We start from the raw sequence: 72,089 nt of genomic DNA on the forward strand, positions 1-72,089 counted from the left end.
TAAGCTCACACATGCACACACAGTCACCGACAAACACACAGGCACGTACACACGTGTACACACACACACAAGCACATCATTCACACAGACACCAACAGAGCAGCACAAATTCATTCTCACACACCCCTCAGTATAGCACTTGGATGAAAACTCACACACGTGCATACGTGCACACACATACACACATATGTTCAAATGCACTTGCACACATACACGCATACAAAACACAAACATGCACACACATGCAAACACGAGACCACACACACATGCATATAGATAAACACACAGAGACGAGTAGACACACATACACATACTCACACAAACAATCATTTGTGCAGACGAACAAAGAAGCAGAGATTCACTCTCACACAGTGCACAGAATAGCATACACACGGACACTCAGACACATACACACACAAAGATTTTCATTCATACAGGCACACACAGTGGCATATGTTCACTTCAACACAATCACACAGAATACCACGAGAGCTGACAAAGGGAGGTGCACATCACAACTAGCAAGCTGCTTCTGCCTCCATTCAGGATTTCGGTGCCCACCAAGACGTTACAGCAGAGTTAGGGAGTTTAGGAAGATGTAACTCTTTCGAGTACAAATCCATTTCCATCTGTTTCAGATGAAGTTACATTGTTTCATAGTTTGCCATTGAGAAATTTGAACGTTTGATCTTGGGGTTACAAACCCAGTACCATAACCACTTGGCTAAGATATAGTTGCACAGCCTGGGCAAGCTGGTTAATCATTTCTACCTTGCCAGTTTAAATTAGCTCCCCTGAATAAGTCTTTCTGATATCTACTTGTAAGGATGAGCAGTGTTTGTGTCACTCAGAATTGAGAAGTTAATTCGTGCTCAAGGTAAAGGCTGGTGTATCAGAGCAGGGCTTCTTCCCTGTGCTTTGAGCAGCCTTCAGGCCAAAGTGATGGTCCAACTTCACTCACTGTGGACACATCGTTGATGCTTTCTCCTTGACGGTGTTTGTGATTGCTGCCAGAGTGTCACGGGCAGGCATCACAGAGATCCTTCATTCTCTCTCTGTGCTCTCAGGGACTTTATGCTGGTGCTGGCCCCCATCTTATCAGCATCTGTGGCCGGTGACGCTGTGCTCCTGACGGGGTCAGGTGCTGAAGGCTGACAAAGAAGCAGTTGCATAAAGGTTCGATGACTGCATTTCTATGATATGACCCTGATCCAAGAGCGCAAGTGAGCTGCCCTCAGCGAGGCAAGAGACAGTCATTCAGAGGGGAGATGTGAGGATCTATGGAGTGTCCTCAATGCATGTGATCATCATCCTCCAAGAATCGAGCGACTAGTGTGGCCTCCACTGTACATCCAAGAGAGGGGCATTCCGACAGTGGGTATATGTGCTGCCATCAGCCAGAAAGGAATCAAACATTCACAGATGCAATGTGTGGTTCTATGGTGTTGCCTCACTGCATGTTGTCACCATCCTCCAAAAACCAAGCAGCTATTAGAGCGCCTCTAGTGCGCCAGCATCCTCTGGCCAGTGTGATTGTCTCATTGTCGTCTTGATCACCTTCCAACACCTCTTCAGCCACATTCCCTTCTATGTCCTTCTCATCAGAGGAGACGCCCAGATTTTCCATCTCCTCCTCAGTCTGCTATTCTGCCCGTAGCAGCACCATGTTATAAAGGGCAAAGCACAGGACAGTGGTGCATCACACCCTCTGTGGACTATATTGCAGATCTGCAGCAGACAGGTCCAGTCCCCGGAACCACATTTTCAACATCCTCATGTTTGCTCCAATAAGGTGCGATCTGCAGCAAAAGCTTCAATATAATTTCCCTCTGCTGCAGTCTGAGTTCACACGCACAGGTACAATCAGCCACGTCCTCTGTGGGTAGCCCTTCTGCCTGGGGAGCCATCACTGCAGCCTTTGTGGGTCCTGGAAGTCCTCAAGTATTTGAGGTTCCCTTTGGAGTCCTCTGAGACAGCAGCACCCCGTTGCATGGAGCATGGCCCTTACATCCAACTGACAGAGGTAAACACACAGATGGCTTCCTGTTCTCTGAAGGGACTAAGTTCCCTCCAAACACAAAGTGTTTAGGAAGGATATTGGAGTTCATCAGCTCCAAAGCGGATCTGGTCCAAATCTCAAATGTGCCTCAATGACCTTCTGCATTCTGCAAAGTTGAGGGGGATTTACGTTATGGGCATGGACCTGGCATCGCTGCATACAGCATGTCAGGCCTCGGGTGGGCACAGGGTATATGATGCTCAGCAGCGCTGCAGGACTCTGCAATCATGATCAAGGTGAAGGAAACAATTCCAATGGAAAAGCATGGTAATGCGGAGAAAGAACTGTAGCTCTCTTTGAGGAATCTCCAGTCACGGTGACTCGATGAGACACCACATTACCCTTCCCCTTCTGTTTTTAATGTGGTAGAGGGAACACAATGCCATATAACTATAGATTTATGGGTGTGGGACACCCAAACCACCGTGTTATTGGAGCTGTGGAGGAGACAGAATACCATCTACAGAATGTTGTACTTTAGAGTGAATCCCTCCTCCAAGGTTCAAAAGCCTCTGATGCTGATGCAGTTGACGTGGGCTGTCTGGGGCTCAGGGTTTAGGGATCGATGGGATTTCGAATTTGCAGTTCATTTCAGAATGCTAATGTGTACCTCCAAGCTACAAGAGTGTTTAGCCAGGCAGACAGTGTAAAGCAGCAACTGAGCACCGTGATAGCTTTGGAAGAAGGTGACTAAGAAAGTGAATTCTCTTCACATCGTCATTTCCTGACTGCCTTGTGATTCTCCGACAGATCTCGGAGCTGCTGCCATACTGTCCGGAGACCAGTCAAGACTCGGACACGAAGAGGAGGTAGACGTGTCTGAGGAAGCAGCAGTGGCATTATCGCACTCAGTATGAACCAGGCCAGAGACTCGCAATCCACTGGGTACAGGTGTGGAGTCAGGGTGGGTAGCACTGCGTGATGAGCACGGTACCAGTTTACAGCAGGAGATATCGACGGCAGAGCTTTCTTTGCTCACTAATCTTCCTCACCATTCGAAGCATCCCACAGGGAAGAATATCAGCCATTGTTACACAGTCCAACCAACATATGGCTCCACGGTTATCACTTTTCACTGACAGACTGTGCGCGGCACCCAGTAAAACGTGTTCATGTGTGACATGTCCTTCAGATAGAAAATCGATGTCATACCGTATCTATGGTGATTAGAAGTTCCTCCTCACCCTTCCATGTCTTGGGTGACTCTCTTGCAATGCAGTAATCATCTGCAGCGACACTGGATGAACTGATCTCTGTACAGGATAGCATCCTGTTTTCCCCATCTGAGCCCAAATGTCCTGAAATCAGGTTTAATTTTAACTGCCCTAACTTTTCCCCCTACACTTTGTGTTGCCAAGGATGGGCCTGACCACGTTGCTGCTACTGAGAGTTGCACCGTGTAATATCCCGTATCCCCCGCAGAAATACTTCTTAAGAGAAACAGATTTGACCACAGGCCCATCCGGAAATGGTCTGCACGTAACTTCCTTGCGGCCTTGTGGGGAACTCTGATTGTGGACCTTGTTGGATGATGCACTCAGCTGACTACCAAAGCCGGTTGATAAAATTCCTCATCCCAGGCAGCAAGACATGGTATGTCTGTTGGTCACAAAGGCCCTGCCCTTCATTCAATTGCTGCTTCTACAGAAATACAGAAACTACGTTCCCTGCCTTGGCCTTGATGGGGAAGACCTTGTGGTCCACCGCCTTCTGGATTTTCCCATTACAACGAAGTTCTGGAGAGAGTTGCCGTGTTTTTTTTTAATCGAGGTCACACACAGAAATAAATATCAACAACTGCTGCAGACCCACCTACTCAGTGAGCGATGCTCTTTTCTCGACTGAGGTCTCCTGGTTTTCCAATGCACAGCGTTGTCCATGACTGAGTGCTTCAGACTGGCACTTTCCAAGGTCCAGGTCTGCGCAGTATATAATGGTAAACACTTGAAAAGTTTTAATATGCTAGCTCTGTGGTTGACTTTAGCTCTTGACTGCTAACCGAGGTGCAATGTTTAAGTTATTTGTTCCTCTGGCACGTGTATAATAACCATTTGCCAAGTTAGAAACAGTTTGACATTGTGATTGTCACTGAGCAGCTGTACATTCAGAGAGTGGGTGTCATCTATTTTTATGTTTCACCCACATTCTGTGTGGGATCCTTATCGAAACGTGCGGGCAGTCAACCACATCCTGTTCCTGTGAAAAACTAGCAATGGAGGCGAATCCTGGCAGGCTGTATTCCTGAGATGCTGTTTCAGTGCTGTCAGAGATGAACTGGCCCCCGTTGGAGAAAAGTGAATTGCTCACAGTGTAGATACCCCTGTGTACACCTCACTGTCTGCACCACACAAATCAGTCATGGGACTTGGAACTAACAGGTTGTGAACATATTAAGAGCAACAGAACACTTCAGTGTCACTGACAGTGCGTGTCTCTGGAGTGACATTTCCTGTAGGTATTTGTCGAGAAGCACATACATTTCAGGCACAATCTCCGTGAAGAATCGCAACCTACTCCTGCATTGTCTCTCACTCATGTCTAGGAAATTGACCTTTTTTCTCTTGCACACTGTTCAGTGGGAACTACCTGAATCTGCGATGCCTCATTCTTGCAGTCACTCGGCGTTGAACTTCCCCCGACCTACGGACCTCGCCACCTGCTACACAACGTTCTTCATGCCGCTGCTGCTCCTGAGACTCTCTGGCTGGGAGCTGATCTGATGCCAAACGATGAGCAAAGAGACCATTGTAAAGCATGCTCTCATCGGGACTTGGAAAAATTTATTAATTTTGCTTCCAATCTCCACCCCCCCCCCCCCATCATTTTCACGTGGTCCATCTCTGTCATTTCCCTTCCCTTCCTTGACCTCTCTGTCTCAATCTCTGGTGATAGACTGTCCACCAATATCCATTACAAACCCACCGACTCCCACAACTATCTCGACTACAGCTCCTCACACCCCGCTTCCTGTAAGGACTCCATCCCATTCTCTCAGTTCCTTCGCCTCCGTCGCATCTGTTCCGATGATGCTACCTTCAAAAACAGTTCCTCTGACATGTCCTCCTTCTTCCTTAACCGAGGTTTTCCACCCACGGTCGTTGACAGGGCCCTCAACCGTGTCCGGCCCATCTCCCGCGCATCCGCCCTCACGCCTTCTCCTCCCTCCCAGAAACATGATAGGGTCCCCCTTGTCCTCACGTATCACCCCACCAGCCTCCGCATTCAAAGGATCATCCTCCACCATTTCCGCCAACTCCAGCATGATGCCACCACCAAACACATCTTCTCTTCACGCCCCCATAGGCATTCCGTAGGGATTGGTCCCTCCAGGACACCCTGGTCCACTCCTCCATCACCCCCTACTCCTCAACCCCCTCCTGTGGCACCACCCCATGCCCACGTAAAAGATACAATACCTGCCCCTTCACTTCCTATCTCCTCACCGTCCAAGGACCCAAACACTCCTTTCAAGTGAAGCAGCATTTCACTTGCATTTCCCCCAACTTAGTCTACTGCATTCGTTGCTCCCAATGTGGTCTCCTCTACATTGGAGAGACCAAACGTAAACTGGGCGACCGCTTTGCAGAACACCTGCGGTCTGTCCGCAAGAATGACCCAAACCTCCCTGTCGCTTGCCATTTTAACACTCCACCCTGCTCTCTTGCCCACATGTCTGTCCTTGGCTTGCTGCATTGTTCCAGTGAAGCCCAGCGCAAACTGGAGGAACAACACCTCATCTTCCGACTAGGCACTTTACAGCCATCCGGACTGAATATTGAATTTAACAACTTTAGGTCTTGAGCTCCCTCCTCCATCCCCTCCCCCTTTCTGTTTCCCCCTTCCTTTTGTTTTGTTTTCCAATAAATTATATAGATTTTCCTTTTCCCACCTATTTCCATTATGAAAAGAGAAAAAAAAATGTATTTATTTATTTATTTTTACATCTTTTATGCTCTCCCCACCCCCACTAGAGCTATACCTTGAGTGCCCTACCATCCATTCTTAATTAGCACATTCGTTTAGATAATATCACCAACTTTAACACCTATGTGTCCTATTGTATTATTGTTGTTGACATCTTTTGATGATCTGCTTCTATCACTGCTTGTTTGTCCCTACAACCACATCCCCACTCCACCTCTCTCTCTCTCTCTCTCTCTGCCCCCCACACACACACCTTAAACCAGCTTATATTTCAACTCTTTCTTGGACTCGAACTCAAGTTCTGTCGAAGGGTCATGAGGACTCGAAACGTCAACTCTTTTCTTCTCCGCCGATGCTGCCAGACCTGCTGAGCTTTTCCAGGTAATTCTGTTTTTGTTTTTGTATTGTAAAGCATTAGCTGACTGTCGCAGGATTTAATGCAGAAGTGACACCTGTTAATGGCAGCTATGTGGCTGGAGCGGCCTCAACTGACTCTGTGGTGTCCTTACATCCCCCCACAGCAGAGAATTAGAGCTCTTTCTGCAAGCTCTGAAAGTCCCGTGGCTCAACTATCAATTGAACATCCACATTCGCAGCGGAAACAAAAATAAAAGATAAATAAAAGTTTAAGCTGTGGTGATTCCGGGTCAAGTCCCTGTCTTGAGCAGCGCACGAAATCCCAGCCTTGGGAACACAGATAAAATCTTGGTATGTGAAAGGACAAGCTCAGAAAGCAGTTAAGAACTTAAATACCGCAGCGGTCTTGGCCTTAAAAACAGACATACATGAAAAAAAAATGCAGGTAGAATTCTTAAATATATAAACAGCAATAGTTAGACCCTGGTTTGAAGCTTTTGTCCAATTCAGATCATCAGACGTTGGGAAGAATGGAATACGTGGTGAAGATTCAGACGTGATTTTTTTGAATGATTCCCAAAATCTGGAGAGATTGGGAATGCTGAGACTCTCTCTGTAGAGAAGATAAATGTAAGGGGAGATTAAATCTTGATTTCAAATTCATGAATGTTTTTTATAAAAGTGATTAAGGTGAAACTTGTTCAAGTAGCTGAAATTGCAGCAACAGGAAATCACAGATTTATGATGATTCATAAAAGTTTATGGAATATATATGCAGAGAAAGTTTTACAAGGGTGTAGAGTACATGTTTCCGTGGGTGAAGTGGGCTGCAGTCCAAAAAGGAACACCCACCGAAGGGGATGGGAACACGTGGGAAGGGGGTCAATGTAAGACTTGTGACCCCGAGTATCTGGCAGCAATGCCAGGAGTTCAATGTGCCCACACAGCTCAATTGTACGCACCCCCATCACTCAACAAAAAGACAATCACTAATAATCAGGACTAATGCCTAATATTCACAATCAGCACCTCACTCTCACACACGTTCCACTGGTAACAGCCTCACATACACCAATCACTGTCTCAAAGTAACTGCAGCTATTCAGCTACGGTAGGTACATCACCCAAAGCAGTACAACACCATCTGCCCCCTCTCGTTGGCAGGACAACGTGACGACTTAAACACAGGGAGAGGCAGGGGAGCAGAGGGGAGCAGGGAAATCTTCATCCCCTGTGCTTGAGGGCGGAGGTGGTTATTTGTATCATTGGAGCGCCTTGACAGAGCCTGTAGCATTAGATAACACTGCAAGTATTCGGGAAGATGCACTGTGCCTGCCTCATGTCATTTCTGAACGCCCAGCTTACCTGTGGGACAATGGACATCTTCCTTTTCATCCCACCCACAACCACTCACCCCAATCCCCCACTTCTGATTTCAAACAGGGCAATGACAGCCAAAAAAGAACAGGTCCTCGCTTAGATAAATGGAGGAGGTGGGGGGGTGGGGGTGAGAGTTGGGGTGAGAAAGAGAGAGGGTGGGTGAGGGGTAATGGAGTAAGGAAGGATGGAAAAGACAGGGGAGAGTGAAACATGACAACACCGAAGATGAAAGCCTGTCGCTAGATCGGACACTCACAGCCACCAGCTCAAATATTTGCACTGTATGTAAAATAGAGACGGACAGAGTTGGAAAATGAATGTGGTGCATCACCGAGCAACAAATGGCTGCAGACAGGCCAGGTGGAAATTATAACTCCTGTGCACGCTCAACGGAAGGTGTGATCACAAACGGGTTCAGTTACGGGGGACTCAGATAGGAACTTTGTTGGGCCATGTGTAAGTGGAAACTAATTACATGACACCACTAGCGGACCCAGCTGTGATACTGTATCTGGTGGATATTGAATCACTTTCCACTGCAGTACAGGCCGAACCTTTCCAAAATCTGATCACCGCAGTGGGAGCTCAGTCTGCTGTCTAGAGATCCATGCTTGATGCCATGCAGGCTCAGGCTGCTGTCATCATGGTTATGCATCTCAGTGCTCAAAGGGACATGCAGATTCGCTCAGCAGTGCTGCAATCTGTACTTCAGCTGATAACTATGATCACTGAGTTTCCAGCCCATGGGAATTACAGTGTGTCCATGGAGCACTAACCTGCTTTCTTCTCTCCGTTTGAGAGCATTTGTTCTACTTTCAATGCCACTCAGCCAGTGTCCTTGCTGTCAGCCAGATCAGCCAGGCTGCTGCTACCCATGTTGAAGTTGCACATCCCCAATATGAGCCCTCAAGCACCACAGCTGCTTAAGGCTGTCCAGCGAGTCTATATGCAGTCGCCCCTACTGAAAATCAGCAGCATTCCCACAGCCATGCTTCTAGCACTGGAAAAGCACTGTGTAGGAGCTGTGGGTAAATCGATGGGAATTACAGTACAGTCACAAATCCAACTCCGAAGTATGAATGGTTGAGTTCTGTTTGTATAATTGGAAGCGTTGCTGGATAAAGATGTCAATACGCACGTTTGTGTTACTAATTCATATTACAGAATGGTAACCAATGGGAAGCTGTGTTGGGGTGTCTCAGAAGGTTTTAACAATGGAGAATGGTGGGATAGGGAACTTGTCCAATGGGAATCAGTGTCTTATTAAGCACTCTCCGACAGCCTGTCTGGGTCCAGGGTGCGCATAATCTATCATCCCTGCCTCCTGCTCCTCTTGAGGTGACCTCTGGATTCCTGGTGGCATTGCCTGTGCTCTCATGTTGGTGATGATACTGATATCATCCCAGCTGATTTTGCAACATGGCAAGTGGGATCCCAGGGAGGATATCTAGATACATAGATAAATGAGATAAATTGATAGATATGTAGATAGCTAGTTTGATAGATAGAAAGGTTTGTAAGGATTACACAAATTACAAAGGCTGTATTATACTCTTCACATTAAGTACACAGTCCACATAAACCAAGGGGAGACCTGTATTCAGATACACCACACTGAATGCAAGGGAAATATACAACTCAAAGGCATCTGTTCTCAACTGCTCCTAGTTGCTTGGCCCACCCTGTGCCAACCGCTCTCACTGAATTCCATTTTTTGCACAAGGATTTCTATCATCCGCTCTCCAACAGCCCTCTGTAGAATCGTCTACCACACTAACACTTTCTCTCAGACACCCTCCTCAAGGATTCACCTCCAGGGTTTTGTGCTCTCCTTCCAATGTTCCTTTTCCTTGCTTCATCACATCCATTCAAGTTGTCTTCTATGCGCTCTCCCTCACCGATTGAGCTATCAATAAGAGCTCTCGTTCACATTCACATAGACAAGTGTTACAGGCATTCAGTTGTTTATTTGGAACTTCTGTCTTGTAACAAGCCTTTATATCACATTAAATCTGTTTCCTGCAGATTTTTAAAAACATTTAGATTTGAAGCATGGAGCCTTGCACTCTGCTCCTTATTGAAAAAATCACTTTGCACACATTTTCCAGGTATCTTATTCTTCCTTTGACCAGAAGGTATTCTTCAGACTTTGTCGTATTCTGCCTCACCATTTATGCTTTGGAGCCTATTGGTTATTTCGGGAAAATTATACCCTTTGCAGTTCCCTCTCCCTTGACTGCAGTCTCCATTGGCAGCTGTCTTCAAGTTCAACTCAACCTGCTGGGTGTCTTTTCCGGTGGGTGGGATGGGAGGTGAGGGGCGGTCGTGGACATGGGCTACCTCTCTGAAACCCGGTTGCCAGGCAACAGCACCGTTCTTTACTGCTATTGTTTGCTTTAACTTCTCAGAATCGTGAAACTCATTAGTTATGCAGACATTTATAAAGTGAAACTAAAACTCAACTTGACATTTTCTTAGCAGAGATAAAGAAATACAAATCAAACCTAAAGTTTAAAGCTGAAACTCATTCCTAACTCCAAGTGTGTAGAGCATGATGCAGGTGGACTTGCAGCTGAATTCTAGGGGAGGAATTGTCCTGCCAGTGGTAGTGAATGTGACAGTCACCACAACTCTTTTGCACAGGCACTTGCCAGTTGGCCAGTGCAGATTTAAGCGAGAACAATCGGTCTGCAGTGCATCACTGCATAAAGCAATTGAGGGCTTCCTTATCTGTCTCTACTTGTTAACTGCATGAAGGCTGTAGCAGAACTCCATGAACTTAAACAGCTGCTCCAGTGTGTAGTGGACTGTTTATTGCGAGAGTTTCAGGAATCAGAAGCATTGCTTCGTCACACCCATGGTCTGCTCCAAGATGTTTCTGTTGGCTCCATTGCTCTCTGTATCCTCGTGTTATTTTCACGTGGTCGTTTGGCGGTTATGGAGTTTGTGTGTGTTTAAAGGCATGTGTTGGGGGAGAAACCTCGATCTCCAAGAGACCAACACCTGGTTCTGAAAGAGGTTCGAAGATTGTGAGAATGGATGCCATGTTCAGAATGTTAGTATCACAGCTGCTGCCGGAATGGTGAACATTCACCAAAGTGATGTACTGTGCATCGTCACATAGCAACTGTACATTATGGCAGCTCCACCACGAACTTCGGAAGGGCAACTAGACAGTGCTGCCCACATCCATGAAAGAATTATATTTGGAAAAAAAAAACGAATTGAGGGTTATTTCAATTAGAGGAATGTTGACATGTGAGCTCAGTGGAGCCATGTGCACCATCAGGCATCCCTCTGTCCTGGGAGAAAAATGAGACCTTTAATCATGCTTCTGCGTACAAAGGGACTAAATGATGTGTGCATCTCACCCAGCATAGATGGTCTCCATTACTTAGTGGATACATCGACGGTCAACATGCTTGTAGTTGATGGATATGTAATCCGCTCCTGTCTGCAAAGTTCCAAATCCATAGAATTTCAATGGAAATCTGAACTTAAAAGGCACTAACATCACCATCCTCACCCTTGTGTGAGGCTGCAAGTTGTACAGACGGAGGTGACACAGCTCTGTGGCCACCCCTTCTTGAATCAGAGACGCCTCATGTTCTTATCCTTAGGTGTAGTTTGGTAAAGTCTTCATAGAAAATACGGATAGGTAGGTCAATGCTCCCTCGTACTCCCTCTTTACAGAGCCTCACCTCTCTGCATTATCTGCGCCAAATGTTGATCATGTTTAAGTCACCAATGCTCTGTAAATATAGATTGCATACCTTATACAGAGCTGGGTCACCAAATCATCTGTCCACCGTGAATGTATGCAGCAGCTCACAACAGGCGGGGTGTTCATGAGTGATATTTTAGAAGCGTGCAAGATTTGGAATAGAGAACATAGGGGGTCAGCAGACAGCTCAGGGTCAAACGGATCGCACATGGTGTGAACAGCCTCGTTCTACCACAGATATTGGCCAGGGGGCAAGGTGCTTTCAGCAGATCGGGAGCAGCATTTCTGAGAAAAAGTGCAGACAAGAGATTCCATCTTCTCAAAGTTCGAACGACAAGAACAGCAATGAAGTTAAATATGTTTTATAATATAAATAACTGGACAGAGAGACTTACCAGGGACACCAACAATAGCCAGGATGGGATAATAAACTAACTGAATAACCTGAAGTGTGAAATAGATGCGCAAAGCTAAAGACATCCAGTGTTGTGTAGAAAGGGTGTACAACAACATGGATAAACTATTCATTCCAGTAACATTCCAATCTATTGCTCTCAGATTCTGAGCCATTGTTGTAATGTTCCAGTCAAATATTCTCAGATTCCGATGCATTGTAGTAACATTCCACTATATTGTGCTCAGGTTCTGATCCATTGTTTCAATATTCCACTCTATTGTTCTCAGGCTCTGATCACTTCTCTCCCTACCTCTGGAGCTGCTGATCCCTGTCGGTTTCAGATGGGATGCTCCCACTGACTCTATGTGTTAACATGTTGAAAGGGGTCCCTTATTAATAGAAGAGTCAAAGCATCCAGTGGCACAATTATGATCCATGATGAGTGACATTGATTTCCATCACTGAACAAACATGTTATGTTAACTCTTTTCAATCCAATATTTTTATATCACCATAAAGTAGAAAATTTATCCGGTCTGTGTGGGATATATGAGGGTCACTGAAGGGATGAATGGGGGAAATAGCGAACGCTCGGGCCCCTCTTTGGATTTGGGAGTGGTGCCAGTGGACCGGAGGTTTCTAAATGCCTCAGCCTCCTCTTAATGACAGGAGGCAGTGATACGCTCTGGAACTAAAGAAAAAAAAACAGGGTGGTGTTGATGATGGTAACAGTTCTGAAGCACATAATCGTGGACAGAAATACATGTTCTTTTGTAAGAAAATCAGGCGTAAAAATGAATGGAAGCACTGTAATGTCAATTGGAAATCATATCTGATAAGCTTAATGTCAGCCTTTGTCTTAGCAACGACAGTTTAAATGAGGGAAGTGTGTTTGATATTATGTCATTGTAGAAAGTGTGATCAAGTGTCTTGTAATGCAGTTGTGATAGAAACTGAGCCCTATGGATTAAATAGGCAGAGACAGTATCGATGTTATATCGGTGAAGAGACTGAATGCTGAGAAAATTTATAGCTGATGGTTATTCAGATTGGAGGGAAATTTAAAGTGATGTTACCCAGGGATCGATATTAGGTGAACTGCTCTTTAAGATACAGGTAAAAGGCAAAGGATTCTACACAAATTACATCATTTCTAGAAATTGAGAGAACAGTTTTAGACTTATGGTTTGCCCTTTTATGACAGATCTGTTGAACTTGTTATCTTCTCTCAGTGCTGTGTAATTTTTGAAGTTCCTGCCTCAGAAGGTAGTGCCGGCTGGGTCACTGAATATTTTTCCGGCAGTGCTACGTGGATTCATGTTATCAATTAAATGAAAGGCAACCGGTGATAAAGGCAAATATAGAAATTGAAACACAAAAAGATCCTTCCTGATCTTGTTCAATATCAGAGCAGCATCGAGGGGCTGAATGGCCCTTTTTTTGATGTAATCTATTCGTATTTGAAGATGGCAGGGATCTGGAAATGTACACGGTGATGAGGGCAATAACAAGGCTCAGGAAAATATACTCCGCTCGGTGAAATGGAGAAAACAGAGAAATTGAAATTTAAATAGGAGACATGTGCAGGTTAGATTTGGGAGGAGGAATCAGTAGAGGGCAAATCCACCCAATGCGTGAATTTTAAACAGAGTGCAGGAACAGAGCGGAACATCTACACACTTGTTAATAACTGGAAGGACAATTTGATAGGTGTGCTTAAAATAAACAGAAGGTGTGTGACTTTATATTTAAGGCAGAGAGTACAAAAACACAAAGTTATGTTAAAGTTTCAAAATCACTGGTCAGTGCTCGGCTGTGAAATAGTGCCTAACCCGGGCCACTACATCTCAGAAAGAATGTGAGAGTCTACTGCGATCTTTCAAGGTAAAGGTGAATTGAATATAAGTCTCCAATTAATGCTGAGTTTAGAGAGGGAAAGGATAAACTGTTTGCAGTGGAACAAGAAACAGGAACAAGATTTACAGTAAATGGTGAAAGAGACCAAGGAGGCATAAAGAGAATATTTACTTTAAAGCAGTATTGTTATAATCTGAATAGACTATCTGTAGGAATTTTGGAAGCCACCTCTTCGGTCTGATGGAAAATATCTGGGGCTCTCGCCAGTGTCCTGATAAATATTTTTCCACCAAACAACATCACAAAAAAAAACGATTAACTTCTTTTGAGTGCTCAGCTGAGTGACAAAGATCATGTGTGTGTTTCGCCAGGATTGTCAGAATCCACAATGCGTCTCCAGAGATATGTCTTCAATAACTGGTAGGGGAGGTTCAGGATGATTCATGTGAGAACCTTCCGCACAGTGGATGGAAGGGATTTGTATCTATGGTTCACACTGATTTATTTATCATCCTTTTTAATCAGTGCAGAAATGTTGACATTTCAGAATTCTGGTAAAGGGCCCACTCCTTTACAGATATTTGTGAAAAAAAAGAGAGATCCTGAGCAAGACCACTAATGCGGTTGTTATCACATCCCTTCCACATGCCCGTGAGTTTTGGGTCACCTACCAAATAAACATCCGAGTGCTGGATAATTTCGGGCAGAAATCTTTCCACATGACACTGAAAGTCAAGCGGGAAGACATGTGAACAAACCCCAGCATCCTCACTGAGAACATATCATCTAGTATCACAACCCTAACCATGTAAAATCAGCTCCACTGGCCTCGACACTGCATCCACTTGTCAAACTATCACATTCTGAAGCAGCTCCTCTTTTCACAAATTGAGGATGATACCTGATCTCAATTTGTTATCAGAGAAAAAAAATGTTTTAAGGTTACTCTGATGGCCATGTTGAAAAGAGGGTAAAATGATGTCCCTGCATGAGAGGAAGTTCCGTCCTCCAACAAACTGCAACACAGTCAGAAACTGGCCACATAATCTCTGCGTGGAGAATTGACAAAAGCTGACAGAGAGAGACCAGAACCCTGAATCAACAAATCCCCTTCTTCAGGGAAATTCCTGTCCTCTCTGCATTAAGATTTGTGTCTCCAGGATTGGTCTGCAGAGGCACCTGTGGACAGATAAATCCTGAACCTTGGAAGAGGTCATCCTCCTTTCGAGGAACTGATGATGATTTTGATGATGTTGATGTGATTACAATATTTGATTTTGTGAATGTATTTAAATTTCAATCATTGTAATGACTTCAGTTTGAAGAATTCCAGCGCTGACCCACCTCCGTCCGACCACCCCCTGCTTAATTAGAGGGAAAGTGAAAAGATGTAGCAACTCCAAACTGAGTAACCAAGAATGGTGGTGAGCCATCAGCACCGCAATTGTATAAAATCTACAATCTGTGAACTCTTCCCCCAATCTCAAGTACAATTACATCGGCGAATCTAGCATGCTTCCAACTGAAGTTCAGAAGGTCATACTCGGAGCAGCACCAGTCATCCTTAAGAATTAGATTTCATAGTGGGGAAGCTACATGCCAGGAGTATGTGCATGAGAAACTGAATGAGCAGCAAGCAGTAGACAAAGCTAAGGAATCCCACCATCAACAGATCAGTTCTCAGCTCTGCAGTCCTGTCACATCCAGTGGTGAATGGTGCAATAATTAAGAACTCCAGGGAGCCGGTAGTTCCACAAATATTACAACTGCAATGATTTGGGGTACAGCACATCATGGCATAAGACAAGTCTGAAGGAATGGCAAACATTTTCAGATGTAAGTGCCGAGTGGATAATCCATCTCAGCCTCCTCTTCCTTTCCCCAGCATTGCAGGTGCCAGTTTTAAACCAATTCGATTCGCTCTACGTGATATTAAAAAACGGCAGAAGGCACTGGAAACAGCAAAGCTATTGCACCCTGACCACATTCCACTATTATTACAGAAAACCTGTGGTAAAGTACTTGCCGCCCCTAGCCAAGCTATAGCAGCAAGCCTACAACACTGGCATTTACACAGCAATATGGTCAACTAACCAAGTATGTCCTGTCCACAAAAAGTGGGACAAATCCAGCCCAGCCAACTACCGCTCCATAAGTCTAACCTCAGCCAAGAAGGGACGATGGCATGGTTACATTTTCACTAGACTAGTATTGCAGAAATCCATGATAATGTTATCAGGATAAAAACAAAAAAAAAAAACTGCAGATGCTGGAAATTCAAAACAAAAATAAAAATACCTTGAAAAACTCAGCAGGTCTGACAGCACCTGTGTAAAGGAACACAGTTAACGTTTCGGATCTGTATGACTCTTCAACAGAACTAAGGAAAAATTGAAAAGGGCAGAAATATATGCTATTTTAAGTGAGGTTGGGATAAGTAGAGCTGGATAGATGGCTGGATAGTCACACATACAGATAGCCAAAAGGTGTCAGAGACAAAATGACAAAGAGGTGTTGAAGGTCATGGTATTAAATAAGGAATGTGCTCATATGTGACATTAAGGGTGGAAAGCAGGATGAGCAAGATACCGATAGCCCTATTAGGGGTGGGGTGGGCTGGGGGAAGGGATCAAAATAGTCTAAAAGGTAGAGGTAAAACAATGGATGGAAATAATTTTAAAAATAATGGAAACAGGTGGGAAAATAAAAATCTATATACATTATTGAAAAAACTGTGATCGGAAAGTGGGTGGGGATGGAGGAGAGAATTCATGATCTAAAATTGCTGTGCTCAATATTCAGTCCGGAAGACTATAAAGTGACTAGTCGGGAGATGAAGTGTTGCTCCTCCAGTTTGCGCTGAGCTTCACTCGAGGAATCAGTAAGTCGGATTCCAATCCCACTGCAGTAGATGGTAAATTAGAATTAAAAGATAAACAGTGCTTTTGGCCTGATTTTGATGATTACCTTCATTATCACTGATTTCTTTTTAAATAAATCAATTTGTTTCACTAATGACTCACTTTAAGCAAATCGGCTTCCTTATCTGGTCTTCCCAAAATGTGGCTCCAGATCCACAACAATGTGGCTGCCTCTTAAATGCCATTGGAACATGGCAAACGGCATTAATTGCTGCCTGACTGTCGGCTTTAGTTCCGTTTATTTCATTCAGCTCCTGACCTCATTCCAGCCTTGGTTCAAACATCGACAAAATAGCTGAGATCCCGAGGTGAGTGGAGCGTGACACCACTTGACATCAAGGAAGCATCTGACCGAGTGTGGCATCCAAGAGCTCCAACAACATTGGAGTCAATGGGAATCACGGGAAAAACTTCCGCTGTTTGCAGTCATGCGCAGCACAGAGGAAGATGGTCGTAGTTGTTGGAGTTCAGTCATTGCAGCTCCAGGACATCACTGAACGAGTTCCTCGGGGTATTTTGCTCGGCCTAACCAGCTTCAGCTGCTTAATCAATGACGTTCCTTCAAACATAAAACCTCTTTCGAGTACAAACACGTTTCCATCTGTTTCAGATGAAGTTACATTGTTTCATAGTTTGCCATTGTGAGATTTGAACTCTTGATACTATTTTGAGTAAACCTGTTTCCATCTGTTTCAGATGAAGTTACATTGTTTCATAGTTTGCCATTGTGAGATTTGAACTCTTGATCTTGGGGTTACAAACCCAGTACCATAACCACTTGGCTATTTAGACCAAGCCTTCAAACATAAAGTCAGAAGTGGCAAATCTCGCTGATTATTGGGCAATGTTCAGCACCATTCATGATTCCCTGGATGCTGAAGGAATGCATGCAAATGCAGAAAGTCTTGCACGTTATCCCAATGGCAGGTAACAATGCAACCACAGAATCTTGATCGATGAATACAGAAGATAACCGCAATGAGGGAGATGGGACTCAGCAACAAGAGAGTGATAACCACGTAATGCCATCAGCCATACTTGTTATTTTTAGGGACGAATAAGCAGGTCTAGAATCGGGATTACTCAGAAGGCAACGAAGATACGATTGCCTTTTCTTTCTGATGGAGCTACACAAATGCTTGTTATGATCCGGACAATTTTCCTATTTTTCAATGTTGTGTTTGGAGAATAATAACTTAATGGTAAAGTAAGCACATGCACAGAATCAATAAACACCTAATTTTATACATATGAGCAAAAACAATAACTAACGTTCATTATCACAAATATTTGTAAACAAACATTGACAATAAAAAAAAACCCTGAAGAAGAGTCAAACATACTCGACACGATAAATCTGTTTCTCTTCACAGATGCTGCCGGACATGTTGAGTTTTTTTTTTCAAGTTTTTCTCTGCCTCTGTTAGAAAAACCTGGTTGCACACATGCACACACACAATAAACATGAGGTTACTTTTAATATTTTGCGAATAATAATTCCTGGAACCAAGCGATAATCATTCATTAGGAGAATGTACACCGTTTAATCACAACTTTGAATTTAGATGGGACAATCCTCATCCATGTGCAGCTTTCTTTGTGTCTCTCCACAAGTGCATAAGGTGCATACTGAGGTGGCTCCTGCGCAGTTTTGCTGCACTGGGACATCGGCTTGTCACAAATCTGCTTAATCTTGGGCCTCCTGCCATGGCAGATCACATCCTGACATTTGACAAGATAGATTTCGTCAGAAGTAATTTATCGGTGTCCTCTCTTTTTTCCATTCTTTGGTCCAAAGGATGTCTGCTGGTAAACATTGCCTAGGGAGATTATTGCTAAAAGGGAAACGAGATGGAAGGTGGAAAGAAGCTGGATTCACTATATAATGGTGGAGAGGAAAGTGAGGTCCATCACAAATATTTTCAAGCAGCTTGTGTGTTTCCATCAGTCGGCAAATGTGTGGGTGATAGGTACTTGCCATGTTCACTCAGAACAAGAAATATCACTATCCCACAAAATGAGTGATTGGCTATCCCCTGTGTCTCTTAAAATAATAAGAACTGTATTATTAAGTTCAATGCAAGCTGGAGAAACAGCACTTCATCTTCTGCCAAGGTACTTTGCAGTTCTTCTGGACTTACTTTTGAGTTGTACAATTGCAGATCATAAACTCTTTCCACAATCCCCGCCTCCGTTCTGAACCCCATTTTCCAATAATTTTAAATATATATATATATATATTTCGTTTCCTGCCTCTTTCTATTTTTTTAATCTATTGCTTTATCATGCCGTTTAGCCCATTCTGATCCCTTCCCTCACACCCCCCACTCCCCACTAGGGCCATCTGCCACTAGCTTGTCCTGCTAGCTCCCCTTGATGTCCCCATTGGTACATTGCTTAGGTAGTATCACCACCGTCAGCACCCCTTTGTCCTTTTATCCAAGACATCTTTGGCAATCTCTTGTTACCACCTATCACTGGCCCTCTATCCAGCTTTACCTCTCCTCCCGACCCTTCTACCAGCTAATATTTCATCTCATTCCTATATTACCTCAGTTCTGATGAAGAGTCATACGGACTTGAAACGTTAACTGTATTCCTCTCAGAGATGCTGTCAGGCCTGCTCAGTTTTTCCAGTTATTTTTGTTTTTGTCCAGCTTTACCGTCTCCACTCTGCAGACATTAAAGATTTCCCCTTCACATTCAAAACATATTTAAACATTTCTGCAGCCTGCGTCCCAGAACACCTTTGGGTGAACTGTGAACACATTGGCAATTATTTAACAATGACTGATTATTCCTGCTTTACCTGTACACAAACCTCTGGGTCTTCCTGTGCAGTAATTCTCTTTCCAGAGCATTTCTGCACCAATTTAATCCAACAGATGTTCCCTGCAATTCCCAACACACTGACTGTGTATCAAAAATTATTAAAATGCAAACATTACCATTTTCATATGTCACTTCTACCCTCAGTGCCTTCCATTTTAAGATTATCAAAAACTTCTTCCTGGGATATTTCCACCTACTCTTTCCCTGCCCTGATTGCAAATCTTCTATTCACCTTCCGACATTCTGCCTATCTCCGATATAAAAGGGTGACAAAAATATGCTTAGCTCTATGAACGAGCTGGTACTGATCAATTATCTCTGCTGCTGGTCTTAACGTTCCTAACCTACTCCCCCACATTAGCTCTCACTACCGAGGGAATTGAATCTTTAACGTCGTCCAAAGGAATTACTTCTCTAACAGCTGAATACGTTATCACTATCTTTAATGCCTGAGTCTACCAGTCACTTTGTTTCAGTCGCTCAAGCTCAACTCATTTTTGACAAAGCTGTTTCCTCATGTTCATAATTCCTGCCTGTATGCATCAGCAACAAACTCGTATGCTATCAAAATAGTTATTTTAGAACCTCATAGTTCAGCAACATTACCTCTGACAATGTAACATAAACATATTGTGTTTTACCCACCCACGTAGATTGTAAAAACAACGTACAGTGGTCCTGAGGCCATTTCATCTGTTTAGCTACTAACTCAAATGAAATAAAGAATGTGTCACCATCTCTTTCTTCAAACTTTGGGAGATCAAGTAAATATTTAAACATTTCCCTATTGGGTTCTGATGTGGAAATAAGTCCTTCTGCACTTACCCCTGTATATCTTTTTTAACTGCCGGCATTTTGAGTTGGATTTTTTTGTCTGTCTCCCTTTCCTCTTTCCTGCATTTCTCCCATTTCCCGTTGAAATGATCAAATGCATGTCCATTTCTTTTCCTGCTGCATCAAGCTCATGTTTGTTTCCTGTTTCATTTGGAATTGAATTTGAGCCCATTCCAAACACCCTTTGGAAAACTCGGTCTCTCGGGAATTCCTTCCAAATTCAAATGCTAAGATATAATGCCGACACATATGTCTGCAAGTAACTTCTATAATAATTTTTAAAAACTCTAATTAATGTCACTCACAATTATACCTCTATTAAGGCAACAGTAAAACCAAAATAGATTTCAGCACATCTAGGTGCCAATGCCGCCAGGCCAACTTTTTATAATTCCATTATCTCACGCACACACGGACTACCCAGACCCCACGATTAATGTAATGTAATACATTCCAATAATAATATAAGCTTTTTTATGAGGCCTGAAAGCAATAAATATGTCGTTATGTAAGTACACAAACATGACGGATAATCAAGTGTTCAGGTACAAATGTACACACAAGATTAAACCTGTGGTAAAAGTGAAATACTGTGATGCTGGCAACCTGAAACAAAAACAGAAAATGCTGGAAAAACTCAGCAGGTCTAACAACATGTGTGCAGAGAAAAAAAATATGCAATGCAATGCAAACTGGAGGAAGAACACCTCATCTTCATATTAGGCGTTGAACAAACTTCTGGACATAACATTGAAATCAACAACTTCAGAACATACACTCTGTCCTCCATCCTCACCCTACTTTTTATCCAATTTGTTAATGTTCATTTCGTTTTGCAATTTACATTCATTTACCTTTAGAATTCTTATTTTATCGACTTATTTTTAGTTCTATCTGTTTTCATTGTATTCATTGTTTCTCACCATCTTTTATACTATTTTCAATCCAGTTTCCCTCCACCGTACGCTTCCCCCACCCCTCCCCCACACGGGCCTTCACTTGCCCATGTTGTTCTTTCTCGAGGGCTTACCCTTTTTCTTGCTATTATCTAAATTGCATTTCAAACCTTGATGCCACCGTCAGCACCTCCTTTACCTGGGTAACAGTATCATTGGCAAGCATCTGTCCTTTGTCCATGACATATCTGGCAATTTCTCTTTTGTTTCCACCTATTACTGGCCTTCTATCCAGCTTCACCTGTTTGAAAACCCTTAAGGAGTTTAAATTTCATCGCAATTTGACTGCTGTTTAGCTAAGAATATGCATAATACAGACTCGAAGCGTTCAGTCTGCATTGATTCTCTCCAGAGATGCTGCTGGCCTGTTAAGTATTTTCAGCATTTTCTGCTTTTGTTTGTCATAAAAATGTGGCGATGTACACGCATACACACAAACAAAGGAGAATAGATGATGTACGCACAGACAAAGAAAATAAACACGTGGTTATGTTCACAGAAACACACATAGCCACACACAGACACACACACACAGACACACGCACACACAGACACACACATGTTAAACAAATCGTTATGTTCACACCCGCACCAAAACAATATAAAAGTTGTCATGCAAAATCATTGACAAACACACCGGGTAGAAGTGGTTATGTATACTCATACACCAACATTGAACAAGATGTCACGATGGCACATGCAAACAACATGCAGGTGTTTATGTACACACATATAAACAAGTATTAAACACTTGCTTATTTACTGGTACAACAACGTTCTAATTGTCTGTATGTGCACATGTAACCATTTTTATTATTATTTTGTATGTATCTACATAAGGATTTGATAATTGCTTGTGTATATGTATGAATAAAACTGCTTGTTCATCATGTATGTGTTTGCTCACAAATGAACAGAAAACCATAAACAACTGCGTATTTACAAACACGCACACAAGCAGGGAACCCGTGGTTACGTACAGAAATACACACAAACAATAAACAAGTGGTTATCTACAGACATGCACACGAACAATATAAAAGTCGGTATGTCGACACATGCACACAAACAATAAATAAGTTGTTATGTACACGCATGCACACAAAAAAGGAATGAAACAGGATGTAGCGCCCAGCATAGCCTTAGGCAAGGGAAGTGACAACAGCAATCTCAGTAATTTAGACCCTGGAACGTCCTCCTTACTAACATCGGCGGGCTAGTGCCAAAACGTGGAGAGTTGTCTCAGAAATTAGTCAGGCAGAAGCCTGACACAGCCATTCTCTCGGAAGCATACCTAGAGACAATGTCTGAGTTAACAACAACACTATCCCTGGGTATGTTCTGTCCCACCAGCAGATTGAGACACTTTTGAGATTTAATTTCACAGGGAGGTACAACATCATCTACCGACCTAATGAAGTCCAATTGCATCAGGTCAAATATGGGCAAGGAAGCCTCCTGCTGATTGTCACGTACCGCCCTCCCACATCTGATGAATTTGTGCCCCTCCATGTTGAACGCCACTTGAAGAGACTATTGAAGTTGGCAAGGGCGCCAGAATGTGCTTTCAATGGGGGACTTCAGTGTCCACCATAATGAGTGTCTCGATAGCATGATTTGTGAATGAACTGGAGAAATCCTAACGGACTTAGCTCTTAGACTGGGCCTGCTGCAGGTGGTGAGGGAGCCTACTAGAGAGTAAAACATGGTTCACCTCATCATCTGCTCCTACCTACCGCAGGGGCAGCTGTCCATGACAGTTTTGGTAGGCTTTAGATCTCTACAGTCATTGTAGAGACGGAGTAACGGCTTCATGTTGAGGATACACACAATCGGGTTGTGTGGCCCTACCACCATAAAAAATGGGAATGGTTTTGAACACATGTAGCAACTCAAGGCTGTGCATCCATGAAGCGCTGTCAGCTATCAGCAGTAGCTGAATTGTACACGGAACACAATCTGTACCATCATGGCTCGGTATGTCCCCAAATCTACCATTTCCATCAAGCGAAGTGATCAACCCTGGTTCAATGAATAGTGCAGGAGAGCATGCCAGAGACAGCATCAGGCATACATTAATTTAGCTGTCAACCTGGCGAAGGTAAAATACAGCACTATTTTGCGTGCCAACCAGCAAAGGAAGCAAGTGATACACAGCACAGCGATAAGCGATTGCACAACCAATGGACAAGAAACATGCTCTGCAGCCATGCCACATTCAGTCGTCAATGGTGGTGGACAATTCAGCAACTCACTCGAGGGGGAGGCTCCACATAAATTCCCATCCTCAATGATGGAGGAGCAAAGCACATGAGTGCAAAAGATAAGACCAAATAATTTGCTACAATTTTAGCCAGACTTACCATGTGTACGATCAATCTCGGCCACTTGCAGAGCTCGCAAACATCACAGATGCCAGTCTTCAGCCATTCGACACACTCCAGGTGATATTAAGGAATGGCTGTAGGCACTGGATACTGCAAAGGCTATGGGCTCGGACACTATTCTGCAAAAGTACTGAAGATTTATGCACCAGATCTTGCCATCATTCTGGCCAAGCTGTTCCACTACAGCTACAAAACTGGCATTCTCGTCTATGTGAAACGTTGCTGATGTATATCATTCTCACAAAATGCAGGAGAAATCCATTCCGGCCAATTAGAGACCCATCAGTCTACTGCCCATCATCAGTAAAGTAATGTAAGGTGTCATCAACAGTGCTATCAAGCAGCAGTTCATCAGTAATAATCTGCTCACTGACGTGCAGTTTTGACACCTCCAGGGCTACAAAACTCCAGACCTCATTATGCTTTGGATCACACATGGACCACAAGAGCTGAACACCCGAAATGAGGTGAGTGTGACTGCGCTTGACTCATGGCCGCATTTGACCAAGTGTGGCAACAAGAAACTCTGGAGAAACTGGAATCAATGGGATTCAGGAGGGGATTTCTCCGCTGATAGGATTCATAGATTGCAGAAAGAAGAATTGCTTTGGATTTTGGTGGCCAGTTATCTCAGTTCTAGGGCATTAATTCATGTGTTCCTCAGGGTAGCTTCCTCAGTCCAATCATCTTCATTTGATCTTCATTTGCCTTCCTTCCTACATCTGGTCAAAAGTGTGGATATTCGCTGAAGATTGCAAATCGTACAGCACCATTCATGACACTTTAGATACTGAAGCAGTCCATGTCCGTATGCAGCATGACCTGGACAATATTCAGGCTTGGCGGAAAAGTGGCTGGTAACATTTGCGCCACTCGAGTATCAGGCAATGGCGATGTTCAATAAGAGGCAATCTGCTCACATCCATTTGCAGTTAAATGGCATTACCATTGCTGAATCCCTCACCATGAACATCCTGGGTGTTACCATTGATCAGAAACAGATTTGGACTAACCATTTAAAAACTGTGCTTACAATAGCAAGTCAGGGTCAAGGGATCATGCGCAAAAGAACCCAGATCCAGACTCTGTGATTCCTGTCCACCATTTCAAGGCACAAGTCCGGAGTTTCATGGAGTAATTCCCACTTTCCTGGGTAAAGACAGCTCCCACATCAGTCAAGAAACTTGGCACCATCCAGGGTAATGCAATCCCTTGATAGGCAGACTTTCCACAAAAAAAAAGAACATTCTCTCACCAGCATTGAAGCACAGCAGCAGCAGTGTGCACCTTCTAGATGATGCATTGCAGGATTTCCCCAAGGCACCTTCCAAACCAATGAACTCTAACATTTAGAAGGACAAGGGCAGCAGCTAGATGGGAACACGACCACCTGCAAGATCACCTCCAAAATCACGCATCATCCTGAGTTGGAAATATATTGCCATTCATTCACTGTCACGTGGTCAAATAAAATGTACCTGATGCCGATTGATCTGGATGAATCGAACACTCATACACAGTACCAGAGATTGTCAGATTTATAATGAATTCAATACTCACACACAACACCTGGGACTGATACCTGCAGCATGATTCCAACACTCACACACCAGAGACTAATGGAAACAGAACGAATGCACCAGTCGCAAAAAGGTTTAGGGTCTGAATGATGCAGAATGAACCCAACGCATGCACTCCAGCAACGAGAGACAATGAGATATAAAATGAATCTAAAACTCGCACAGTAGCAGAGCTTGACAGATGCAGAATCAAGCCAAGACTCTCAAACAATAACAGAGACTGTTATATACAGGATGAAGCTGAAACTGACACACACTACCAGAGACTGATAGTTGCAAAATGAATCCAGCACTCTCAAATGTAACCACAGTCTGTGATTTGCGAAAGGAACCCAACACACTCACACAAAATCAGTGACTGCACAGATATGCATCAATGTTTCTCAATTTGTCACTGTTTACGAGGTTCCCCAGGGAGTGTGCCACGTTTTACTGGGTGACCACTGGGAATGTGTCACTATTTACAAGAGGTGATTGTGATGAATGTCAGTGTTATTATGGTTTCTTGGGAGTGTGTCAGTATTTATATATTATGCCCAGGGGGTGTATCAGCATTTACAGAGTTCCTCAGCGAGTGCGTCAGCATTTAAAGATTATCCCCAGGGATTGTGTCAGCATTTACAGAGTATCCCCAGTGAGTGTGTCAGCATTTAGAGAATCCCAGTGAGTGTATCAGTATTTGCAGAGAACCAATGCAATGTGTGCCAGTATTAATTGGGCGTCCCTGGCGTTCAGTCAGCATTTACAGGTTGACCCCTTGGGAGTATATCAGCATTTACAGGGGATCACTTGTTTGGTGTGACTGAATTTATAGGTGTGCCCCGAGCGGAGTTTCAGTGTTTAAATGTATCACCGAGGAGTGTGTTAGTAACTAAAGGGTAGCCCAGGAGGAGTGTCAAATTATTTATAAGTGTGTGCACCAGTCTTTATAGATGGTGCCTAGGGAAAGTGCCAGGCTTTTTATGTAATTTCCAGTGAGTGTGACAGAATTTATTGGGGGACTCGGGTGAGCGTGTCACTGTTAATAGGGTAGCTTTGGTGAGTGTGTCGGTGTTTACAGGGTGTCTTGGGTAAGTTGGTCAGTATTTATAGGGTCTCTCGTGGGAGTGGGCCGGGATTTATTGGGTGCCTCTGGGGAGTGTGCCGGTATTTATATGGGCACACGGGTGAGTTTGTCAGTATTTATAGGGGCTCTCGGGTGAGTGTGTCAGTATTTATAGGGGCTCTTGCGTGAGTGTATCGCTATTAATAGGGTGCCTCTGGGGGTGTGTGCCGCTATTTATAGGGTGTCTCTGGTGTGTTTGTCAATACTTATAGGGGCTCTCATGGGAGTGTGCCGGGGTTTATTGGGTATCTCTGGGGAATGTGTCGGTGTTTATTGGGGCTCTCGAGTGAGTGTGTTGTTATTAATAGGGTGCCTCTGGGGGTGTGTGTCAGTATTTATAGTGTGTTTCTGGGGACTGTGTCGGTATTTATAGGATGTCTCTGCGGAGTGTGTCGTATTTATATGGTGTCTCTGCGGAGTGTGTCATATTTATAGGGGGTCTCTGCGGAGTGTGTCAGTATTTGTAGGGGGTCTCTGGGGAGTGTGTCGCTATTTATAGTGTGACTCTGGGGAGTGTGTCGGTATTTATAGGGTGTCTCTGGGGAGGGTGTCGTTATTTATAGCGGCTCTTGGATCAATGTGTCGGTGTTTATAGGGTGTTTCTGGGGAGTATGTCGGTATTTATAGGATGTCTCTGCGGAGTGTGTCATATATATAGGGTGTCTCTGGGGAGTGTGTCGGTATTTATAGGGTGTCTCTGCGGAGTGTGTCATATTTATAGGGTGTCTCTGGAGAGTGTGTCGGTATTTATAGGGTGTTTTGCGGAGTGTGTCGGTATTTATAGGGGGTCTCTGCGGAGTGTGTCGGTATTTATAGGATGTCTCTGGGGAGTGTGTCGTTATTTATAGCGGCTCTCAGATCAATGTGTCGGTGTTTATAGCGTGTTTCTGGGCTGTTCAATGGTATTTATAGGGGGTGCCCAGGAGAGTGTCAGTTTTTGTTTGGGATCCTGTGGGGGTGGGGGAGTGGGTGGGTTCCTGTCAGTATTTATTGGGGAATTCTGGGTGTGTGTATCAGTATTAATTGGGGATCATGGGGCGGTGTGTCAGTATTTATTGTGGATCCCCAGGGAGTGTGTCAGTATTTATTGTGCATCTCGGGGGAGTGTGTCAGTATTTATAGAGCGTCTCTAGGGAGCGTGTCGGTATTTATAGGAGGTGCCCGGGGTGATTATCAGTATTTATTGGGGATCCCGGGAGATTGTTTCGGTATTTATTGGGTATCACGGGGACTTTGTCATTATTTATTGGGGTTCACTGTGGAGCATGTAGATATTTATTTGGGGCACTGGGGTGAGTGTGATGGTGTTTATTGGTGCTCTCAGGGACTGTATCAGTTTTTATTGGGACCCTTGAAGGAGTGTGTCAACATTCATTGGTACTCCCCAGAGAATGTGTCAGATTTATATTGGATCTTCAGAGCATGTTTCAGTATTCATTGGGGCTCTCCAGTGAGTGTAGAAGTGCTTAGATGGGGTCCCTGGGGAGGGTGTCAGCTTTTAAAGCCATAGCTTTGGGGAGTGTGAACGTTTTTATACTGCATGTTCACGGAGTCTGTTAGTATTTCTGGAGGACACAGGGGAGATTGTCAGCATGTATAGGGCTTCTCCAGATTATGTGTCAGCATTTATAAGGGATCTCTTGTAAATGTGTCACCATTTAGAAAGCAGTTTACGGGGAGCGTGTCACAATTTATTGGGGTTTCTGGGGATAGCATCTGTATATATATATAGGCGGTCTCTGGTGAGTATGTCATTATTCATGGGAGATCCGTGGGGAATGTGTTGGTATTTAAAGGGGGTCCATGAGATCAGGATCAATCATGGGTTCAATGAGGAATGCAGGAGCATACGCTGGGAGCAGCAGTAGGCATAACTAAAAATGAGATGATTACTGCCCCATCAGTCTACTCGCCATCATCAGTAAAGTGGTTGAACAGGTCATCATTAACACAATTAAGTGAAACTTGTTTTACATTAAACTGCTCACCGGCATCTAGTTTTGTGTCCACCAGGGTCATTCAGCTTTTGACTTAATTACAGCTTTGGTTGACACATGGGGAAAAGTGCTGACCTCCCGAATGTGTTGAGAGGGACTGCCCTTGACATCAAAGCCGAGTGCGTCATCAAAGTGTCAAAGCAAGACCGGAGTTAATAGCACAATGAGTCAACCTGTCAAACGGAAGATCGTTGTGTTTGCTGGTGCTCAGTTACATTATGTGCAGGAGATCACCGCAGAAGTTCCTAATATTAGTTTTCTGCACACAACCTAATTAAGTTGTTTCTTCAATAACTATTATTCCAACATAAGGTAAGAACTGGGGATGTTTGCTTAAGATTCCACAATGCTCATTAATGTTCAGAAACTGAAGCCGACCATGTCCATATGAAGCAAGGCCTGGAGAATAACAAGGCTTGGGCTAACAATTGACATTAGTGCCATACAAATGTCAGTCAATGACCACATCCATCAAGAGATAATCCAAGCATCACCTCTTGTTGTTCAGTGGCATTACCATCAAGGAGTCGCCCAATATCAACATTCTGGGTTTTAATTTCGACCAAACACTGAACTGGACTAGCCAGATAAGTGATGTAGCTACAACAGCCGGCCATAGGCTAGGAATCTTGTGACGAGCAACTCACCTCCTGACTGTCCGACAGCCAGCCTTCCATCTACATGGCGCATGTCAGGATTCTGGTGGTATGCTCCCCACCTGCTTGGGTTAATGTCGCTCTCACAATGCTCAAGGAGCTTGACACCACCCAGTAGGAAACAATCCTTTTGATTCGGACTACATCCTTAAACATTCACTGCCTCTACCACCGCCAGAACAGTAGCAGCAATGTATACTATCGACAACATGCAGTGCAGGAATTCGCCAAGGCTCTTTTGACAGCACCTTTCAAATTCAAAACCAGTACTATCTAGAAGCTCACGTGCAGCAGATAGATAGGAACACATCTCCTGAAATGTTCCACCCCCCCCAAGTCACTCGCCATTGTTTCTTGGAGATTTAACAGATATTCCTTCACTCTGGCTCGGTAAAAATATTGGAACTAACTCTCTAACAGCAGTGTGCTTGTCCCTACCTTACATGGACTGCAGCTGTTGACGAAGACAGCTCACCATCACCTTCTCAAGGGCAACTAGGGATGGGTAATAAATGCTGGCTCAGCCATCGAAGCCCATATCCAATGACTGAACTAAAAATAATTATGATTATACCGGGGCTTGTAAGTGTTTCAGTATTTTAGCTGTTATATGGGGGGTCTCTTGTATATGTAGGGGTCTCTGGGGTTTGTGTCGGTAATTTAGAGGTTTCCTGTGGCTTGTGTCATGTATTTATAGAGGGTTTCTGGGCAGTATTTCTCTAATAATCGGGGATCCTTGAGGAGTTCTTCAGTTTTTATAGGGGACCCACGGGTTGTATCATATTATTTATAGGGCATAAGCAAGGAGTGTCTCAGTATTGATAGGGCTTCCCAAATAGTGTGCCTGCATTTAAAGTGTGTTCTCCTTTACAGTGCAATTAGGTAGAAGGTTGTTGCGGCTCGTGAGGCAGCTTTTGCAAGAAATTCCTAGGGTTATGAGAGAGTATTTGCAGGGTGTCAAGGGGTATGTTTGAACATTTTTTCATGGGACCCCAGGAAGTATGCCAGCATTCAGAGGGCTCACCTTGCAATTTGTCTCTATCATTGAGTGTGTGGGCAGTTACAGTGGGTCCTCAAGTAGGAAGCAAGTGTTTACGGGTTCAACACGGGGTTTGAGTGAGCATTTGCTGCGTGGAAAGGGGAACAGGAATTAAGTTAGTGTTTCCTGGTGCTATGTGGGAAAAGTGTCAGTACTTCATGTGGTCCTCTGGGGATTGTGTCAGTATTAAATGGGGATCTTTGGAAAATGTGTCAGTATTTCCTTTGTGTCCATGGGGTGATTGTCAGTATTTCACTGGTGCCCTGGGTCGTGTGCCGGTAATTATTGCGGGTCCCATTCGAAATGCCTTAATTTCCTGTGTTTCCCAGGGGACTGTGTCATTTCCTCCTGGAAGTTCCTGTGGAGCATGTCTGTTTTTCAATGGAATGTATGTTCAATTTATTGGTATTTGCTGGGAGTCTGGCACGAATGCACCAGTATTTCATGGGTGTCCCTAGCGAATTTATCTGAATTTCTTGGGTCCCCTGGCGAGTGTCTCCCTAATTCCTTGGTCTCCCTGGGGATGAGTATCTAGATTTGCTGCATGTCCTTGGGTAGTGAGCCTTGATCCATAGTGGGACTTTGCAGATTCCTGGTGAAACTCTCAAGAGTGTTGGGTTATATTTGGGGCCCCTGCAGACTGTGTCAGCATTTGCAGAATTTCTGTGAGGCATCTGGCCGAATTTACTTTGTGTCCCTGACGAGTGTTGAGGTATTTGATGGGGTTCCTGGTGAGTGCGTCCGGGTTTGCAGCGCGCCTCTTAGTAGTGAATCAAAATTTGATAGAGTATGTCGGGATATTCTGGAGTTCCCTGTGCAGTATGTGGGGATCTGCTGGAGGAACCTTGGGAATGTGATTGGAAAAGCTGTGGGTGCCTGCGGAGTGTTGCAGTATTTGTTGAGATCCCTGGGGAGTGTGTAGGAGTTTAATTTGGATCCCTGTGGAGTGTGATTGTATTTCCTTATGGTTCATTGGTGTGTGTCAGTATTTCCTGCATGCCCCAGGGGAATTTGTTGAGATTTAGTTGAGGTCCCTTTGGAGTTTGATTGTATTTCCTTATTGTTCATGGGTGTATGGCAGTATTTTCTGCATCTTCATGTGGAATGTGTTACGATGTATTCGGGGTCCCTGGGGAGTTTGAACGTGTGTCCTTATTGTTCCTGTGGAATGTGCCAGGGCTCGCTGCAGGCCAGAGGTGAGAGGCTCGGAATTTGCTACAAGCCCCTCGGGATTGTGCTGTTATTTGTTCAGGGGGCCTGGGGATTGTGTCGGGATTTGCTGAGTTTCCCTGTGTGGTGTGTCAGGTCCTCCTGCTTGTCCCTGGGGAGTATGTGTGGATCTTCTGAGGGTACCTGGGGAGTGTGTTTGGACTTGCTGCGCGTACCAGGGGGCTGTTTCCGTATTTTCTTCAGGTCCCTGGACAGATTGTCAGAATTTCGGTGGTGCCCTGGGGAGTGATTCGTTGTTTCCTGGGGATCCCTGGAGAATGTGTCAGTATTTCATTTTGGTCTCTCTGCACAGCCTCCGTATACACTGGACTAAACAAATTGTCAAAGGTAGCCTCGAGGGAGAGTTCAGAGAGTGTACAAGAGATTGTTCTTTGGAACAATATGCTGTGGAACCAATCAGGGAGAAGGATATTCTGGGTTTTGTTTTGGGTAATGAGCTTGGATTAATGAATGATCTCATAGTAAACGTTCATTTCAGGAAGAGTGATCAAACCATGCTTGTACTTCAAGTTCAGTTTGAGAGCGAGGAACCTGAGTCCAAAACGACTGTTCTGGAGTTGATTTATAAACTGAGTGCAGATTTGGCCTCAGTGGACTGGACAGGGGGACAACAATGTAGGTCAGTTAATGACCAGTGGCAGGCATTTAAGTTGATCTTCAATTCCTCCCAGGTAAAATATATTCCAAAGGGAAGAATGATGGTAGAAGATGCACCGATTCCTGGGTTACCCGACTACTTCACTGCCTGACATTACCTGTAGAAAGTGATGCTTCGATTTCGGATGACTTCACTAAATGTCAGCATTTCCATAAGAAAGAGAAGGGTCCCAAGGTTGTAAACAATGGAGAAATCAGAAAGGAAATTTCAGAAGACGGAATGGAAGCAACTGGAGGTACAAGCCTAGCCATGGCCGACTAGATAAAACTGCCGCCACAAAAATCATACACCGTACGAAAGGAGGGCTCATGGCCTGTTGATACAATGAGACATCCAACCACAGCCCACTTTCACGCAAATTCTCCGCACTTCAGCTTCACAGCCAGTTACATTTGTAATGAGATAAGTCTTTCTACCATTACAATTTAATGCTGAGTTCCAAAAATCTAACACACTTTGTGTGTTAAAGAATTTTTTTAGTTAAATCTAATCTTTCAACAGATCACTTTAAATCAATGCTGCCGAGTTACTGGCCTCCCTGCTAAGGTAAATATTTCCTTCCAGTCTACTATGATTCAGGGCCCTAACCTTTCCGCTCAATGCAATCGTAATTCGCCTCAGCCTCCATGTTCCAAGGAGAAACACCTCAGACAATTGGTTTTCCTCAATTTTCCAGCACTGGAAAAATCCTCGGATAACTCCTCTGTACACTCTCCTGTGCAATTGCATCCTTCAGGTAATGAGGTTCCCAGAACTTCCAAAGGCACTGAAGCTGCAGCTAATCAATATTTATATAATTGCAAAATAACCGTTTGGCCCTAAGGTGCTATGCTACGGCCAAAAACATTGAAATATTCCATTTGAATGTTTACAGATGTTTTCGAATTGCCCTTTTCCCTTCCGGCACCTGTAAAGATTTGACCCATGGCCCCACACTTAGTTTACGCATCTGCCAGCATTTCCTCTACATTTAGTACTTTTTCTCCTCTTTGCCCTCCCAAATGCTGCACAAAACCCTTCCCTGGATTGAGTTGTATTGTTTACATTTCTCCTTACTTGGGAATCCCATTCATAACTTCCTGCCGACTACAGCTATCATCCTGATTATCAGCAATCTGGCCTGTTTTTTTTTGTGTCGAATGCATTTTTTCAGCACCCCCTCTCCATTTAAGATGAAAAGGTTGATATAGATTATAAAATGCAGCGGACGCAGCACTGACACCGTGAAACACGTTTGCAAAAACATTCCAGTCGCAAAAACACGTCAATAATTAGCCTTTGTGCGTTGCTAGTAAGATAGTTTTCTATCCAAATATTCTTCTGGATAGCTTAGGAGGTTTTTTTAAACCATCAGCAATGTGGGAACTTCTCAGAAACGTTGCTAAAATCCACGTAGACCGTATCAACATCATTAGCATCATCAAACCTCCTTGCTATTCCAAAAAAATCCAATCCTGTTAGTCAGATAGGACTTCCATAAAAAAAACTGTTGCTGAATATAATTGTTTAATCGGCCCCTCTCAGCGTGACACTTCATCCAGTCTCTCAGAATTGATCCCAACCTGTGCTCACTTTCGAAGCTTGACTGACTGCCCTATAATTATTGGATTTATCCATCGCTCCCTTGTGAAGGAAAGGTGAAGCAGACTTCCACATCTCTTCGCACCACACCTGTATCTACTAGGGATTGGAAAATCGTTGTCAGGCCCTCCGATAATTCCACCTGCTCCTCGGGTGGTTTATCAGATGATCTTTTTGGGGATGTCCGTCAATATTTACATGGGTTTATTTGGAAGCTGGGAACAATAACAGTGTTTAATCTAAGTGTCACATGCAGTGTAAACTAGGTTAGGGTGTGATGGGTGTGGGTGATGGATCTATGGTGACTTGTCTCTGGGTTGTCTATTACTCTTTAGAGTGCCTCCCCGGGCTGTGTTTCAACATGGTAAAGTTGTTCTCCAGCTGTGTGTCAGTGTTTCCAAGGCTTCGCCAGGCGTGTGGCAGTGTTTCTGGGGTCCGTGGTACTCCTTTCAGATGTTTCATGAGGATGTATGTCGGTGCTGAACGTGCTCCCTGACGGCTAAGTCAGTATTTAAAGGCAGTTCATTGTGAGATTGTCAGAGTTTACGAGAATCATCGCTAAGAGTTGTTTATTTAAAGATGGACCCTGTGATTACACGGCTTCACTGAGTTGTGTGTCAGTTTTCATAGAGTTGCCCTGAGACATGTGTCATTACTCAGATGAGTCCCTGGGTTTGCCTGGCAATAATTAGAGAGAGCTCCTGGAGAGAGGTTTATATCTTTATAGGGAGGGCGATTTGAGTCGGTCCTTTCTTCTGGATGATTCCCGAGGGTGTGCGTCAGAATTAGTATTCGTAGGGCAACACAGGTAGCACTTGAATATTTGCAAATTCTGCCCCGATGAGTGTGTTAGTGTGTTGATCTCCTTATTGGAGAGTGTGTTAGTGTACACAGCTTGAACCGAATGTGTCAATTTATAAAGACAATTTTGATAATTTTGCCACTATTTACCAGGTTCCATAGAGAGTGCATCAGTATTTCTCGTGTGATCCCGGTTAATGTATCAGTAGTTACATTGGGTCAATGTGATGTGTACCAGAATTAATAGGGTATCGCCAGGGAGTGAGTCACAATTTACAGAATAAATCCAGGGACTGTATCAGTGCTAATAGATTATTGCCAGGGAGTGTTTCAGCAGTTACAAAGCATCCCCTGGGCATGTGCCAGCATTTACAGAGTATCCCCAGGGAGTGTGCCAGTATTTTTACTGGGCCTATGTGATGTTTGCCAGTTTTAATAGTGTTTCCATGGTTAGAGAGTCAGCATTTACAGGGTGACCCTGGGGAGTGTGTTAGCATTTACAGGTGTTCACCGGTGAGTGTGTAATTATTTCTAAGGGAGTGTGTCGGAATGCCTGGATGTTGTCTGGGAAAATTGTCAGTACTTTTACGGCTTCCACGGTGAGTGTGTCAGTATTTATTGAGGATCTCAGGGGAGTGTGTCGGTATTTAAGGTGGTGCTCTTGATGAGTGTCCGAATTTATAGGGTGCCTCTCGGGAGTGTGTCGGTTGTTATTAGGGATCTCTTTGGCGTGTGTAAATATTTACTGGGTCTCTCAGGGCGTGTGTCAGTATGTATTGGTGCTCTCTGGGGAATGCGTCAGTATTTACACTGGATCTCCTGTGTGTGTGTTGGTATCACTGGGGCTCTCCATTGAGCGTGCCAGTAATTAGATGGGGTCTCTGGGGAATCTGTTAGCTTTTGCTGCCGTATCCATGGGGAGTGTGAAAGTTTTTGAAGTTCGTGATTAGGAGTCTGTTAGTATTCCGGGAGAACCCCGGGGAGGTTGTGAGTATTTGTAGGGGTCTCCGGATTCTATATCAGTATTTATGCGTGGAAGTCTCATGCCTAATGTCTTTTGAAAACACAGCGGCAGCAGTGAGTACTTCCTACAACATGCACTGCTGGAATTCACCACAGCTCCTTCGACAGCACCTTCCAAACCCGATACCACTACCATCTAGAAGGGCACCTGCAGCAGGTAGAAAGGAAAACCATCACATAAAAGCACTGCCCTCCCAGGTCACTCACCACCCTGACTTGGAAATATATCGCCGTTCCTTCGCTCTCGCTGGGACAAAATACGGAACTGCCTCCCTAACTGCACTCTGGGTGTACCTACACCACCTGGACTCCAGCTCACAATGACATTCTCAAGGGGGTGTCTGGGGAGCCTGTTTCCTTTGTAGGGGTCTCCGGGGTGTGGATCGTTAATTAAGTGGGTTCCCGTGGTTGGTGTCATGTATTTGTAGAGAGTCTCCGGGTAATGTGTTGTTATTAATAGTTGATCCCTGGGACGTGCCTCTGTAATTATAGGGGTTCCCGGGAACTGTGTCTGCACTTAAAGTGTGTTCCCCAGTACAGCGCAATTACACAGACAGATGTCCCTGCTAGTGAGTCAGCTTTTGCAAGAATTCCCAGCGGTGTACCAGTGTACCTTCAGGGTGTTGAGGAGCATGTCTGAGCGTTTTCCCTGGATCCCAGTAAATAGGTCGGTGCTTCGAGGGTTCACCATGCAGTTTGTCTCTATCTAGGGAGCATCCTTATTGGGTTTGTCCCTAGTGACAGGGCACTTTGGAGTAGTAAGGAAGAGTTCCCGGGTTGTAAAGGGGGAGTGAGTCAGCATTCACTGTGTGGAAAGGGGAACAGGAATTGAGTCTGTATTTCCTTGTGGTCTGTCAGAAGAGTGTCAGTATTCCATTCGTGTATCGGGGGCAGGCGGGTTGGTGGTGTCAGTATATCATGTGAGTCCTTGCAGAGCGTGTCAGCATTTCATTGGGGCGTTGTGAGGAGTGTCAGTACTTCACTGGGCCCTGAGGCTTGTGTCGGTATTTGCTGCGTATCACTGGGGCATGTCTCGGTATTTCCTGGGGGTCCCTGGGGAGTATCTCATTATTCCCTGGAAGTGCATGGGGAGTGTGCTTGTAATTCATGGGAGTATATGGTGAGTTTTTCGGTCCCTGGGCAATGTATCCGGATGTCCTGATGGTCCCTGGTGAGTGTCAGCAATGTTCCTGCATGTTCCTGGGGATGGGTGTCATGATTTGTTGTGTGTCCTTGTGGAGTGTTTCTTGATTTGCAGCGGGCCCCATGGAGATTGTGTCTGAAATTCGTGGGGAACATTTGGAGAGTGTTGTGATATATTATGGGTCCCTGCGGAATGTGTCAGCATTTACTGAGGGGCTCTGAGGCATCTGTTGGAATTTACTTTGTGCTCCTTTGGAGAGTGTGGAATTTGCTGCTGGTCCCTAGTGAGTGCGAGAGGTTGTATTGGGGGTCCAAGGGGGATATGTCGCAGTTTCAAGGGATCCTTGGGGAGTGGGTTGGATTTTGCGGCGGGTGTCTGGGGAGTTCCTCAGTATTTCTTCGGCCCCCTGCGAGCTGAGTTAGGATTTTCTGCGGGCCTCTGGGTAGTGAGTTGGGATTTGATGGGGTACCTGGGGCGTGTCTCGGGATTTTCTAGTTGTACTAAAGGAGCGTGTGGGGATCGGCTGGGTTACCTGGGGAGTGTGACTGAATATGGTGGTTGTTCCCGGGGAATACGTTGTTATTTGTTGGGTTCCCTTGGTAGTGTGTCTGGATTTCCTGCGAATCCATGGGGAGTGAGTCAGCATTTACCTGGGGCTCTGGGGGCCAGTGACCCTATGTACTTATGGTTACTGGGGAGTGTATAGAGATTTGCTTATGGGCTGGAGGTGAGAGCGGTGGAATTTGCTATAGGCCCATGGGGAGTGTGTGGGGATTTGCTGATTGCCCCTGGGAATTATTTTAGGTGTTGCTGCTGGCCCGTGATAAATGGATTGGGATTTTCTGCAGATCCCTACTGAATGTTTTGGGATATGCTGTGGGTCCCTGAGGAGTTTGTTAGGGATTGTTTGGATTCTTGGGGAGTGAGTAGGGATATGTTGGTTGCGCTGCAGTATGGGTTGAGATCTGATGCAGGTCCCTTGGGGATGTATGGGGATTTGCTGGGAGTCCAAGGAGGCTGCATGATGTTTTCCTTGGTGTTCAGCAGGTTGGGGGGGGTGGGGGTGGGGAGGGGGGTTTGAGGCGGTGCATAAGCTTATTTGCTGCAGGTCCATGGACAGTTTTTGGGAATTTCCAGGGTTCCCTGTTGATTGTCTCGATGTTTCCAGGGGTTGCCTGGGGTGTGTGTTGATATTTCCTTTTCATTTGTCCGCACTGACTCCGTATCGGTTTGAGTAATCAATTTGGCCAGTGTAGCCTCGGAGACAAGTTATTAGAGTGTATTGGAGATTGTTTCTTGGAGCAATATTTTGTGAAACCAATCAGCAAGAAGGCTATTCTGGATTTGATTTTGTGCAATTAGATGGGATTAATTAATGATCTCATCGTAAATGTTCCTCTCGGGAAGAGTGATCATAGCATGCCTGAACTAAAGTTCAGTTTGAGAGCGAGAAACTTGGGGCCCACACTAATGCTCTGGAGTTAAGCACAGGGAAGCACATAGGCATGAGGGCAGATTTAGATTTAATGGACTGGGCAGGAAGATTAATAATGGAAGATATTTAAGGAGATAGTCAATTCCTCCCAAGGAAAATATATTCCAAAGAGGAGGAAAGATGGTAAGAGGGGGCAAGTGGTTCCATGGCTAAGCAAGGAACTTTAAAATAAGGAAAGACTAAAGCTAAGGCATACCAATTTACAAAGGCCAGTGGCAGGCTGGAAGATTAGCAAAATGTTAAAGGTCAACAAATGGTTATTAAAAAAAAGCGCAAAGGTAATGTATGATAGAAAAGTAGCGCACAATGTAAAAACTGATCGCAAAAGCTTCTACTTGCATATAAAAGGAAAGAGAGTAACTAAAGTAAATGTTGGTTCCATGGAGAATGAAGTTGGTAAGCTAATATTGTGAATGCAGAAATGGCAGAGAAGCTTAAACAATATTTTGCCTACAGTTTTCACAGCGGATGACACTAGTACACACCAATAGCATCAGGCAGTGCAGACGGTACAGAGAAGAAGGAACTTAGAACAATTACCATCACTAGAAGAAAGGCACAGAGCAGACTAGTGGGATAAAAGCATAACACATCACCAGGCCCCGATTAACTAAATCCCAGGGACTGAAAGGAAGTGGCAGCGAAGATAATGGATGCAGTAGCTATAATATTCCCTAAATACCTGGAGTCCGGAAAGGTTCCAGTGGATTTGAATAATGTTAATATAACTTTATTATTCAAATAGGGGTGGGGGTGGGGGTCATAAAGTAGGAAACTATGCTCCAGCTAGTTTAATGTCTGTTATTGGGAAATTGCTGTAATCCATTATTAACGAAGTTGTAATGGGGCATTTGGAAAGTCAAAAAAGCAATCCATCAGAGTCAGCATGGTATTATGAAGAGCAAATTGTTTTTGCTAACTTGCTAGAATTATATGAAGATGTGACAAGCGAAGTGGATAATGTGTATCCTGTAGATGTACTATGTCTGGACACACAGATTATCTGTATGTGAGTCCGTCTGTGTGTCTGTGTGCTGCTCCACGTGTGTGTGGGTATGTGTACGGATGCGTGCGTGTGTGTGTAAATGTTTGTGTGTAGTTTTGAGTGTGGGAGCCTGTGTGTATGTGTGTGTGTCTGTGTGAGAGAGAGAGTCTGTGCGCTCATACGTATTTGACTGTGTGCAGGTGTGTGCACTTGTGTGGCAATGCGTCTGTGCATGCATGTCCATGTGCATACGCGTGTGTGTTTATGTGAGTATGTATGCATGTCTGTGCACGTGTGTGCATGTATGTGTGCATCTGGGCGCATGTGTGCATTTGTGTGTTTGTCTGCTTGCATGTGTTTGTGTGAGTGCATGTGTGTGTGCACTGTGTACGTGTATGTGTTAGTGTATGCGTGCCAAAGTGAGATAGAGAAACCTGTGTGTTTTTCCGTGCATATTACTCTATTGTTTCTGTACAGGGGTTTCGCCAATGTGTAAGTCTGTTGGATTCTGTACGTGTGCCTTTTACTTTTATGCATGTGTGCATATCTGTCCATACATATCTGTGTGTGCAAGATTGCGTGTGTGTGTGTGTGTGTGTGTGTGTGTGTGTGTGTGGGGGGGGGGGGGTGGGGGGTGTTGGTGGGGGGAGAGAGAGCATGTGGCTTTTTACGAGTGTGTGTTTATGTGTGTGCATCTGCATATGTGATTCTGTGTTTTCATATTTGAGAGTGTTTGTGCATGAGTGTGTAGGTTTGAGTGTGCATGCATGTCTGTCTGTGTGTGGGTTTCTGGTTTTATTTATGTGTGTGTCTGTGTGCATGTATGTGTGACTGTGTGTAGGTATGTGCACACCATTTGTGTCAGTGCATCTGTGTGAAGGAAAGGTGAAGCAGACTTCCACATCTCTTCGCACCACACCTGTATCTACTGGGGATAGGAAAATCTTTGTCAGGCCCTCCGATAATTCCACCTGATCCTCGGATGGTTTATCAGATTATCTTTTGTCCCCTTACATGAGGAAGGAATTGTTACATTGAAGGCAGTTCCGAGGATGTTCACTAGCTTAATCCCAGGGATGCGTGGCTTGCCTTATGAGGAGAGCTTTGTCAGTTTAGGCCAATACACATTCGAGTTTAGAAGGATGAGAGGAGATCTAACTGAGGGATTTGGGTGCTAAAGGGGATAGAGAGAGTAGAATAAAGCGGTGCTTCTCTGTGTGGAGCATTCGAGAATGAGAGACCACAGTTATAGGGCAAGGGATGTAAGATTAAAGCAGAGATGAGGAGGAATTACTTTTCTCAAAGGGTCGTGAATCTATGGAATTCAATGCCTCAGAGTGCAGAGGATACTGGGACGCTGAATAAGCTAAAGGAGGACAAAACCAAAACAGAATTACCTGGAAAAACTCAGCAGGTCTGGCAGCATCGGCTCAGAAGAAAAGAGTTGACGTTTCGAGTCCTCATGACCCTTCAACAGAAGCTTATGGAGGAGATAGACAGATGTTTAATTAGTAATGGGTTGAAAGGACATGTGGAGCGGGCTGGAATTTGCACTTGAGGCCGAAAGCAGATCAGCCATGATCACAATGAACGGAGGGGAATGCACGAGGTGCTTACTTGCTTACTCCAGCTCCAATTTCTTATATTCTTATGTATTTCCTTGGTGTCCCTGAAGAGTCTGTGTGCATTTGTTGTGGGTCTCTGTGGAGAATGTCAAAATTATCTTTCTGTCCCTGGGAAGTGCGTCTGGATTTCCGCTGTATCGCTGGAGATTAACTCCATAATTCCCGGGCTTCCTGGGGGTCCCGGCAGAGTGTGTCGGAGTGCAGACTGTCCCTGGGGAGTGTGACGGGATTTGTTGCATTTCCCAGTGGAGTGTGTCAGGAATTGCTGCGGCTCCCTGAAAAGTATATTGGGATTTGTTGCTCGTCCCTAGGGTTTGTGTCGGGATTTTCTGGGGGTCCTTAAGGAGTGTTTTGGGATGTGTTGCGGGCTCCTGCAGAGTGTGCTGAGATTTGCTGCCAGTCCCTGGGGAGACTTCGAATTTTATGCATGTCCTTGCGAATGTTGTTGGGGTTTGTTGTGTTTCCCTGGGGGTTGTTTCCGTATTTGTTCTGTGTCCCTGTGGAGTCTATTAGGAATTTCCAGCATGCTCCTCGTGAGTGCCTGCATATTTCCCGTTGGTGCCTGCAGAGTGGGCCGGTACTTAATTTTCGGCTCTCCGTATTTGCTTTGTGTCCCTGGAGAATGTTTCTGCTTCTCCTGTGGGACTTTTGGTAGCTTGGCGATATTTCATGTGCATCCCTTGGGAGTGTGTTCGGATTTACTTTGTGTACGTGGGGAGTGTGTCAGCATCTGCTGCATGTCCCTGGCTGCTTTTGGGATTTGCCGTGTGTCACTGGGGAGTTTATCTGAACTTGTAGGGGGAGCAAGGGGAAAATCTCCATGTTTCCTTAGTACCATCAGGAGTGTGTTGGGGGTCCTCTGGTTCCCTGGGGAATGGCTCTTTATTTTCTGGGGTTCACTGCGGACAGTCTCAGAGTTTCCAGAGATTTGTAGCCTGTCCCTGTGGAATGTGTTGGGACTTAGTTTAGGCCCATGGGGACTGTGCGTAATTTGCTTCTGGTCCCTGGGTAGTGTGCATTATTTGCTGTGGCCCCTACAGAACGTTCGAGAATTTTCATGACAACCCGGTGCAGTTTGTTGTGATTTGCCGCATGTCTTTTGGGTGGGTGACTGAATTTGCTGCCTGTCCCTGTGGAGTGTGTCGGGATTTGCTGCGTTTCCCTGGGTAGTGTTGAAGGGTCATGAGGGGTCGAAATGTCAACTGTGCTTTTCTCCGCTCATGCTTCCAGACCTGCTGAGTTTTTACAGGTATTTATGTTTTTGTTTTGGATTTCCAGCATCCACAGTTTTTTTTTTGTTTTTATCTATGGGTAGTTTGTCGGGATTTGGTGCAGGTGCTTGCGTAGTGTGACAGGATTTGCTGCGGGTCCGTGGGTAGTGTGTCGGGATTTGCTACGGGTCCGTGGGTAGTGTGTCGGGATTTGCTGCGGGTTCCTGGAGAGTGTGACGGAATATCCTGTAGGACTAAGGTGGTATTGTTGAGAATTCTTGCTGCTCCCTGGGGAGTTTGTCGGCCTTTCCTCTGTATCCATTTGGACTGTCTCCATATTCCCTGGGGTTTGCTGTGGAAGGTGACCGTGTTTGCTAGCTGCCCGTGGGGAGTGTTTTGTATTTTCCTCTGCATCCCTGTGCAGTTCCTTCATATTTCCTGGGGGTCTCTGTGGAGCGCGTCTGTAATTGCAGCATGTCCCTGCAAAATGTTCTGACACTTAATTGTTGTCTCTCAGAAGTGTGCATGTTCTGTAGAGCTCCCTGTGGAGTGTGTTGGTATTTGCTGGTGGTCACTGGGTATTGTGTTGGTATTTGCTGGTGGTCGTTGGGGAGTGTGTTGGTATTTGCTGGTGGTCCCTGGGGAGTGTGTTGGTATTTGCTGGTGGTCCCTGGGGAGTGTGTTGGTATTTGCTGGTGGTCCCTGGGGAGTGTGTTGGTATTTGCTGGTGGTCCCTGGGGAGTGTGTTGGTATTTGCTGGTTGTCCTTGGGGAGTGTGTTGGTATTTGCTGGTGGTCACTGAGGAGTGTGTTGGTATTTGCTGGTGGTCCCTGAGGAGTGTGTTGGTATTTGCTGGTGTTCCCTGGGGAGTGTGTTGGTATTTGCTGGTGGTCCCTGGGGAGTGTGTTGGTATTTGCTCGTGGTCCCTGGGTATTATGTTGGCATTTGCTGGTGGTCCCTGGGGAGTGTATTGGTATTTGCTGGTGGTCCCTGGGGAGTGTGTTGGTATTTGCTCGTGGTCCCTGGGGAGTGTGTTGGTATTTGCTGGTGGTCCCTGTTTTTTTGTGTTGGTATTTGCTGGTGGTCCCTGGTTATTGTGTTGGTATTTGCTGGTGGTCCCTTGGTATTGTGTTGGTACTTGCTGGTGGTCCCTGGAGAGTGTGTTGGTATTTGATGGTGTTCCCTGGGTATTGTGTTGGTATTTGCTAGTGGTCCCTGGGGAGTGTGTTGGTATTTGCTGGTGGTCCCTGGGGAGTGTGTTGGTATTTGCTGGTGGTCCCTGGGGAGTGTGTTGGTATTTGCTGGTGGTCCTTGGGGAGTGTGTTGGTATTTGCTGGTGGTCCCTGGGAGTGTGTTGGTATTTGCTGGTGGTCCCTGGGGAGTGTGTTGGTATTTGCTGGTGGTCCCTGGGTATTGTGTTGCTATTTGCTGGTGGTCTGTGGGGAATGTGTTGGTATTTGCTGGTGGTCCCTGGGGAGTGTGTTGGTATTTGCTGGTGTTCCCTGGGTAGTGTGTTGGTATTTGCTAGTGGTCCCTGGGGAGTGTGTTGGTATTTGCTGGTGGTCACTGAGGAGTGTGTTGGTATTTGCTGGTGGTCCCTGGGGTGTGTGTTGGTATTTGCTGGTGGTCTGCGGGGAGTGTGTTGGTATTTGCTGGTGGTCCCTGGGGAGTGTGTAGGTATTTGCTGGTGGTCCGTGGGGAGTGTGTTGGTATTTGCTGGTGGTCCCTGGGGAGTGTGTTGGTATTTGCTGGTGGTCACTGGGGACTGTGTAGCTATCTGGTGGTGGTCCCTGGGTACTGTGTTGATATTTGCTGGTTATCCCTGGGGAGTGTGTTGGTATTTGCTGCTGGTCCCTGGGGAGTGTGTAGGTATTTGCTGGTGGTCCGTGGGGAGTGTGTTGGTATTTGCTGTTGGTCCCTGGGGAGTGTGTTGGTATTTGCCGGTGATCCCTGGGGAGTGTGTTGGTATTAGCCGGTGGTCCCTGGAGAGTGTGTTGGTATTACCTGGTGGTCCCTGGAGAGTGTGTTGGTATTTGCTGGTGGTCCCTGGGTATTATGTTGGTAAATGCTGATGGTCTCTGGTTAGTGTGTGATCATTTCCTGGGTGATCGCGTGCAATGAGTCGGGAATTAAATGAGAAACCTGTGGAGTGTGACCACATTTCCTTACAGTTCCTGTGGATTGTGTCGGGATTTGCTGAGTGCTCCTGGTGATGGTGTTAGTATTTACTTGGGGTCCCGGGGGAGTCTGTCAGTTAAGCTACAGTTCACTGGGAAGTTTCTTGGGAATTGCTGGGGCACTAAGGAGCGTTTTGATATTTCTTTTGACTCCCAGGATAGGGTGTCGGATTTTCCTCAGGATCCCAGAGGAGTGACTCCATATTTCCTCGGGCTCCCTGTGGACAGATTCCATATCTGCAGCCTGTCCTTGGGCAGTGGGTCAGAATTTGCTGTGGGCCCCTGGGGAGTGGGTCGAGATTAGCTGTTTTTCTCTGAGGAGTTTGCTGGGATTTGGTGTTTTCCTTGAGGAGGTTGGATGGTGGAGGGGAGCATGTTGCAATTTGTTGTGGATCACAGGGGTGTGTGTCAGGATTTGCTGCGGGTCCATTGGGAGTGAGAGGGGGGTTTTGCTGCACGTCGCTCGGGACTGTGACGGGGTTTGCTGCGGGTCCCTGGGGACTGTGACGGGATTTGCTGCAGTTCCCTGGGGACTGTGACGGGATTTGCTGCGGGTTCATGGGGAGTGAGAGGTGGGTTTTGCTGCACGTCGCTGGGGACTGTGATGGGATTTGCTGTGTGTCCCTGGGGACTGTGACGGGATTTGCTGCAGGTCCCTGGGGACTGTGACGGGATTTGCTGCGGGTCCCTGGGGACTGTGACGGGATTTGCTGCGGGTCCCTGGGGACTGTGATGGGATTTGCTGCAGTTTCCTGGGGACTGTGATGGGATTTGCTGCGGGTCCCTGGGGACTGTGACGGGATTGGCTGCTGGTCTCTGGGGACTGTGACGGGCTTTGTTGTGGGTTCCTGGGGACAATGACGGGATTTGCTGCGGATCCCTGGTGACTGTGATGGGATTTGCTGCGGGTCCCTGGGGCTCTGACGGGATTTGCTGCGGGTCCCTGGGGCTCTGATGGGATTTGCTGTGGGTCCCTGGGGACCGTGACGGGATTTGCTGTGGGTCCCTGGTGACTGTGACGGGATTTGCTGCGGGTCCCTGGGGACTGTGACGGGATTTGCTGCGGGTCCCTGGGGACTGTGACAGGATTTGCTGTGCGTCCCTGGGGAGTGAGAGGGGGGTTTTGCTGCGGGTCCCTGGGGACTGTGACGGGATTTGCTGCGGGTCCCTGGGGACTGTGACGGGATTTGCTGCGGGTCCATTGAGAGTGTGACGGTGTTTGCAGTGGGCCCCTGGGGTGTAGGTCAGAATTTGATGTGGGCCTCTGGGGTGTATATCCAGGAATACTGATGGTCCCTGGGGAGTTTTCCTTAATTTCGTGCAGTACCCTGGCGTGGGGCACAATGAATCCTCGTGCCCGTGGAGAGTGTGTTCTTATCTAATCTGGGACTCAGGTAGGAGTGTCTTTACATCATGTCGGTCCCTGGAAAGTGTGTCAGTATTTCCTGGGGGACCCTTTTTAAAGAGTTGGAATTTCATTGGTGACACTGTGGCATGTGTCCGCATTTCCTTAGGTTCCTGGGGATTGTGTCATCATTTACCTGGGTGCCTTGGGAGTGTGTTGAGCTTTGCTGCGGATCCCTGGGGCGTGCGTGAGAATTTTCTATGGATCCTTTGGGAGTGTGTCGGGATTTGCTGCGCATCCCAGGGGAATTTGCAGGGATTTGCTGCGGTTCCCTGGGGAGTGTGTTGGGATATGTTACGGTTCCCTGGGGAGTGTGTGAGTTTTTACTGGGTGATCCTGTGACTAAATCGGGACTTAATTGGGAACCCTATGGAGTGTGACAGTATTTCCTGACGTTTCATGTGCAGTGTGTCGGGTTTTGCTGGGTGCTGCTGGTTATTGAGCTAGGAATTACGTGTGATCCCTGTGGAGTGCGGGTCTCTGGGGAGCCTGCTGGGATCTGATATGTCACGAAGAAGGGGAGGGGGTCGGTTTTCCCTCAGGATCCCAGAGAAGTGTCTCCATATTTCTTCGGGTTCCCTGCGGAACTTGTCCATATTTGCAGCCGGTCTTTGGACAGCCAGTCATGATATTCTGTTTGTCCTTGGTGAGTGTTTCGGGATTTCCTCTGTATCCTTCTGGATTGTCTCCATATTTCCTTGGCGACCATGTGGAGTGTTTCTGTATTTGCAGCATGTGCCTCTGGAATGTTCTGGGTTTCAATTTAGGACATTGGAGAGTTTGCAGAATTTGCTGGTGCTCTCTGTGTCGTGTGTTGGCTTTTGCTGGGGGTCTCTGGGGAGAGCTGAGATTTGCTGGGATCCCTGGGAATTGTGTTGTTATTTGCTGGATGTCGATGAGGAATAATTTGGCATTTCCTGCGTGGCCATGGGGAGTGTGACAGTATTTACTTGAGTTCCCTTTGGAGTGTGAGGACATTTCCCGATGGTTCCAGGGGAGTGTGTCAAGATTTTCTCTGGTTCCCTGGGATGTGTGTCCGTGTTTACTGTGGGACTCTGGGGAGATTGTTCATATTTCATGGGGCTCTCTCAGGAGTGTATAGTCTATTCCTCTTGAACCCTCTTTGGTGAATCATTATTTCCTCGGGTTTGATGCAGAATGTGCCCATATGTTCAGTTTGTCCCTGGAGGAGACTGTTGGGATTTCCGGCAGGAACCTGGGGAGTGTGTCGGTATTGCTGCAGGCAACTGGTGAGCATGTCAGGATTTGCGATGTGTCCCTGTGCAGTGTGTTGGCATGTGCTGTGAGTAGCTGGGGAGTGTGCCGGAATTTCTGCATGTCCCTGGGGATTGTGTTGATGTTTCCTGCGGGTCCACCTGGAGAGTGAACTTATTTCCTTATGGCTCCTGGTAAGTGTGTTTTTACTTGCTGTGGGTCCCTGTGTAATGTGTTGGTATTTGCGCAGTTTGATGCGGAGTATGTTTGGGTTCTTGCGTATCCATGGGGAGTGTGCCAGAAATGCTGTGGTTCCCTGTGGAGCATGCTGGTCTTTGCTGTGGGCTCTGCAGAGATTGTTGATAATTTATATTGCTCCCTGTGCAATGTTTTGGGTTTTCCTGCGGATCCCTCTGCTGTGCCTCCATATTTCCTGGACTTAATGTGTACTTTACTCATATTTGCAGCCTTTCCCAGGGGAGATTGTCGAGCTGTGCTGTTGTTCACTTGAGAGTGTGTTGGGATGTGCTGAGAGTCCCTTGGCAGTGTGTCCAGAATTGGTGTTTCTCCTTAGGTTGGAGCTTAAGATTTGCTGCTGGTCCCTGAGGAGTGGGTTTGGATTTGCTGCTGGTCCCTGGGGAATATGTTGGGATTTGCTGCTGGTCCCTGGGGAGTGTGTTTGGATTTGCTGCTGGTCCCTGGGGTGTATGTTGGGATTTGCTGCTGGTCCCTGGGGAGTATGTTGGGATTTGCTGCTGGTCCCTGGGGAGTATGATGGGATTTGCTGCTGGTCCCTGGGGAGTATGTTGGTATTTGCTACTGGTCCCTGCGCACTGTGCCTGGAATTACCGCTGGTCTGTAGGGAATGTGTTGTCATTTGCTTCGTGTCCCAGGGGAATATTTTTTTTGGATTTGCTCTGTTTACACGGTGAGCGAGTCAGGATTTACACCGGGTCCCTGGGGAGTGCTTCGGGATTTGCTGGGGGGGTCCCTAATGAGTGATTCTGGATATTCGGCTTGCCCCTGGGGAGTGTGTCGGGATATCTGCACATTCCTGGCTTTTGCGGTGGTCCCCTGTGGAGAGTAACCATATTTGAATATTTCCGGTGAATGTCTGAGGATTTGGTGTGGGTGCTTTTAGAGTTTTTCGTGATTTCCTGCAGGTCGCTGGTGAGTGTGGTGAAATGTCTGGTGGGTCCCTCAGGAGTGTGTCAGGGTCTGCTCTGGGTCAAAGGTATGTTTTTTGGGATTTACTGTAGGCCCGTGGGGAATGTGTCAGTATTGGTTACCTGTCACTGATGAGTGTGTCAGGATCTGCTGCCAGTCCCTGGGGAGTTTCTGTGGCTTTCCTGGGTGACCCTGGCCCATGGTTCATGTTTCCTTGATGTACCTGCAGTGAGTGTCGGTATTTCTGATGGGACTCATCGAGACGTGTTGATATTCCTTGTGGATCTCTGGGTAGTGTGGTGGGACTTACTCTGGATCCCTCTGGAGTTTCTCCATCTTTCTTGAGGTCCCTTCGGAGTTTGCACGCATTTGAAGCATGTCCCTGGGAAATGATCTGGTATTTACCATAGGTCCCTGGGCAGTGTGTAGGATTCTTTGGGGGTCCCTGGGGAACTTGTTGATGTGTACTGTTCATCCCTGCGGATCGTGCCAATCTTTCCAGGGGAACCTTTGCAATGAGTCCAGATTTACTTGGTGTCCCTGTGGAGTGTGACCGTTTTTCCATAGGATTCTTGGCGAGTGTGTCGGGAATTGCTGGCGGCCCCTGGGGGGCATGTTGGAATTTGCTGGGGCCCTCTGGGGAGTGTGCTTGTATTTTCTGTGGGCTCCGGGGAGATGCTGATGTTTCATGTGGCTCCCCGGGGAGTGTATCGGGCTTGCCTCTGGTACAATATGGATTGTCTCCATATTCCCTGGGGATTGCTGTGGACTGTGCCTGTATTTGCAGCATGTCACTGGTGAGGTTGTTGGGATTTGCTGCAGGTCCTTGGGGATTGTGCAGGGATTTGCTGCAGTTCCCTCGGAATTGTGCTGGGATTCGCTGAGCACCACGCGTGAGTGTGTCGGGATTTGTGGAAGGACTCTGGGGAAAGTGTTATGATTTGCTGTATGACTCTGGGCAAGGTGTCAGGATTCGCTGTGGGCCTGTAGGGAGTTTCTCTGTATTTCCAGCTTGACCCTGGCGAATGGCTCCATGTTTCCTGGGTGTCCCTGGACAGTGTGTCAGTTTTCCATCTCGGACCCAGGTTTGCGTGTTGATATTTAATGTGTGCTGGGAATGGGTCGGGTCTTCCTTTGGATCCTTGTGGAGTGTCTTAATTTTTCCTCGGGGAACATGCGGTGTGTTTGCATATTTTAAACATAACTCTACGGATTGTTAATGTATTTAATTTAGGTCCCTGATGAGTGTCCGGTATTTGCTGGAGTCCGTGGGGTGAGGGTTGTTATTTTTTGGGGGTCCCTGGAGAGAGAGTTGATATTTGGTGGGTGCCAATGGGGGATGTGATGGTTTTTGCTGGGTTTCACTGTGGAGGATGTCGGGGCTTCCTGCGTGTCCATGGGGAGTGCATCGTTATTTACTTGGGTTCCTTTAGGAGTGTGTTTGTATTTAGTATTGGTTCCTTGGGAGTGTTTTGAGATTCTCTGTGGTTCCGTTGGGGATGTCTTAGGACTTTCTGTGGGCTTGGGGACAAATTGATATTTCAAGTCGGTCTCTGGATAGAGTGCCGGGTTTTCAAATGGGTCCCTGAAAAGCATCTGCATGATTCCTCTGGTTTCCTGCGGCCTATGCCAGCATTTGCAGCCAAACCCCTGGGGAGAGTGTCGAGATTTGCTGCGGATCCCTTGAGAGTGCATCTGGTTTTGCTGCTTTTCCCTAGTGAGTTTGATGGGATTTGCTGCTTCTCCCTGTGGAGCTTGTTGGGGTCTGCTTTGTGTTCCTTGGCAGTGTGCTAAAATTTGCTGCATGTCCATTCTGAGTGTTTCGGGATTTCCTTCCTGTTCTCAATGAGTGATTCGGGATCTGTTGAGTGGCCTGCGTGAATGTGCTGGGACTTGCGTGGGTTCTGTGTGGTATCCATCGCAATTTGGAGGGTGTCCCTAGTGAGTTGCCCAGATTTGCAGAGGTCCCTGGCAATGTTTCGGGCTAATTTTTAGGAGACATAGAAACATAGAAACTACGAGCAGATGTCGGCCATTCGGCAGTTAGAGAACTGCTCCACCATTCAGTATATTCATTGCTGATCATCCAACTCTATGGCCTGCTTCCGCTTTCGGCGTATATCACTTGATCCCTTTCGCCCCAAGAGGTGTATGTAACTCCTTCTTGGAAAGCATACAATGTTCTTGTCTCAACTGCCTTCTGTGGTAACGAATTCCACAGGCTCCCCAAATCTGGTTGAATAAATTTCTCCTAATCTCATTCTTAAATCGTCTACCCAATATCCTCAGACTGTCGCCCCTGTTTCTTGTCTCCTCCACTTTTGGGAACATCCTTCCTGCATCTGCCCTGTCTCCTGCTATTAGAAATGTATATGAGAAACCCACTCATTCGTCTGAACTCCAGCGAATATAATCCTAATGCAGTCAATCTCTCCTCATATCTCAGTCCCGCCATCCCAGGAATCAGTAAGTTATAGTTTCCCTGCTCCAGTCCACCGCACCCCCCCACCCCCCACTCACACACACACCGCCTCTGTAGCAAGTACATCTTTCCCCAGATATGGAGACCAAAACGGCACACAATCTTCCTGGCAGCGTCTCACCAAAGCCTTTACAATTGCAGCAAGATTTCCCTGTTCCTGTACTCGAATAGTCTCGCTATGAAGACCAACATACCATTTGCCTTCTTTATCATCTGCTGCACCTGCATGCTTACTTCAGTGATTGGGGTACAAGGACACCCTGGTCTCATTGCACATTCCTCTCTCTCAATGTATTGCCATTCAGATAATAACGTCTTCATTTTTTGCTACCAAAATGGATAAAATCACATGTATCCACATTATGCAGCATGTGCCATGCATTTGCCCTCTCACTCAGCTTGTAATAATCACACTGAAACATTCTTGCATGCTCCTCACAGCTCACCCTCCCACCCTGCTTTTTGTCATCTGAAAATTTGGCTATATTACTTTTAATTCCCTCCTCTAAAACATTAATACATGTTATGAATAACTGGGGTCCCAGCACCAATTCCTGGGTTACCCGACTATTTCACTGCCCGCCATTCAAAAATAGACCTCCTTATTCCTACTCATTGCTTCCTGTCTGCCAAATAATGTTCAATCCATCTCAGTACACTATCCCCAATCCCATGAGCTTTAGTTTCACATGCCATTCTCTTATATGGGTCTTTGTCGGCACCCTTCCAAAAGTCCAAAAAAAAACATTCATTGGCTCCACCTCCAGAAATCTGCTAGTTACATCCCGGAAAAAAAAAAATGCAGTGGATTTGTCAAGCATGATTTCCCTTTCATAAATCCATGCTGATGCTGTCCGATTGTGCCACAGTTTCCTAGGTGCTCAACTATTAAATCTTTTGTGATGGACTCTGGAAAATCCCCAGTACCAATATCAGGCTGATTTGTCTATATTTCCCTGTTTTCTCTCTGCCTCCATTTTTTAATATTGGGGTTACATTAGCTGCACTACAAACTGAAGGAGGTGTTCCAGAGTCAATATAATCTCAGAAGATGACCAGAAACGCATCCATTACTTCCAGGTCCCTGTCCTTATGTGCTCGGGGATGTACATTATCAGGCCCCGGGAATTTATTGGCCTCCATTCCCATCAATTTCCCCAACAATATTTCCCTATTAATGCTGATTTATTTCTGTTCCTCCCTCTCACTAAACCATGTTGCCCAAGATTTGTTGTATGCTAGTTGCGTCCTCCATTGTGAAGACAGAACCAAAATATGTATTCAGTTGGTCAGCCATTTCTTCGTTCCCCAATCTAAATTCCCCTGTTTCTGAATGTAAGTGTCCTACATTTGCCATCGCTAATCTTTTTTTCTCTTCACATACATATAGAAACTTTACAGTCAATGTTATGTTCCCTTCAAGTTAACTCTCGTACTCTATTTTCCCCTTCTTGATCATTCCCATTGTCCTCCATTGCTCAATTCTAAACTGCCCCCAATCCTCAGATCTGTAGTTCTTTTTTTTTTTCCTGGCCAACTTGTATCCCCCTTCCTTGCAGATAATACGCTCTTCAATTTCCCTTGTAAGTCATGTTTTGTCCATCATTTCTGTTTTACTTTTGCGCCAGACAGGAATAAACAACTGTTGCAGTTCACCCATGTGCTCTTCGAATACTTGCCTTTGCCTATCCAACATCATCCCTTTAAGTGACGTTTCCCAATCTAACATAGCCAATCTGCCCCTCATACCATTGCTGTTTTCTTTATTAAGTTTCTGGACCCAAATCTCAGAATCAACTCCGGCACTCTGCATCTTGATGAAGAATTCTATCGTGTTAAATTCGCTCATCCCCAAGGGGCCTCGCACAACTAGATTGCCAATTATTCTTTTCTGATTACACAATACACATTCAAGGTTGGCCTATTGTCTCGTTGGTTCCTAAACGTATTGGTCCAGAAAAAAAAAACATTCTGTATACCCTCCAGTAATTCCTAATCTACGTTATTGTTACTAATTTGTTTTTCCCAATATATATACAAGGGAAAGTCTCCAATAATTACAGATGTTCCTTTATTGCATGAGTCTTTAATTTCCAGTGTAATGCCAATTCTGGCATCACCACTGCATTGTGGGGTTCTATATTCAACCCCTACTATTTTTGTTCTTCCTTAGTGTTTCTCAGCTCTACCCATACAAATTCTACATCGCCGGTGCTAATATCTTTCCTCAATATTATGTTAATTTCCTCTTTAACCAGCAATGCAACTTCACCACCATTTCATTTTTGTCTGTCCTTCCTAAATACTGAATACACCTGGATGTTCAGTTTCCATCCCTGGTCACCTTGCAGCCAGATCTCCGTAATCCCGACTATAACGTAACTGTTTACATCTATTTGCGCGGTTATTTCATTCACTTTATTTCAAATACTCTTCGCATAAAGGCACAAAAGGTAAGCCTTGTATTTGTATCATTACTGGTCCCATTCCCACTATTTTTCACTGAAACTCTGCTTGATTCTTGCTCATGATTTCTCTGACTATCACATTTCTTAATCTGCCTTCTGTATTATGTCCTTGTCTTTGTTTCCCCTTCCTCTGTCAGCTTGCAATGGTTCCAACCCCCCTGCCATTTTAGTTTAAACCCTCCCCAACCACTCTAGACAGAAGGTGATGACAGAATCCTGCTTTAGTGTCAGGCATCCAGTGTCGAGTGGCTTACCAAAGGGACCCGTGCTGGGTTCATATTTTTCGTCATTTATATGAACTACACAGATGACTATATGGGGAATAGCATTGGAATGTTTGTGGATGACACAAACATTTCCCGGCTAGTTCACAGTTGAGTGTCTTGGGCTAAAGGAATATATAGAGGGGATGGCCAACTGTGCAGTTACGTGGCAGATGGAGTTTAACCTTGAAAAGTGTGAGGTGATACACTTTGGAAGGAGTAATATGTCAATGAAGTATTCAATTAACGGCATGAAACTAGGAAGTTCTGAGGAAGAAAGGGAACTTGGCATGTGAGTCCATAGAACTCTAAGGCGGAGGGGCATGTTAGTGGGGTGTTGATTAAGGCAAATTGGACAGTTGGATTATCAAACGAGGCATAAATTACAAAAGTAAGGCTTCATGTTGTAGTTGTATAAAACATTGGTGAGGCAGACAGCTGGAGAACTGTGTGCAGTTCTGTTCACCAGATTACGGGAAGGATGTGATTGCACTGGAGTGGGTACAGAGGAGATTGACCAGTATGCTGCCTGGGAAGAAACATTTTTTTTTTATGAAGAGAGTTTGGATAGACTTGGATTGTTTTCTTTGGAGCAGACAAGACTGTAAGGCAACCTGGTCATGGTGTAAAAGATTATGAGGCCCAGGGAGAGGTTAGATAGGGAACAACTCTTCCTCTCATTTGAATGGTCAGTCACGGGGGAAACATTTTCAAGACGAGGGGAAGGAGTTGTAGGCGGGATGAGAGGAAAACATTTTTATACAGAGGGTGTTGTCTGTCTGGAATGTGGTGCCTGGGAGGGTGCTGGAGGCGGGTTGTTTCACCCCATTTGAACCGTACCTGGATGATCACTTGGCACAGCATAAAATTCAAGGCTATGGGCCAAATGCTGGTAAATGGGCTTAGGTATTGATGTCCGGTTTTACTCACGTGTTGCTGCAGACTGGATGGGCTGAAGGGCCTCTTCTGCACTGTGTGATCCTGTGACTTTGTGATCCCCAGGGCCATCCAATTAATAGTGACACACATCACAGTGACCCCATAAAAATACTGGCACATTCATTAGAATACGCTATCCACATTGACACATCGTTTCAAGCTATATACACTGTCACACACCTCAGGAGTAACATCAAAATACTAACACACTGGCTGCGGTAGAAGTTGTAAATACTGCAATGCTCTCTAGGTTGCGCTGTGACCACTGATATTTTCCCCTGAGACAGCTTGTTAAATACTGTCACACACCCCAGAGAAACATTCATATGACAAGGCAGTCGCAATTCGCCCTCCAGATTAAAGTGGAGACCACTCTCCAGGGACCCACTGTAATTACTAACAAGCAAATGCAAGGGATTCTTGTGAATACCGATACATGTCAGAGAAACCCTATTAAAACTGACACACAGCACAGGGAAGAAATGTCATCACTGTCATGCTTCCCAAGGCCAACTCTAAATACAGACACTGTTAATGGAGATTCTCGTAAAGTCTGAAAATCTGACAGTGAACCGCCTTCACATTCGGACCCAGTCAGCAGGGAGCACGCTGAATACGGACGTACACCCCAGTGACCCATAGGAATGCAATGACCCGGCCCCAGGCCACACTGTAAACAATGACACATGCCTCACAATCCCCTTCAAATAATGGCTCAGAGCTGCAGAGCCCCTTGTCCATATATACACATAGCCCGGCGCGACTCTCTACATACTAACATGCAACCCAGGGACACCTCACAAGACCAACCGCCGCCAACCGCCCCCTTCCCCTCTGCACACCAGTCATCCCAGTTAATATTACATGTGAAAATTAGATTCAATACTGAATCCGCCCTTCCAACGCCTGCATTAATGGACTCTTTGTAAATACTTGCAACCCCTCAGGCATCCTCTATAAATACTGACACAACCACACTGACCGCCTGTAAATACTGACACACACCGTGACCGTCTGTAAATAATAACAAACCCACAATGACCACTTGTAACTACTGATACAACCACATTAAGCGCCTGTAAATACTGACACACACGGTGACCGTCTGTAAATACTAACAAACCCACAATGACCACTTGTAACTACTGATACAACCACATTGAGCGCCTTTAAATACTGACCCACCCAGAGTGACAGCCTGTAAATACTGAAACATTCACAGTGAGCGCCTGAAAATACTAACGAACCCTTAGTGACTGCCTGAAAACAGTTTCACAACCATCGTGAGCTCCTGCAAATACTGACACACCCACAGTGACCGCCTGTAAAAGTGTCAGAAAAGCAAGTTGATGGAATTTCTGTACAACAGGAATCAACTGTAATGTTACTTCTGCAGGTAATGTTTCTACTTTGACACATTCTTAATCTGAATCATTGAGCTATGACCTGTGGGTCAGGGGAGGGTCTGCATGATTTATTGCACTCAATGTCTGAGTGTGCTTGTTTGATCTCCATGTTCGATTCCTGGCAGTTTGCGTGAGGCTCAGTGATGAATATTTGATTCCCTGCAGTGGTTTAAAAGCTTCCTGCTCCTGAACAAGTTACTTTTTAACTCTAATGTTTCAGTGAACGTGAACATATTTCAGCCTCAGTGATTATTGTGTTGAAGACAGGACAATGATTTATACCCAGCAGGCAGTGAGTTACGTAAAATGTCATGTCTGCTGCATCCATTCCGTCTCAGTGCCACATGAATACAAATCCGGAACTAGATTCTCATTTGGACATAGGAAATAGGAACAGACTAAAACCATTCAGCTCATGGACCCTGAACCACTGTTCATTAAGATATTGGTTAACCTTCTTCCAAAGGTCCAACTTCTGAATTATACCCATTTCCTTTAATTCCCATCAAATTAAATAGGTGTTTTTTTTTGTATGTTATATAATGAGCGTAATGACATCAATATTCACATGGTGTACAGCAATACAAAGATTCAGACAAATTTGAGTGAAATTATTTCAACTCATATCAGTTCTAAATGGCTGCCTTTTAATTCTGCAAAGGTTATCTATAATTCAAGACTGCTAACCAGGGAGAAATCCTCCCATCCAAATCCCCTTAATGATTTAAACAGTGAAACGTGATCACATCTTATTCTTCTAAACTTTGTGGAATATAAATCCAGTTCACTTAGTTCCTCTTCACGTCACAGCCTCTAAACAAAGGAATCAGTCTAGTGAACATTCATTACAATCACTTTAATGTAAGTGCACACTTCCTTAGTCAAGGAGATCCAACTGTACACATATGTGCGCTGTCAGTTAGGGAGGTTATCGCAAAGAGTACTAATGGAGATCACATTGCATCACTAAATAAATTACTTATATAGGGGTTCCGTTCACTGGACACCTGTTTCAAAGAGGAAGGAAACCTCCACAGCAGGATACGTTATTTTGTTAGTGCAAGGCCATTTTACACAGCACCGATAGACTCTTGGAAAACATCCGGCATTTCAATCAAACATTAAACAGAAGCATTCAAGGAAACAAATAATGCAATATTACTCACTCCAATAAATAATCTGTCACTTTAGTCAGTCCTGAGGCAAATACCAGCCTTTGAGATAGGTAAAGCCCTCTAACTGGAGAGTCTAGTTCATCACTGAATATGAGATTTCATACAGCGAGGGAAAATATTTTCTCATTCAAAAACCCTACCTTTAAATATTAATACATTTACATATTGTCATAAAATGAACATTTGATGCAACAAGTTTTATACTGGCCGAACAATGAACCGAACAAAAAATCTCAATAGGAATCACATGTGTATATGGATGAAAATGACTGAGAGCCACAAAAGCAAAGTTACAGGGGATGATACGAGCAGCTTTGAGAGGCAAGGACATTTAACTAATGCCTCAAGGAGGCAACGAGGGACGGAGAGTTTTAGTAAGAGTATTGCAGAGTTTAAGGCCAAGCCCCCTGAATTTAGGGTCACCCTGTTGGAGAGATTCTGCACATGACTTGGGTCATTGTGGACATCTATTAGAGGTGTGAGACTGCAGAGTATTACAGAGATAGCGTTGGATATGGTCATGGATGTGAATGATATCTGGGAGAGATGTGGGCCTGCACATTATTATAGAGAGAGGGTGAGACATGGTTATGCAGGTGGGACTTGATATCTGGGATGGGTGTGGGACTGCCAACTATTAAAAAAAGACTGTGGAGTAGGGACATGGATGAATCTGATATCTGGGATGGGTGTAGGACTGCAGGTTATTATAGAGAGAGATTTTTGAATGATCAATAGGATGGCCAGCGACGATTGTGTTTGAATAGTCACATGGAGAGCTAACAGCCACTTGAAAGGATGATCCAGCAACAGAAGGATCGAGGCCTGGACGACTCACTGGAAATTGAACAACTGACAGTCAGCTAAAAGGCCAGGACAACCAATCCATCAGCCAGAAACTGACCCTGTGTTGGTCATTTAATCCAACACGTGTTTTGGAAACATTACCCAGAAACTGTGCTTTTAAATATTAACTGAACCAGGGAATGATAAGAGAAATATTGCCCCAAGATGGAGCCACTGGCCTGTCTGAGCCAGAATCGTAAAATGTTCACAGAATATATTCCTCACGCTGGAGAATATTCCAGGCTGAGTAAAGTGATCACATTGAATCAACAGACAAGGGAGAAAACTAAGCAACTCAGAATAATGGGACTGAATTCTCAGCAGCCTAAAAAGCAACACAACTATCCCCAAGGTGTAAATGAACAGATTTCGGAACAGCTCAGAAACACTTACCAAACACAATATTTGACAAGGTTTGGTAGACATCATTCTCAGTGAAACAGACCCTCTATTCTTCCACTTTTCTGAGAGAAATGATTATTTGCTTCTCCTGAGAGAAGCAGGCGTTCGGTTCACTGGACACCCAATTTGCATGCAAAGAAAAACCTGTGCACAGCCTCTCAGGTACATAAACCTACTCGTGCCAGTCAGCAGCAGAGAGCCAATGAGGCTCTCATACAGGTGACAGGTTCGAGTTAAATAGGAATATGTGGTGGAAGCACAAAGGTAATGCGATAATGCAATCAGGTTCCTTAAAAAATCAAACTGCTCATCTGGACAACAGTATCAGATATTCAGTCCACTTTGGCAGATAAACTGACCCATTGAATAGTGGGTACTTCCAAAGTAATAAAGATCAATTTCCTGCAGTAAAGAATAAGGATTTGGTTCTGGAAAAATGCTGCCTTTAAAAAGGAACCAAAAATTTCCAGGAGCGGGAATAAATCGCAACAACAAGAAGACCATTCATGGGAATATCGACATGAAGGTCAAAGGGTGTTTCATTCGGATTTTCTGGGAGTTTTGTGCATCTAACAAAAACGATTGCCAGATAAATATGGATATTTTACAGGGTTGACCACATTCTGGATCAATGAGTTTGGTTTTAAGGAGAGGGGCGAAAAGGACGAAAATGAGGTAGGGAGGCAGAACATGAGGTGGGGAGGGTATCCCAGATCTTAGAGCCAGAGGTGAATGAGGGCCCGGCCACCAATGCTGAAGTGTTTAAAATCTACAATCCTCATTTTGCCAGAATTAGATACGAGTTGAAATCTCATAGGGGTGCTGGGTCAGGAGACGATTACAAGATAGACGTTGTCAATGCTATGGAGGGATTGGAAAAAAAAAACAATGAGAATTTTACATTCGAGCAGTTGACTGAATGCGAAATATTTTTGTTCAGTGAGCAGAGGCGGTGATTTGTGAACGTGGTCGCGGTGTGTATGAGGATATGAACAGTGATTTTTTTTCAATGGGAGTTAACTCTATCAAAAGTCCAGTCGTTTGTTAATTTAACAATTAACTAAAATTTGTTGTTGGGGTTGGAAGAACGTGAGTTTTAGACAAGAGAGAAGAGAGGCCAGCCAGAACGTTATAAAACTGTGAAGACCAGAGGCTGAGACCGGTGAGGGGTGGCCAGTGACAGCAGTATTAAAGAGTGTGAAGAAATGAGGCTGAGACCAGTGAGGATTTGCCAGAGTGAATGGTATAAAAGAGCGTGAAGAACAGAGACGGACTCTGGTGAGGAGAGGCATTACCCTCCGGGCATTCAGACAGTGAGGTTTGAAGTAACGTCAGGATTCAAAATTTGATGCTATGCAGAGGAGACAGTTGATTGGTGAGTAGCGTTAGGTGAGAATATATACTACTAGTTTTTCTAATAATTGAACTGCTGCAGCCCTTTAGCTTAAAAAAAAATATGGTGAGGAAATTTGTACCGTAATGGGAGTACTTGGAGGTTTATAGTGGCATTGTTGTGATTATTATTCTTTAAAAGGACTAACTAACGAGCTTAATCTAAATGGATACTTTGACAGCAGAGCCCACATCTGAGATATGCTCCTCCTGTGCTATGAGGGAATCATGGAAAGTATCAGTGTCCTTGGCGACCAACTGTGCAGGAGTGTTCGGCTGCAGCTACTCGCTAAACACATTTCGGAGATGCAGCTGAGATTGAATGCACTGCGGGGCACCCGTGATCCTGGAATTTTCGTGGAAAGCTTGTTCAGTGAGGTGGTCACGCTGCAGCTAAATACTGAACAGGCATAAAGGGGATGGATAACGAACAGGCACAGTAGAGGAATGCAGATAGTGCAGCGCTCTCCTGTTGACATCCTCCGCTCTGACATCTATATTATTTTGGATACTTTTGGGGGAGACTGTTTCCCAGGGGAAAGCCGCAGGAGCCAAGTCCTGAGAACCATGGATGGTTCTGTGGCACAAGAGGTGAGACAGAAGAGCCACATGATGCTTTATTATTCCTCAATAAGGGGAGCAGACAGAAGTTTCTGCAGCCTAAAAATAGACTCCAGAATGGCATGTTGCCTCCCTTGTTCCAGGGCCAAGGATATATCGGAGGGGGGAAAGAGGAAGCATGAATACCCAGTGATCGTGCTACACATTGCTACCAATGACATAGCAAAAAGAAAAGGTTCCTGTCCGACAAGATGCATATTGGGAGTGAGGACATAAATTATAAGGGAGGACCTCAAAGGTAAACATCTCAGGATTACTACCAATGCCACGTGCAAGGACAGTAGAAATAACAGGATCTTATGGATGAATACGTGGCTGAAGAAATGGTTTAGGAGCGAGGGATTCAGATTCCTGGGGCATTGGGACCTGCAACGGGGAAGGTGGGACCAATGCAAACAGGGCGGGTTGCACGTGGGCTGGACTGGAAGCAATGTCTTCGGTGGGCGTTTGTTAGTGCGTTTGGGAAGATTAAAACTGCAGCCGCAAGGGAACGGGAACCTGAGCAGGGAGACAGAGGAGGAGGAAACAAGGATATAAATCAAAGAGAGAAAATGAAGAAGCAAAAGTGGAAAGCAGAAAAAAAAGTGAGAAACAAATGGTGCCATAGCGCAAAATAAAGCTAAGACGACTAACACGGTTAAAAAGGCCAGTCTAAAGGCAATGTATCTTACTGCACAGAGCATTGGCAATAAGGCATGTGAATTAACAGCACAAATAGATATAAAACTTTATGATATAGTTGCAACTACGGAGGATTGGCTGTAGGGTGACCAAGGATGGGAACTGACCATCCAGGGATGTTCCATGTTTTGGATGGAGAGACAAATAGATAAATGAGGTGGGGTAGCATTGTTAGCAAGGGAGGAAATCAATACAATCGCGAGGAATGATATTGGCTTGTAAAATTATGATGCGGTATCTGGGTGGAGAGAAAAGACACCAAAAGGCAGAACACTTTGGTGGGCGTTGTCTTTTGGCCCCTAAACAGCAACAGGGATGCAAGGGAAGGCATTAAGCAGGAAATTATAACGCATGCATGAAGGTTAAACTGTAATCATGGGTATCATGTAATCTACCTGTAGATTGGACAATCCAAACCAGCAATAAAACTGTCTTGCAGAATTGCCTGGAATGTATGTGTGATGATTTTTGGACTATTAATTGGAGAAACCAACTAGCGAGCAGCCTAACCTCGGCTGTGTATTTTACAATTAAAAATAATTAATTAAAACATTTTTGGTCAGGGTCCCTTGTGGAAGAGATACCATAAAATGAGAAAGTTGTCTATTCAGATGGAGAATGAAGAAGTTGAATCCGAAACTAAGGTCCTGAAGCTAAATGAAGGGTTCTACGAGCTTCTGAGGCACGAGTTGTCAACAATGGATTTTGGGAACATTACTAAAAGGGTTGAGGATGGATAGACAATGGATGAAAATTTAAAGAACGTATGTGTGAGTTACAATTATTAGTTCCTGGTGGGGCAAAATTATAACAAGAAATCTGGCTCAGCAATCGATTTAAAATAAATTAGGGATAGTTTTGGATCAAAAGAGCTGCCGTATAAAATCACCAGGAAAAGCAGCAAGCCTGAAGTTTGGAAACCATTCAGAATTCAGGAAAAGTTGACAAAAAGATTAATCGAGAAGGGGAAAATGCAATATAAGAGTGAAATGTGCTACTCCTGTCATGCTAAACAAGGCCACTCCACTAATGACTGATCCGACATCACTGAGGCTGCTGCTTTCTCGTCACCACCATTCTTTGACACAGTTCGGGTAGGCAGTTTACATACTGCAAACGCTTCCAAACGTTCAATTGTCTGCTTGGAAGTGCAGGTTCTGACAAATCTGCCTCACTCAGCCACCAGAATGGGGTATTAGAAAGCTACAACACTGACTGGGGTTACTCAGCCCCACAGATTGTTGCTGAACAGCTCCTAGGGTGGCCTCCAGAAATAACCTCACCTTGTTACACGACACCAAGCAGCAGGGAACGATCCGGTGAGCGAAATAGAGTCGGAAATAATCACCTGACCTGTGTTGTCTCCGTTTCCTTGATGGTCACCCACAACCAGCAGAGAGCCCAGTCCTGGATGACTTCCCACGCGTTCAACAAACGCTCAATCTCATCCACATTGGCCTTTGCCTTCCAGCCATCAGCAGTGCAACAAAGATGCAATGGAATTTCTGTAAACTGTAAAAAGTACAACGAGGCCTGGGAGCGCATTAATGTAACTCTACTCCCGTGCTCATGCCTGGCTGCCTTCTTACCGCACAATAATCATATGCTCCCTTAAATCATTGTCATACCAAAACCTGGAAATGATCCCCCACTGGCAGCCACCCGTCGACCGATTTCTCTACTTTCTGTGTGCATCAGTATATTTGAGATGTATCCTGCAACACATACCTCCAGAAATGGAACCATGCTTAATATCGACGAATTTGGTGTCTGTAGGAGTTGCAGCACAAGTAACCTAGTTCTGAAACTTACATCCTTCATCGGAAATGGCTTTGAAAAGTACTTGAGTCCAGGCGTCGTGCTGCTGGATCTCAGAGCCTCGCAGGATAGAATCTGGCATGCTGGGCTTCTCCTAAAACTGTCCTGAGTGCTGCCAAACTGGATCACGTCAGTTGTTGGCACTTGTCTACGCAGCAGGCTAATTTGATTCAAGTTCATCTAGGCTGATAACATCGTTGGTCGATCCAGTCCCTATCCTTCTGCATTTTGAACTGTATCCTTGAGAAATACCTTACAATGTTGAGGACCACTGCAGCACATGACAACTTGAATTTGTCTCGAACTATAATCAATGTATTGAACCCTAATAACGCCAGTGCCAAAAGTGAATAACATATTTACATAGATAGTTAAGGGCTAAAGTATGATCCCCATGGAACATACTTGAGTGTTACTCTAGATAGGATTCTGTCCTCTTCGGATCACCTGAAGGAAACAGCAGCCAGTTTCAAAACCAGAACCATCACATTAATGAAACTTATTGAATCAAGGTCGGGTCCTGCTACCACCAGACTCTGGGCCTCAGCACTTTCCCTGTCATACCACGCAGCAGAACACTGCTACTGCCTGGTACAGCTCATCACACACACGCAAATCTTATTGAAACTCACTTGAATGCAACAAAGCACATCATAACTGCAACTCTCCATTCAACGCCCCTCTGCTGCCTCCATGTCTGCGCAAATTTCAGACTGCCACACATCCGCCGATTGATTCAAACCCACAAGCTGTTGGAAAACAACCGCAATGCACCTCACTTTCCACTCCACAAACATATCTTCAATACAACTGCTGCCCACTTTGCATCTCTTAGCCCTATGTGGAGCAATTTCCCTCAGCAAGGTTTACCAGCCAACATCCTTTCGGCCAAGAATTTGGAAATACGAGAGATCATGAATAAACTGTTTGTGACTAACCGCAGCTTGTTGAATGGCAGGCTTTGATCTACCGTTGCTGTACTGGCCATGGCTAAGCCAAGTTTTGTCAAGTTGAGGTCGCTTTGCAGCAAAGCTTCACAGGCCGTGCCTCAGTATAATCCCATTAAGCAGTTGTGGAGAGACACAAAACATACTGCACATTAATGAAGAATGTCCCATCTACAGGCAAAGTTGTGACTAAACACTGCAAATTCTCCAAATGGGAGATTATCGCTTGACTCCAGGGATATGCATTCGCTAAATAATAATAAAAGATATGCATGTGCAAATAGTGGTGTGCATATATGAAGCCACATTTTTCTAACAGAGACATAGAATACTTGAATAAAAAAAAAACTCTGCATGTCCAACAGCCTTCGTCAATAGAATCAGATTTATCGTATCGAGTGTGTATGACTCTCCACCAGAGCTATTATTGATATTGTTTGTTTACAAATATTGGTGCAAATAAACACTTGTTCATTGTTTTTGCTCATGTGTACATTATGAGGTGTTTACTAATTTTGTGCAGGTGTTTACATAACCAGTTATTTTTTATTCTACAGAGAGAGAAGTAAAATTTACTAACCATTATCAGGATCATAACGAACATTTGTATAGATCCATCAGGCAGAGAAGGCAAAGTTATCTTGTTTACCTTCTGAATTTTCCAAATCCTAGTCCTGCTAATTACACCAGGAAAATAACATTTATTTATAATGTCATTACGTGGTTATCGCTCTCTTGTTGCTCAGTCCCATCTCCCTCATTGTTAGCATTTTGTCTATTCATCGATCCAGATTCTGTAGTTCCTTTGTTACTTGCCACTTGGATATTATGCACGTTTAGATGTAGTGGGACATGGTCAGCTTCATGATCCGAGAATTCATGAATGGTACTGAACATTGTCCAATCATCAGTGAGAATTGCAACTTCTGACTTTATGACGGAAGGAATATCATTTATGAAGCTGGTAAAGCTGTTTAGGTCGAGCACAATGCCCCGAGGAACCTGTGCAGCTTTGTCCTAGAGGAGAGATGCCTGAACTCCAACAACCACCACCATCTTGCTTTCTGCTATGTCTGGCTCCAAACGCCGTCATTCCCATTAACACCAGTTTTCTTGGGGCCCGTTGATGCCACACTCGATCAAATACTGCATTGATCTCAAGGAAAGTCACTCTCTCCTTAGGTTGGGAGACATGCTCCTTTGTCCATTTTTGAGCCAAGGCTGTAATGAGTTCAGGAGTCGAATGACCCTGACGGAACCCAAACCGATAGTGAGTAATTGCTGCCATTTGCTCTGTTCAAAGGGCCTTTGAGAGGCAACCTCGTTGCTGCGGACCTGTAGTCACATGGGGGTCAGAACAAGTGAAGACAGACGATGTTATTCCCTGAAGTTGAATCATTAATGAACTAAATGGTCTTATTTAGAAAAAAAAAGAGATGATTGTCAGCGGTGGTCTTCATCAGCTTCAGGCATATAAGTCATGTCGTGTAGTTGAATTTAAATTTACTACTTACCCTGATGTGATTCGAACTCGTCTGGCCCACAGAATTATCCTCTTTTTCTGCAATAATTGTCTAGTGAAAATGTTACTATTTTTTCATTCCCTCTTGGTTGAATCTGGACTGATGGAGCAGTAATTGGCTGTTCTGGATTTGTACTACATTTTGTGGGCAGGAAGCAATTGGTTAGTTTACTATGTTGCTGGATAAATGCCAGTTTTGTAGGTTTACTGATACAGCTTGTCTAGGTGCGGCAAGAACTTGATCTCAAGTCTTCAGTACTAATGCTTGAATGTTGTGAGGGCCCAAAACCTTTGCATTACCCAGTGCCTTCTGCCGTTATTTGATATCATGTGGGGCAAATCGACTTGGCTGAAAAAAGGCACCTGAAATGATGGGGGCATCCGCAGGAGGCCAAGATGCAGCATCAACTCAGCACTACCAGCTGAAATTGGTTGCAATTGCTTCCGGCGTGTATTATGCACTGATGTGCTGGACTCCACATCATTGATGGTGGGACACTTGTAGAAACAACCGCTCCATGGAGTTGATAAATTTTCTATCATTCACCACTGAATGTGGCAGGACTGCAGAACCTAGTAATGATCCGTTGATTGTCTGATCTCTTAGCCCCGTCTATGGTGTGTTGTTTGTGCTGTTTCTCATCCATGTAGTCTTCTGATGTAGCTTCCCTACACTGAAATCACATTTTTAAGTATGGCTGGTGCTGCTCCTGTTATGCCCTCGTTCACTTTAGTTGTACCATGTTAGATTCGCTGATATGATAGTACTGGAGAGTGTGGGTTGAGTTCACAGATAGTCGATTTATACAGTTCTGCTGCTGCTGATTGCCCACCGCCCCTCATGGATGCCCAGTTGTGAGTTGTTACATCGGTTAACAATCCCTCACATTTAGCTCGGGAGTGGGGGGCAAGGTTCACATTCCTTAACGTGAAGTAATTATAATGATTGAATTTTAAATTCATTCACATAATGAAATATTGTAGTCACATTATCATTTCCTCGGAATGCGAATGGCGTCTGCCAAGGTTAAGGGTTTCTGTGTCCACAGGTGCCTCATAGGAGCAATCCTGGAGCAAAAGGTATTCATGCAGAGATGATAGGAATTTTCCTGAGGAAGGGGATTCCTTGAGTCAGGGTTCTGTTCTCTCTCTTTCTGCTTTTGTCACTTCTCCAAGGTAGAGATTGTGTGGTCAGTCTCTGACTGTGCTACAGCTTGATCGATAAGGCAACCTCCTCCTGTACACCAAAATCAGTTTGCTCTCTTTTCCTGTTGCCGCCAGAGAGTCCATAAAATATTTTCTCTGTTCTCCTTGAAATCAGGTGTCACCCTCAAGTTGTGAAAAGAGGAACTGCTACAGAAGCTGATTGTTTGATTCGTGGATGCAGTGTCCAGACAAGTGGAGCTGATTTCACATGGCCAGGGTTGTGGTAATTGAGGATATGTTTTCAGTGAGGGTCCTGCGATTTGTTCACCTGTCTTCCCACTTGCCTTTGAGGGTCCTGTGGAGACATCGATGGTGGAAATTCTCCAGCACGCTGAGTTATATTTGCTAGCTCTCCCAAATCTCACTGCCACACAGAAGGGTGATGACAAAAACAGGGTTTTTGGCCTTGCTCCATCTCTCTGAACTTTATTGGAGAGATCGGGGAAGAAGTGGTCCCACTCCCAGACTTCTGAAATGTCATCATTGTTTCACTGTTTAAGAAAGGATATAAATCAATTTGTAGGAACTATGGAAACATTTTGTTTCAGTTCAATGTTGGGAAGATTCTCACATGAATCCTCCTGAACTTCCCCCTCCTTATCAGGGAAACATTCCATCAAATCCCCTCCAGTGTATTTTGGATTCTAACAACTCTGTGTTAAAACAAAAGTTATCTTCATGTCCACTCCTCTCTTTAGCCAATTATGTTAAATCTTGTTACTGTTCCTTCTTCAAGTGGAAACAGTTTCCCCTTCATCTTTCTAAACTTCACATTAATTTTGAGACCTCTGTTCAATTCCCCTTTACCTTGACTGACGTGAGGAGAACAATTCCAGCTACCCCATTCTCCCCAGTTGAACTGAAATCCCACATCCTTGACCCAATTCCTTTAAATCCACTCTGCAATCTCTCCAAGACCATCAGATTCTTGTTCACATGCAATGTGCAGAATTAGGCATAATTTCTCAACTGAGCACTAGCCAGTGATGTATGAAACTTTAATTTAACTTTTTTGTCCTCTCTGCCTCTATTTATAAATTCAGATATCTTCTGTGTATTTTAAACAAACCCATCAGCTTGTCCTTACAGTTATTAACATGAGTGCATCTATCCACTCTGTTCCTGCACACCGTTTAAAATTGTACAATTTTATTTTCCCTCTCCTCATTCATCCTCCGAAATGTATATTTCACATGCCCCTGTATTAAATTTCTCTTCCCCATTTCTCTCCATGTCATTGAGCTGTGAATACTCTCCTGAATATCACTGCTAACCTCCTCACTGTTTACATTACCAGCTTCCTGTCATCTGCAAATATCATCAAATTACATTGGAGAAAATGTAAGCCATTCTGCCCCTCGCGGATATTCCGCTATACAGCAAGATCATGGATGATCTCTTTGTTTTTCAAATACTGAATTTCCATTTACCCCCAATTACCTTTGTTTCCCTTGATAACAAGAATCTCCATCTCCCGCGCATCCGCCCTCATGCCTTCTCCTCCCTCCCAGAAACATGATAGGGTCCCCCTTGTCCTCACTTATCACCCCACCAGCCTCCGCATTCAAAGGATCATCCTCCGCCATTTCCGCCAACTCCAGCATGATGCCACCACCAAACACATCTTCCCTTCACCCCCCTTATCGGCATTCCGTAGGGATCGCTCCCTCCGGGACACCCTGGTCCACTCCTCCATCACCCCCTACTCCTCAACCCCCTCCTATGGCACAACCCCATGCCCACGCAAAAGATGCAACACCTGCCCCTTCACTTCCTCTCTCCTCACCGTCCAAGGACCCAAACACTCCTTTCAAGTGAAGCAGCATTTCAGTTGCATTTCCCCCAACTTAGTCTACTGCATTCATTGCTCCCAATGTGGTCTCCTCTACATTGGAGAGACCAAATGTAAACTGGGCGACCGCTTTGCAGAACACCTGCGGTCTGTCCGCAAGAATGACCCAAACCTCCCTGTCGCTTGCCATTTTAACACTCCACCCTGCTCTCTTGCCCACATGTCTGTCCTTGGCTTGCTGCATTGTTCCAGTGAAGCCCAACGCAAACTGGAGGAATAACACCTCATCTTCCGACTAGGGACTTTACAGCCTTCTGGACTGAATATTGAATTCAACAACTTTAGGTCGTGAGCTCCCTCCCCCATCCCCACCCCCTTTCTGTTTCCTCCTTCCATTTTTTTTTCCAATAAATTATCAAGATTTTCCTTTTCCCACCTATTTCCATTATAAAAAAAAACCCACTAGAGCTATACCTTGAGTGCCCTACCATCCATTCTTAATTAGCACATTCGTTTAGATAATATCACCAACTTTAACACCTATGTGTCCTATTGTACTATTGTCGTTGACATCTTTTGATGATTTGCTTCTATCACTGCTTGTTTGTCCCTACAACTACACCCCCCCCCACCACTCCACCTCTCCGTCTCTCTATCTCTCCGCCCCCCACACACACACCTTAAACCAACTTATATTTCAGCTCTTTCCTGGACTCGAACTCAAGTTCTGTCGAAGGGTCATGAGGACTCGAAACGTCAACTCTTTTCTTCTCCGCCGATGCTGCCAGACCTGCTGAGTTTTTCCAGGTAATTCTGTTTTTGTTTAACAAGAATCCATGTTCCGCTGCCAGAAAAATATTCAGTTACCCCGCCTGCACTGCCTTCTGAATCAAAGATCTCTAAAGTCACACGGCGCTAAATGAACAATAAATCTCGTCATATCTGTAATAAAAGGGCAATCCCGAATTTTAAAAACATTCCCTCCAATTCTAGAAATTATGAAATTTGTTCTTTATTTGTTTCATAAAGTTCAGTGCACCTGATATGGATCCCTGGGTAGCATCACTTTATACTCCCCTCCAATCTGTATAACTATGGGTCACCACTTCTCACTGCGTTCCATCTCTTCACCAATATCACATCCACTCTGTTACATTGCCTTTATTCCATGGGGTTCAGTTTCCATCACAACTGCAAAAAAGCAATTTTGATCACACTTTCTTTATAGACATAATATCAAGATCACTTCCCTCATTAACACTTTCAATATTTAGCAAAAGACCGACATTAAGTTTATCAGATATGACTTCCAATTGACACATCCGTGCTTCTGATCATTTATAAGCCTTATTTTCTAATGAAGAAAAATGCATTTCTCTTTGCGATTATAGCCTCCCGAAATGTTCCCTTCATTGACATTACCCTGGCTGCTCTGTCGTTCTGGAGCATATCTTTCTATCCTGTCATAAAAAAAAGGGGGTGGGAGATTATGAAACCTCAAGTCCTTGGGCACCACTCGCACATCCAAGGGGGAGTGAAATAATATGGCTGGGGTTTTGTTTATTTCTACCATTCCTTCCATCAACGACCCTCATATATCCACCCGCACCAGTATATATTATAATTTAGGGCGATAAATGAGATATTGGAATGAATGTTGTTTTTTCAATGACTGTAATTAACATCTGTCCCCAAGGATCCTAATTGTGCCACTGGTGGCTTTGCCTCTTCTATTAATAAGGGGTTCCTTTCAATTACTTATCACAAAGTGTCAGCGGGAGCATCACCTCTGACACTGACAGAAATCAACGGCTCCAGAGAGAGGGAGAAGAGAGATCAGAACCTGAAAAAAAAAAATAGATTGGAACGCTCCAACAATGGATCAGAATCTGAGAACAATACATTGGAACATTACAAAAAAGGATCAGAATCTGATAACAATAGATTGGAACGTTACAACAATGGACAGGGCATTTTCCTGGGCGTTGGACATGCTGTCTACACATTATGATTCGTTCTCATTAGTTACTCGCATCTATTTCACACTTCAGGTTATTCAAGCAGGTTATTATCCTATCCTGGCTATTGTTGGTGTACCTGGTAAGTCTCTGTGTCTAGTTATTTATAGAATAAACCATATTTAACTTGAACATTGTTCTTATCGTTTGAATTTTGGGAAGATGGAATATCTTATCTTTAGTTTTCCTCAGAAATTCCACTCCCGGCCCGCTGAATCCAGGTGCCCCCCGGCCAATATCTGAGTTAGAAAAAGGCTGCTTGCACCATCTGCTATCCGTTTGACTCATGAGCCGCCTGCTGAAACCCTATTCTACCCATTCCCAATATTGTCCCCTTCTATTTTCAGAATAGCACTCATCAACTCCCCGCATCAGCCCAGCTACTGAATAAACCCTCAACTGTTCCTTAACCGAGACTCGATTATTCCAAAGTTATCGTGGTCACACCGTCAGCTACCACCCTTATTAAACCCCATCTCAAACCAAAATATACTGCCCATTACCTAACACACATCATATCCCATTCAGCCAGCATCCCTGTGCTAACTGATCTGCATTGATTCGGGTCAGGTCCGGCAATGTATCAATTTTAACTTTAGTATTACCAACAAATGATTTTCTCCATCTACCGAACCACTCCACTGATTAATCGCAATCCTTTGTCTTTTTCCATTATTCCTGCAAATTGTTTCCTTTACGTTTTATGCAGTTAAATGTTATGGTGAATATGTTTCACTCAATTTCTCACCCCGAATATGAATGTAGCCTTTATCGCGAGTTAGGGCCACAGGTGCAGGAGTTCCGATGCTCAAAACATGAAATGGTGTGCGTCGTGCATTCATTTACTTCCGAATGACTCCCACCTGGTGTTCTCTGTTGAACAGGCGCTTGCAGCAGCTTTGACACATGTATTTGTGACTTGGTGTGTGCCTGACCATTGAATGCCTATGTTAGCCAGTCTCAGCTAAACATGCCTTCTGGAAGAAGAGGAAGATTGCGCCCCCGTCTAGCGCTATATGAAAGGACCAGGCATCGAACTTGCAGCTGAGGGGATTTGACTGACGTCTGTAATTGGACAGTTAGTGGAGGTGCTGGGGATGGTTTTTTTGAAGCTTCTGTTGTGAGCTGCTGCATATGTTCAGGGAGACAGAGGATTTGGTAACCCCGCTCTGAAGGAGGTCCTTAGTTCCTTTGCATCTGTGACTGTAACATAGCCAACATTTGGCTCAGAGGCTGCAGAGAGGGGAAGATCTGGAAAAGGTGTGGACGAGGGCGGCTCTGCACTTTCCACCACCAGTTTTACAAGAAGACTTTTCCGAACTACAACTAACCCAGGTTAACAGTGTGAGGCGACTCTGATTCAACAAGTGTTGGTCACAGAACTGTGTCACCTCCTTCAGCACGAATTGCAGCTTCACACGCGGGTGAGGAAGGAGATGTCACTGGCAGTTAAGGTCAGAGTTCTATTGAACTTCAATGGATGAGAAACTTTGCAGACAGATGCGTGGACCATATCTATCATCTCTCACTCGGCTGCCCGTTGATGTATCCACGAGTTAGCAGGTTCATCTATGCTAGATGAGGTGAATACATCGTTGTGCCCCTCAGCAGTGGAAGTATGATGGGAGGTACCTTTGTTTTCCCAGGAGAGAGGGATTTCCGATGGTGTACATGGCCTCACTGAGCCCGCTTCTCAAACGTCCACTAACTGAAAAATCTCTCAGACCATTTCTTCACCAAGTGTAATTTTTTCTTGGACATAGGCGTCACTGGCTAGTTTTCCCTTTAGAAGGTAGGGGTGATCTGCCTTAATGTACAGCAGCTATATGATGATGCACAGTTCATCATGTTGGTGTATGTTCACTGTCCTGGAAGCAGCCACGATACCATAATTCTGAATTTGGCAGTCATTCCTATCATCTTCAAATCTCTTACAGAACCAGAGGTTGTCCTGTTGGAAATCGAGGTTGACCCTGGACACATGTCATTAAATACGCACAAATTCACCAGTCCCCACCGCCAAACTATCACTTGAAAACAACATGAACATACCGAGAGCAAAAAAAAAAACACCAGGAATATCTTGGAGCAGACAATTGGTTTAATGAAGTTATGCTTCGGATTCCTGAACTGCTCGCAGTGAAACATCCACTAAACGCTGGAGCAGGTGTTAATGTTCATGGTCCTCTGTTGTACCATTCATATTGATAACAAGTAGGGTCAAGACAGGACGTTGTCAATTGCTTTATACAGTGATGCACTACAGAAAAATTGATGTCACTTATATCTACATTGGCCAAACAGAGAGAGCCTGAGCAAAGGAGTTGCGATGATGGTCATATTCAATGCAACTGACGGCACCATTCCTCCCCTAGAATTGAGCTGCAGT

Source organism: Carcharodon carcharias (assembly GCF_017639515.1).
Source record: "Carcharodon carcharias isolate sCarCar2 chromosome 24 unlocalized genomic scaffold, sCarCar2.pri SUPER_24_unloc_7, whole genome shotgun sequence".
NCBI lineage: Eukaryota > Metazoa > Chordata > Chondrichthyes > Lamniformes > Lamnidae > Carcharodon > Carcharodon carcharias.